The sequence below is a fragment of the Sorex araneus genome, chromosome 5, assembly GCF_027595985.1.
Source record: "Sorex araneus isolate mSorAra2 chromosome 5, mSorAra2.pri, whole genome shotgun sequence".
Taxonomy (NCBI): domain Eukaryota; kingdom Metazoa; phylum Chordata; class Mammalia; order Eulipotyphla; family Soricidae; genus Sorex; species Sorex araneus.
The window spans coordinates 77,834,240-77,906,328 of record NC_073306.1 but is presented as its reverse complement, the minus strand read 5'-3'; the positions used below and the strand labels follow the sequence as shown (position 1 = coordinate 77,906,328).

At 37.7% G+C, this 72,089-nt stretch overlaps 3 protein-coding genes across 3 annotated transcripts in view; all 3 read left to right on the top strand.

The window, feature by feature from the left end:
• Positions 1-144, top strand: part of LOC101546617 (guanylate-binding protein 5) — a 14,326-nt gene extending 14,182 nt beyond the window's left edge. The window contains exon 10 of the mRNA XM_004603618.2: positions 15-144. Within this exon, the coding sequence (XP_004603675.2) occupies positions 15-131 (117 nt within the window). The 3' untranslated portion in view covers positions 132-144. The remainder of the gene's footprint in view (positions 1-14) is intronic.
• Positions 145-23,246: 23,102 nt separating this feature from the next.
• LOC101555447 (guanylate-binding protein 1) lies at positions 23,247-45,469 on the top strand. Its single transcript, XM_004603299.2, has 11 exons — positions 23,247-23,373; positions 25,987-26,195; positions 31,796-31,923; positions 33,111-33,220; positions 35,815-36,011; positions 38,363-38,605; positions 39,980-40,260; positions 41,035-41,247; positions 41,922-42,024; positions 42,267-42,460; positions 44,099-45,469. Exons 2-11 carry the CDS (start codon positions 26,006-26,008, stop codon positions 44,213-44,215), a joined length of 1,776 nt encoding a protein of 591 aa, XP_004603356.1. The 5' UTR covers positions 23,247-23,373; positions 25,987-26,005; the 3' UTR covers positions 44,216-45,469.
• A 10,356-nt stretch (positions 45,470-55,825) lies between these two features.
• LOC129404961 (guanylate-binding protein 6-like) lies at positions 55,826-70,389 on the top strand. The gene is made up of 6 exons (XM_055139884.1): positions 55,826-56,015; positions 58,180-58,307; positions 60,120-60,229; positions 60,436-60,632; positions 61,742-61,981; positions 70,304-70,389. Exons 1-6 carry the CDS (start codon positions 55,826-55,828, stop codon positions 70,387-70,389), a joined length of 951 nt encoding a protein of 316 aa, XP_054995859.1.
• Positions 70,390-72,089: the final 1,700 nt, after the last annotated feature.

Sequence of the window (72,089 nt, the reverse complement as noted above, 5' to 3'; positions counted from 1 at the left end):
TTCTCACTCTTTAGGAAGCAGCTGAACAAGAAAAGAGGAGAATTGAAGAGGAAAGAATAAGACTGCTAAATCAGATCCATCAGCTCCAGAGTAATGTTTCCTCCTCCAGGAATCATTGCATCTTACAATAAAGAGCTACACATCTTTTGGTTCTTGTTCACTAAGTACACAAGTGTCTGGGAGAATCATCAAGAAAAAATATGACTTACTACTTTAGGTAGTAAATGATGATAGTCTACTTGAGGAGATTAAGAATTGTACAATCACTCTATCACTGTCATCCCATTGCTCATCGATTTGCTTGAGCGGGCACCAGTAATGCCTCCATTTTTGAGATTTGTTGTTACTGTTTTTGGCATTTTGAATACGCCACGGGTAGCTAGCACAGCGGTAGGGTGTTTGCCTTGCACGCGACCGACTCGGGGTTCATTTCCTCCGCCCCTCTTGGATAGCCCAGCAAGCTACTGGGAGCATCTCGCCCACATGGCAGAGCCTGGCAAGAATTATATAATAAAGGTCATTTTATTCTTATCTCTATCCAATAGTGCTATCGGACTACATATATGAAGGAAAGGTTTCTCTTACATCCTATTGCTACCCCTGTAATCTTCTATATTTGTACTGGGGGTTGGGTAACAATGGAAGTGAGTGATGTAGAGGGTTTCATCTACAATAGTTTAAGTCAGGCAGAGCTTGAACCAAGTGCTGGCCTCAGGTAGGCATTATTTCTGCCAAGGGAATGTGTGCTGGTTTCCCAACAGAAGAGGGCACCAGGGGTAAAAGCAGCTAAGTAGCTTCAGGGGAGATAATGTGTTTCTTCTCTGGGTGGAGGCTGATCCACCTTTGGGCAGTGAGGTCATGGTCATGGTCAGTAGATAGTGTATGAATAGTCTGACTATAAAACTAAATAATGCTTAGTGAGATAAGGGTGCCCCAGAAGATGACACTTTTCATCTAAAATGAAATTTAAATATTAGACTAAAAAATGAAATCCACTTTCTTTTTTGTTACTTTGCTAACATGATAAATATCTGAAGCAATTTACATTGTATTTAATAATTGTGCCCTGTCTTTAAATTCTTTAAGAAATGGTAGGTAATGTGCCAAAATAACTGATGGGATTCACTTAATTTTTACACTTACATATTTTACAAAGTTAAATGACATTTATTCTTTGCAATCATATAAGAAAGTCTACTAAAACTTCTTAAAATATATGAATATAAAAATGTATGTTTGAATATAGTTCAGCCATAAATATTTTTTGATTTTTGTGTGACTACTACTACTAGTTTTATTTTCCCCAACAGTTAAAATTTTTTTTAATTAATTTATTTTTTAATTAGTGAGTCACAGTGAGGGTACAGTTACAGAATCACATATTTTCGTGCTTGTTTTTCCCTCATGCAATGTTTAAGAGCCCATCCCTCCACCAGTGTCCATTCTCCACTACCAATGAACCCAGTATCCCTCCCACCCACCCCAGTCCCATGTCCTCCACGTCACCCCGCCTCTGTAGCGGGGCATTCCAATTTGATATCACTCTTTCCTTTTGGGTGTTGTGGTTCCAAATAGGGGTATTGAATGATCATTCTGTTCAGTCTCTAGTCTACTTTCAACACGCATCTCCTTTCCTGCACAGGATCTCCAATCACATATTACTTGGTGTTACCCTCTCTATCTGGGATGACTTTCCCCCAGCATGTGAGGCCAGCTTCCAAGCTATGGAGCCAACCTCCTGGTATTATATACTACTATTCTTGGGTATTAGTCCCCTATTCTCCAACAGTTAAAATTTTATAGGAAGTGCTTTATACATTTGAGATATTAACGTTTAATCAGCAGTATTGTGTGAAAATATTCTCCCACTCACTGGGGTGTCTTTTTTTTTTATACTGAGTTTCTTTTACTATCCAAAACCTTTTTTAACTTGATGTAATCCCATTTGCTTATTTTTGTTCTCATTGTCTTTGCCTCTGAAATAAAGTGATTGAAAATACTTCCGAGGTCCACATTTACCTTTATTTTCCTCATTGTATTTTATGAATTCTAGACTAATCCCGAGGTCTTTAATCCATTTTATGAATGGATGAAATAAGATTTCAATTTAATATTTTTGTACGTGGATATCTAGTATTCCAAAACATAATTGTAATGGATTTCTGTGCTGTATTACCTGTAATCAGATCCTTTGTCATAGATTATCTGTCCATAATTCTGAGCTTTTACCTTTGTGTCTCAGTTCTGTTCTCTAGGTTTTTAATATAGCTATATAGTACATGGACTGGAGCGATAGCACAGCAGGTAGGTCATTTGCCTTGCATGCGGCTGACCTGGGTTCGATTCCTCCATCCCTCTCGGAGAGCCAGGCAAGCTACTAAGAGTATCTCGCCCGCATGGCAGAGACAGGCAAGCTACCTGTGGTGTGTTCGATATGCCAAAAACAGTAGTAACAAGTCTCAAATGGAAATGTTACAGGTGCCTGCTCAAGCAATTTGATGAACAACGGGATAACAGTGCTACAGTGCTATATAGTACAATTCAAAGATAGGAGATGCAACACATCCCATCTTCTTATTTCTCATAATTCCATTTCATAAAATGGAGAAAGGACAGACTGGGCAGACACTTCACCAAGGAAGAAAGTGAATGGCTGATAGGTTTATGAAAAAGTGTTTTTCATATGGAAATGCATATCAAAACAATAGTGAGATATCTCATACTAAAGAGAATGGAATGTATCAAAAAGACTGAAAATGCCTGATATTGTCAGCAATGTGGTGAAAAGGGACACAAAGCATTAATTTGAAAATATGCATGCATGTTTATGTTCATTACAGTTAGAACAAAAGCCAGGATATGGGAACAACCCAAATGTTCAATGATAGGTGAAAGGATATAAAGTGATGGTATATATACACAAAAAAGTAGAATGAAGCTGCAACAAAAGATAAGATCATGAAATTTGCTTGGGTGGAATTAGAGGTATCATATAGAGTAAAATAAGTCAGAGGGATAATGACAAATTCCAGATGATCATACTTGTCTATGGCATACAGAGAAATAGTATAAAACAATGGCAAACACCTCACCTTGGAATATAAAACACAAATTACCAGGTAGTGTGGGGAGTAGTGGAGAAGACTGAAGAGGTGGAATAGAGGTAAAGTTAGCACCTTGGTGTAGTGTCTGGGCATGTTGGTGATAGTAGTGTGCAGTAACTTTGTTTCCCTACCACATGTGTTAGCACTGCTATAATCACATTACCTAAGTATAATAAAATAGTTGTTTAAATTCTATAAAGAAACATTCTGAGTATCCACTGGGAAATTAAAATCACTTTAAACCTAGAAATAAAATATATTTTATTATACCTTTTTCATTTGTGGAGAATTCTTTTTGATTTCTGGCAAAATGACACTTAAAACTATAGAAACATAACATAAGGCTCTATTTTGTTTTCCATAAATTGTTTCCTAAGAGCCAGAAAGAGAATTCAAGTGGTGGAGCCCATGTCTATCATGTTCAAGATCCTGCACTTGTGCACTCTATGGCCCATCATCAGTGCTGGGTGCAGCCCTAATGGCACCCAAGGAGCAACGGATGTGGTCCTGTTGGATTCAAAGCACCATAGGACCCAAGCAAAACCACATCAGAGTGTCTTAGCACTAAATAGGTTGCCAGCATTGCAGGGAAGGGACCCAGGGTGGGGTTCCTATAAAGATAATTAAATAGGGTTGGAGAAATTAGATGTGTTCAAGACAATCAGATGTGGCCCTCCCAAAAACAAAGCAGAATTCAAGTGGTGGAGTACGTCTAGCATGTTGAAGGTCCTGCACAAATAATGATTTATATAAATTTGCCAATTGAACATTAAAACTTGAGTCTCTTTAGTTGCTCAAAATATAATTTACTGTTTATTAAACAAAATGCAAATTTGTAAGTTGTCTTCTTCTATTTGGGGCTCTTATTATGCTAAACTTCTTTATTATTATTTTCTTTTTGGAGTTTCAGTTCAAACCCTTGGTGCTCAGGATCATCTGCTGGTTCTGAACTCAGGGATAATGTTTGTTCAGGGGACAATATGTGGTGCCAGATATCAAACTCAGAGTTGACTGTGACAAGGACGTTAAACCCCTGTAAAAAGGCATGCACATTAATTAATCCCTGTACAATCTCTCTGGCTCTGGTGCTGAACTGTTTGTACCAGATAAAGTGGGGTACTGCTAAGCTATATGTCTATATTTAAACTAAACTTCAGGATGTACAAAAGATGACCATATAGTTTGCTAAGAATTTGTCTAGAATCACTGTACAATTTTCTTTGTAAACTGTACAATTTTAAAAGTACATTGTTGGGGAAGAGGGGGTGTGAGCTCACAAGGCAATGTGTGGGTACTGTGTGATACATGGCATTCGGTGACAAGAGGTGCTTCCCATCCTCCCCAGGCCTTCCCAGCAGAGAGACAGATGGGGGACCACAGCCTGATGGTCAAAATGGCCCGTTTAGTGCAGAGCTGCTGGCATACTTATGGAACATTTGAAGGGTCAGAGGTCTAGGACTGCATATTCGTGTGATTTACAGAGGGAAAATATTCCAGCAGAGGCAGTTCTCTGGAGAAGGTAAACTCAAGGAAACACTCTGTCTCCCAGGAATATCTATATTGCTTCTCTCTCTCCCTCTGTTCATATATATAAAATCAAGCAATTAAGGCAAACAATCAATCCAATTGCCACATCCCGCGCGGCCAACTTGAACCTTGGCTGGAGAGAGAGATTGAGAGTTGAGTGGACTAGGGAGGACTGCATGCAATATATGGCATACAGCATGTTTATTATAACCCAAGCTGGTTTATATAGTCCAATTTTAGCAATGATCAGCAGGTTACATAAGCCGCATAAACAATATTAATCAAGCTTGTGCAAGCAACTTTGTTTTTGCCAGCATTACTTGTTTTTCAGTTCCTTATCTCAGCCCTGACAAACAAGGAATGGAGACGTGGCCGTGGGCATGGCCAAGGCGGATATGAGCCAATCCTCCCTTCCTTCTCCTTTCAAGTTCAGCTACCAGAGCATGGTGGTCCTTCAGCTTTACTCTTGAAGCAGGTCACCAGAGCATGATGGCCTCTTGACCCCCTTTCCAGGCTGGCTGCCAAAGCATGGTTACCCTTCAGCAGCCTGTCAAGGTCTGCTGTCAGGAGATGGCTCGCTCTGATGCCAAATTTCTCCATACCCATCCCTATTTAGAGGAACAGAGGCAGGGAGTGCCTAGACCCCCTCCTCATCCAGTCCCTGTTTACAGGGAGAGAGGCAGGGAGTGCCTAGGCCCGTCCCCAACATCTCCCCCTTTCTTTTCTCAAAGCTGGACAGGGTGTCCAGTTCTAATTTACAACATATGTACGTGGAACCATAATCTTTGAATATTTAAAACAATGCCTTTAAGCAAGCAATGTACAATGGTAAAAGTTATATATAAGCCTGCAACACCAAGACCTAAGCCCACTAACGAGTGGATCATCCATGTTGGATCCAAAACCTTATGAAGAGCCTGTAAGAAATCAGTTGTTGAGTCTCCTTCAGCTAGAGGAGGGGAATTCTGGAGATCCAATATCTCCTGATGTAACCGTATGAAGTCCAGACTAGCATTGGCATGATGCCAAATTCCCAATACATGATTTTTAATTTTCTCCCAAGGGTACGGGTATCATTATATTTCTTATGGGTCACACATATCCACTGATATTGCTTGTGACAGCAGAGGCTAGTCTTTACCTTCAATGCAAGTACCTCATCCCCAATAACATGCACAGTGTCCAATAATGCATTCAATTGTTCTTCCATCTTTCTGTCCATGTCTTCTTGAATATTAAGATCCTTGCTAACATTCTCCACCGTCATGCTTACTGTATGAGTGGTCTGGACTTCTCTGGCTAAAGCAACTCCAGCAGTGGTTGCCGAAGCAATCATAGCTATGAGAGCAAGAATCCCAGCAATCATCATTCCGACAAATCGTTTTTTCCTGGCCAATGCATTAGTGATTTTTCTCCAGATATCTATCCCACTCTCATCTACCCATTCCCCTGAAATATTGGTGGGAATAAGTAAAAATGCAGGTTGGTGTATAATCAAGAGCTGCTTTTCATCCTCTATTCCCATCACACAGTTAGACAATGTACAATTCTTACATGTAATATTCCAACCAGATTTTGTCTTAGTCACGGTCACATTTCCTATCATGAGACCCCTTGGGAATGGTACACATGCCTTTAGCGATACTTCATAACGCTGATCTATCCCACTAATAGACACTTGTACATTTACATCTCTCTCCTCCTCTAATTCAAAGTTCTCTTATCAGGCCAAGAATTGACCTTAGTCATGCCCAATGCCAACTTCCAAATACTTTGTTGTAGTCCTTCACCAAGGACCCCTCAAGGGGAGTCAGTCATACAAAAGTAGCCACTGCCAAACCATCTATCTCCCCGGAGATGCCAAGAGATCCCTGTGATGTCTTTGTTCTTGTAGAAGGTTGCATTCTGGGCTCAGCAACAAGGCAAGGTAGGCATCCTATGGCAGCGCTCTGTGTCCTTGTTTCTTGGTCAACTTCCTCAAAGGTCTTCTCCTTTTTCTTTTCCACTGACCTGACAAGTCTTTCTGGAATCCATCTTGCTTCATGTGGAGACCTAGAAAATATAAACTTGCCCTCTGCCCCAAGTTAGTAGTGGGTCAGGGCTAATCCATTGATAGTTATAGGGTCCTTCCAGAGGACCTCAGGCATTTGACATTGACCCAGAAAGTTTTTCCAAAAGTTATCTAATGGTTATAGGCCATTTTGATCCAAATTAAAAATATTCAGGGTTTAATATTTAATTTAGCATTAAATTCATTTTTGCTAAATTTGCTAAATTTTGCTAAATCTGCAAAAATTAATTTAGCATTAGGGTTAAAAAAGGCATAATTTAGCATTAAAAATAAAAAGGGGTAATTTAGCAGGTTTTATGGTGTAGGTCTATAATTCACCACCATTTCCCCCTTTTTTCCTTTTAATTTTTGTAACATAATCTTGAGAGAGCAATTGGCATGCTCGACAATTGCATGTCCTTGATGATTCTAAGGAATACCAGTAACATGTTTTATACCAAAGGTTTCACAAAATTTTGAAAATGCTTTATTAAAATAACCAGGACCATTATCTGTCTTGAATTGGTGCAGTATTCCATAAAAGGCAAACTAAGATAAGCAATGCAGGCAATGTCTTTAAACACTTCTCCCATTTGTAAGGTAGCAAAAATAAGTCCTGAATAGATTATCAACAGACACATGAATATATTTAAGATTGCCAAAAGAGCTCTCATGTGTAACGTCCATTTGCTATAATTCATTTGGCAAAAGTCCCCTAGGATTTATTCCAACATCAGGAACAGGAAGGTGAGGTGCACAAGCTGGGCATGTTTTAACAATTTGTCTGGCAGCTTCATGGGTGATATCAAACTGTTGTTGAAGAGCTCTGGAATTCTGATGATGAATAGCATGAGAGGAAGCAGGAGTTAGGATTGGGTGAAGCTGGATAACTTGATCTGTTTGTTCATTTCCCAATGTTAAAGGGCCAGGTAATTTGGAATGTGACCACAAGTGGCCAATAAAAATAGAGTGTTGTCTAGCTTAAATGTACAATGGTACCTTTAAAACTAATCTCCCCCAGAAACTCCAAACAATAATAGTGAGTTTTTTGTTGAAACATTGAATGTAATCAAAGTAAAGTGAAAGTAAAGTGAAATTTATCACTTTATCTAATGATAAATTAGGTGGGGTGGGGGGTTGGGAAGGTGGGGGGTGAGGGGGAGGTATACTGTGATTCTTAGTGGTGGAATATGTGCACTGGTGAAGGGATGGGTGTTCAAGCATTGTATAACTGAGACTTAAACCTGAAACCTTTGTAACTTTCCACATGGTGATTCAATAAAAAAAAGAAAAAAATTAAATTAAATAGAAAAATAATAATAATAATCTCCCTATAGGAGGAGAATCATTATTTAGAATGGCAGTCTCCAAAGGACTTTGGCTTTGGCTACGTACTATCAGTATATATGTTAAGTTTTTGATTATATTTCTTAATAACTGCTAAAACAGCATGCAGTTCAGCAACTTGTGCAGCCCCTTCTTTTGTTGGGAAGACATGAGTGTCACCATCAATGGCATATGCAGCATAACCATTAGGGGAGCCACCAGTAAAAACAGTTAAAGCCTGAGGCAAAGGATCATTAACAAATATTTTTGGAAAAATATAGGTTTGTAATGAAAATTGAAGCAATTTTCATTATCAGCAGGATAGTGATTATCAATAGCTCCAGCAAAAGACAAAAATGCTAGCACCCATCTCTCTGATATTTAAAATAGCCAATCAACTCCCTGTTTTGTATAAAGAATAATTGTATCAGGATCTTTACCAAAAAGTAATTGACTTCTACTCTTGCCCTTTCGAATTAAGAGTACACAAGCCTTGAAGTATGAGAGAAGAGACTTACTTGGAGTGGCAGGTAGATGGAGCCATTCAAGAGGTCCGTCTTGCCAAAGAACAGCAGTAGGCATATATTGAGTATTAAGTGTGCACAACAAAAATGGCCGGGAATAGTCAAGAAATTTTAACTGTGCCATAGAAATAGCAACTTCTACTCTTGGGAGTGCTTGCATGGCAGCAGCAGTCAATTGGCGTGGGGAAGTGCAATCAGCTTCCCCTTTCAAAATGTCAAAGAGAGGTTTAAGATCTCTTGTAGTTCATTTTATAGATGGCATAATCCAATTAATATCTCCAAGGAGCTTCTGAAAATCATTAAGTGTCTCCAAAGAATCTGTTCTAATTTGTAGTTTTTGCGGGATGATAACATCTTGCAATAAACGATACCCTAAATATTCAAAAGGTGCTGCTGCTGAACCTTTTTGGGAGCAATGTATAGTCCATGCTCCAGTTAGCTGTTGCTTTAATAACTGATAAGCCTTAGCAAGCACACATTCTTGAGGAGCAGCTATTAGTATATCATCCATGTAATAGTTATTTCCTGCAAAGCATCCCACATGGGTTTAATAGCAGCAGCAACTTACTTTTGGCACAGAGTAGGACTATTTTTCATGCCTTGAGGCAGGACTACCCACTGATATCCATCATAGGGTTGACTCAAATTAGGACTAAAAACACTAAAAGCAAATCGTTTACTATCAGCTTCAATAAAAAAAATAATAATAATATAAAAACAAGTTTTTAATGGCAGTGAGGATGGGTAAGTCAAATTGCAGAGTAATAATGATCAATTTCTCCAGAAAAGGACAAAAAATACTAGAGCTCATAATTCCAAACTGTAGGAAAATATGAATTAAAGAGGGTTAAAATGCTCACAAAATGCATATATTTCATTTACTTACATATTCCTTCAATCTTTGCCCACTTTATCACTCCCAGTGGACTACATTCTATCTTTTATTTATGAAATGACTTTAAGCTCAATTGCAAGTTTTCTTCAATAGACAACTCAAATAGCTATATATATGCAGGTTAAACCTGTATTGTTAGGCAAACCTTGAAATTAACTTAATGTAAAGAAAGAGAACAAAGTTTTGGATTGTCTATGCTTATCTTAATATAAAGGTCAAATATTCCTTTTAGTTTCTGTTTAACTTCCGATTTTCTTTAATAATTCTTGAAACAAAACTCTCTTGCCAAAATACTTTAAATTTTTTTTCCCACAAATACATATCTGGTTTTTGGAATATATTCATTTAAAAGGCATTCAAAACCTTTTAAATCCTAGATATTAACTTCCTAACTATAAAACTGAAATCATAAGGTTGTGAATTATCACCATTCTCAGCTCTAGTTGGCTTCCAATGACACAAGGCTGGAGGGAGAAGCAGGGAAGGGCAGCTGCCTCTGTTCAGTTGCAAACTAAAGCCAAAAAGGCAGTTTTCATTCCTTTGGATTTAAAGTGATTCACATTTTTCCCTTCAGCAAAAAGACTTGAGGCTGGTCTGAAATGTCAGCAGGGAAACCTGTTGTCTTTAAAACTTTTACAAGGGCACAATGCTGTAGCTTCAGATTTTCAGGCAGACGACTGAGATGAACCCATTATAACTGCTTTCCAAATGCTACCAAAAGTTTCAGAGATCAAATAAAACACTGATAGGATAATTTTTGCAACCAATTTTATAACTTTAGCTGGTTTTAGGTACCATAATTACTTCAATTCACATTTTAACAATCCAATGGAGATGTAAACAAATACACATATATTGGTATATTAGTGTAAGAAAGCACCGGAACTGCCAATGTTTATGGAAACATAAGAAACCTTTACTTTAGTGGCTTCTGTGCCTCTGTTGCTTTATAAAGTGGCCTAATCTTAATCTTTCATTACTGTTGGCTGAGGTTTATAATAAAGCCTTGTATACTTTGAACTCTGATCTTACTTTAGTTTCAGGCTCTAATTCAGCAGCTTTTTCTACATAATACAGGTTCTGAAGCTCAAAGGAATTTTAACTGCTAATATCCATCAGTGAGAAATTTTAGATTGAGCACTTAATTTTTTCTGTAGGCTCAATATCCTGCTGAGAAATCTTTGTTTTAACCTGGTCAACAAGTACCAAAACGCCTAGACTTTTTAAAGTGTGGAGTCACTCTGACCTCTTGTGAAAATGCTGCTTGTCCAGGTTTAAGGATTTCTACTTCAGATTTTAACCTAACTCTAATATTTGAGTATTCAACACAGACAAATAGAGAGAAAGATAAGAAACATCATATATACATGTACACATATATACTTGATCAATCGATCTGACCCTTCAAGAATGGCAGAAAACTGATGGGCTGAGAAAAAAAGGGGCATTCCCCAGGGCAAAAATTAACCCTGTCGGTCATTTGGAATTGCCTCGGTTTCTCAGCTTAACTAGACTGTTTCCTGCTTTTTAATTGGGTCAAGAAAGAGCTCTTAATAATGGAAAGCCGGCAAAATAATCGATGACAAAGTTGTTGTAAACTTAAGGTGGTCAGATGTTACCATTATTAACTTTAACTTTAGTTCTTAATTATCTCAAATGATAAGATTTTCACACCCTACACTCTTAATAATTTTACAGCACTAATATGCCATTGAATGTATCAAACTTTTAAATAGCAGCAAAAGCAAACACACAAACTAATTTTATTCTTGCACTATTTTATAAAGTTCCTAATTTTTAACTAAGCAGGTGCTTTCTCAACCCATTCCTGTCCAGCCAAGTTTTTTAAATTGTTCCTATAACTGGGGACTAATATCCTCATAGTCAGCAGTCAGCGCTGAGAAACCCCCTAGCAGACTCTGTCTTGCTTAACTGCTCTCCTTCCTCCTCCCGCATTTCTATCCCGATTGTCATCACCATTGGTTCAGCTTGGAATGACTTATAATTTACTTATGACGCATCTGTTCTTCCTGGGGACTCTTCGTTGACTCCCTGGTACTCTGGTGCCTGTGTTCGGGCGCCACTTGCCACGTTCTGCGCAGCCAACTTGAACCTTGGTCGGAGAGAGGGAATGAGAGTTGAGTGGGCTAGGGAGGACTGCATGCAATATATGGCATACAGCAAATTTATTATAACCCAAGCTGGTTTATATAGTCCAATTTTAGCAATGATCAGCAGGTACATAAGCCACATAAACGATATTAATCAAGCTGTGCAAGCAACTTTATTTTTGCCAGCATTACTTGTTTTTTGGCTTGTTCTTGTTTTTCAGTTCCTTATCTCAGGGCTGAGAAACAAGGAATGAAGATGTAGCCTTGGGCATGACCAAGGCGGATATTAGCCAATTCTCCCTTCAGCTGCCTCTCAAGTTCAGCTACTAGAGCATGGTGGGCATTCAGCTTTACTCTCGAGGAAGGTCGCCAGAGCATGGTGGCCCTTTAACCCCCTTTCCAGGCTGGCCGCCAGAGCATGGTGGCCCTTCAGCCGCCTATCAAGGTCTGCTGTCAGGGAGATGGTTGCTCTCAGGACAAGTTTCTCCATACCAGTCCCTATTTACAGGAACAGAGGCAGGGGGTGCCTAAACCTGTCTCCAACAATCCTATTAATCCTACTTCTTACCAATACTTACAGTTGTTCGAATAAACACAGTAAGATATAAAGATCCCAAAACTTATTTCTCTGGGCTCTAAGAGCAAGCAAGTCTTTTACCATAAATCCCAGACTAAGTCCTCAGGTTAGTTCAGCTAGTTCTTCCCCATGGGGGTCCTGTCTCTTAAGTTGTAACAGTTTGCATCAAGACCATGCATTTATGCTTTCTAGAATGCCCCATTTTGATGCCAGGGAAGCTTTCCCACTCACCCCAGGTCCATCCCAGTCCCATGGTAGGGCCTCCACTTTGGGGTGTTAGGAACTATAGCAACGGAAGCCTGAGTCAAATAATTATAACAATGCCCAGAAATAGATCTATTTCTGAGTCAATCAACTTCCAAGTATTAGGAGCATAGCATTAGTGGTCTTTCTGTGTTTAACCAAAAAACATTGCTCTATAGTAAAATATAAAAAAGTAATAGGAAATAGAAAAGCAGATACAAAAGCACAGCACTTCAAATATAAATCACTACAAATACAAAGTCCAGAATTACCAGAAATTTTTGGCTTAGAAGTAATCAAGACTGACTTGGGGAACTGAGACAATGAGAGGTAAAATACAAAGGAAAAGTTAAAGATAAACTTTAACTAAATTAAAGCAAGAGCACAATAAGCTTCTCTAGGAGGAGGAAAAGGGGAAATTCACTGATGAAGCCTAAAACACTTAGCATTAATATCCAATAGAGGAGGGGGGCGCTATGAAGTGGCACTCAGCAAGTCTAGAAGCTGATTGTAGTGATCAATAAATCAACTGAGCCAGCAGTTCAGTGGGGAGGCTCCGGCTGTGGTTCTGCTTGGGCTCTCTGTTGCTAGGGACCACCAGGGGGAGCCCTGAAGTGCTCAGGGCCCTCCAGGGACACACCGAGATGTCAGAGTACCAACTGCTACCTGTGTTGTCCCAGGTTGGCACATGCTGGGCATTCATCCTTGGTATAACTTAGTACTATCTTCTTAGATCAAAATTTTATTAGTGAGATTTTAATTACTAATTTTTGAAATCATGAAGAAAATATACACCTTAATATCTAAGGAGCCAGCATATTTTAAAAGCAAAGCTATGCCTTCAAATTAAATATTGATTTCTTTGTCATCTCCCTTATAAAGATTTTAGAAAAAAAGACACAAAGCTACATATTTTAAAAATAAGTTATTTATCTAAGATCCCATAGTTGGTCCTGTTAACTTATTATAAAAATATTCAGTAACATATCTGAGCAAACTGAAAACAGAAAAAGTGAATTTGAAATACTATACTTGAAATTTATTAAATCTAAAAATAAAAAATAATACAGAAAAGTGAACAGAGTCTTTTAATTGCTGTTTTCAGGGTTTTCTCTCTCTCTTTTATTTAAACACTGTGGTTTACATTATGAAGTTGTTCATAATACAGTTATTTCAATATTCAATGTTCCAACTCAATCCCACCATCACTGTGTCCTTCCCTTCACCATTGTCCCCAGCTTCCCACCCACACTCCAAGCCTTAGCAAGCACAAATAATGTATTTGATTATTGCTTGTTACAACAAAATGGCAAACGGAATGATCAAAAAATAGTTCATAAAATAAAACTTGTGAAATTGCTATATCTCACAATGGTGTTATTAAAGTCATTGTCTGAAGACTTACTGAGTGTTCGTTGCTAGTTGAGCCTGCTGAGTTATTGCTTTCACTTACTGCTTTTAGTAGGCTTCTATGCTACTTTCCCATTTTACTTGCTATGCTCTTGCTGAGCAGTAAGTAGTATAGAGTTTGGAGGTGTACAACTGGGACAGGTCTTTGGTTTGGAGTCTCTTGAGATTAGTTGTGAAGCTGTGCAGTTGGCCTATTTGTATGTGATGACTGGCAGGGGAGGGAAGGTGTATGTGGCTACTGAGCATTCTAGCAAAAGGTAGGGGAGGCTGCCTGCCACTCCCAGATGGCTCCAGAGTTTTCAGCCCAAAGATCAGTGTACCTGGGAGTTTCATCAGCTTGGCATCTCTTCCAAGATGAGGCCTGGCTCTTCAAATCCTGTCTGAGGGTGTGACATGGCATATGAGAAATTTATTGCCCTGGGTGTGATCTCCAGTTCTTGTACATGGCAGACCTAGGTTTGATCCGAACATCACATATGGTCCCCCGAGTACCACAAGAAGTTATAATGAAAGTTAGTGAACATCTATTTGTTATTGTACAGTGTTTGTGTACATCTCTGAACCTCTAGGGTTTGAATGTAGGTTTACTTACCTAATTCTCTATTATTATTTCTTTAAATATGATCTTTATCTCTTTCTCTTTTTCCCTTTTGGAAATCATGAATATTGTTCCTCTTATTGCAGTCTCATGATCCCTATGTTACTTCCTTTTAAAAAATTCATTTTAATTTTTGTTGGTCTTTTTGGACCTTACTACCACTCTATCTTATTGTTCATTTACCTATCCAGTTTTCAAAATAAATAACATACTAAAAATTGAATCACTTAAACTCTTCCTTTCTTGTAAGCAGTTTCTAAGATATCTTTAACAATAACAAGTTGAAGATTTAAGTTGAAAATCATCTTAAACTCCTTCACTAGCATAACTTTTGGTGATTCCTCTATTAAATTGTTTTTCTGACTCAATCTTACCAGCTTTGTTTGGGTCTAATTTTTCAGACGTTGCCTCGTAAATTTTATTTCAATATTGGTTTTCTAAATAGTATCTAGAATATTGAACATAATTGGAGGGGCAAAGTTAAAGTTGAAATTTTCAGTGAGAGAAAAAAAAGTAATAATATTCAGGACAGCTTCACTCCAGATAAAAAGAAACACAAATTTCTTGTTGAAGTTGTTCATTTCCTGTTCTATAGGATCCAAGCTCAGGGTACGTTTGGGCCAGAATAGAGAGATTTCTAAGCATCCATTAATAATATTCAAAATGACCATCCCAAAATAGACTTGCTGAGTATAACTGGGATAAGAATCCAATTAAAATTCTGATATCATCAGATGAAGATAGAACATAGAAAATCTCAAGTGGAATCAATTCTGTCAAGGCTCCAAAACTGAGTCAGGAAACCATGAAGAAGTGAAACTTGCACATTCATGTATAAACAAAGTATGAATGTTTCATCCACAAAACCACAGCCATCTTAGAACATCTCTGGTTTTTCAGCAATGTTTGAAGGAAGTTCCTACCAACTAGTAACTCCATAAACAAACATTTAGGTAAGTATTGCTCTGTTTTCTGCCACTAATCATAATTCTTCCACAACTCATGTAATAATTCTCTTTGTTCCTTTTTAAAATCCTGTGCTTGATGAAGGTCTGTAGTTTAGAAATATGACCAAATGCTCCTTTGGAGAAAACATCTTGCTCTAATTGAACTCAATTAAAGTTACAATTTATCATCTCCGTTCTTATTACACATACGCAAAAATAAAAACAAACAAAAAAAAGCACCCAAAACTGTCATGGTTACTAAAAGCAAACTTAATCTTGTTGTTATTTTTTGGGGGGGAGAGGGACTTTGTTTTTTGGGGCCACAACCAGCACTACTCTGGGCTTACTCCTAGTTCTGTTCTCAGGGATCTCTCCTGGCAGGAATGTGGGACGATCTGGGGTGCTGGGATTGAGCACAGATCAGCCACATGCAACGCAAATGCCTTGTCAAGTGGCCTATCTCTCCAGCCCCATAAAAGCAAACTTAATCAGGAAACATAATTGTATTGGTAAAGAGAAAAACTACACTTCATTTCTGGGATATGCCTCTTCATACAGAAATAAAATTCTAGTCCCATAAAAAAAATAAAACTTCTTTTTAAGTTAAAAAAAAAAGCATCACAGGCTGTAACTGCATCTCACGGTGAGTCAATAAAAATATTTTAATAAAATTAGTGTGGAGAAAAACCAATATTTCTTACAGAATATGAATGAAAGCTGGTGTCTGTACTTGGTATACAGAAATCTGGCAAGTGTTATGTCTTTACCACTTCAAGTTACAGGGATTCAGACAATGATGTTAAAAGCATAAAGTTAAAACATGGCTCCTCACTCTTTCAAACTTTACAAAATTATAAGTATTACTATTCATCAAGCCCTGTTAAAGAGGTCATGCCTAAATTTGTGTAAATAAATACATTATATGCAGTAGAGTTTAGTGAAAAGCAATACATTCATCAGATATTTTATAATTGTAGCTGCATTACCTAAAATAATCAAAAACAAAATCAAATTATTATGATGACATAATAAATCTTAAAACACAAGAAGGTCAAAGACTGGTGGGATAATTAAGCCAATAATAATCAGAGGAAGAGTTAGAGTTCAGATATCTGACTTGGTGAGATGATGTAGAGAGGAAAGGTTAAGAACTATTAGTGTGCAGACTAAGGGACTACAGTTGGAGAAGGAAGCTCTAGAAACTAAATCTGTTCTTCTGACACAGACCTGACCAGGAAAAGACAAAGGGGAAGAAAACAGCATGATGCTGTGTTAGGATGGTGTCTGTATTTCAAGGTATACCTAATAAATTTAATACAGTTTTCTTCAGTTTAAGGCCAGTTATAGTTATACACTCAGAGATTTATTCAGTACAAAATCTAAGAGTGAAGGTAAAATGTTTCCAATGGAGAGTGTGTAATGAAGTCAGATATATCACACACAAAAGAAAAATACTCATTTGCTGGAAAATGATGCATAAGATAAACAAATGGAACTGCAAGTAGTACACTCCTATAGAAAGAAATTTAGCAAAAATATACAAAAGTGTATGAGTTAAAATTTGGTCCAGTAACTTCACTTGTAAAAAATCTCTTTTTAAGAACCAATTACAACAATATGAAAATAAATATGCAGAAAGTTAGCAGGGATACTCACTACAGCAGTGTTGACATTTTTTTTTAAATTAGAAACATTGGGGTCTGAGCTATAGAATAGTGGGTAGGACTCTGACCTTACGTGTTGCATGAACGTTCCTGCAGTTGGAGGCGCTGAGATAGGAACGCGGAAGAAATGCATTGATTGGAGGACTAAGGCTTGCTCTGGCTCTTAGCAAAGACAGAGGGCCTCAGGGATCTCCTTTTATTGATCATGGCACTTCCAAAGGGCGCAATACATTGACGTCACCAAATGGCACCAAAAGATGTTACAGGGAGAACATTAAGGCAACATTATTCTCTTGGCCTCCGGAAAGAAGATACAAAACCAAAACCGAAACCTTCCTTGGGCTAAAAGCACTTGGATTTACATCCCAAAGACCAGGCTGGGCTGCCACAGGAAATCTACATGTCAATTACAAACTAGGTGGCACCTGAAATCTACATCCCAAAGACTAGGCTAGGCCAGAGACTGGAATCTACAATGTCAAGTCAGGCCTGGCTAGCACCTAAGGTCTGCATGTCAAAGACCAGCCAGGCTTGTGTTAGAAGAGGAAAACTGCCTCTGAAATTATTTCCAGAAGGCAGCCGAAAAGGGGAAAATATTCCTGTCTGCTGTACAGTGTCCCCAACACTTACATGTATCATCATTAACTACAGTAGAGGTTAAAAATTAACATAGAGTCTGATCAAGAGAAGAATGTATAAATAAAATGTCTCTACATGCAGTGATGTTACTCAGCTTTAGACAAGGAAAGCTTGTCACATGTTTTGTAGTGACCTTTAATATATTATTTGGTACATCTACACAATGGAATACTATGTAGCCACCAGGAAAAACAAAGTCATGAAATGTGCTTATAAATGAATGACATGGAGAGTATCATGATGGGTTACTTCTCTCGGAAGGGAGCATAACATGAGACCCCCATAGACATGCCACCAGACTCCGGACCAGGCCGTTTCACTCAGGGCGCCCCAGAGGGAGGGCGGGTGAGAGCACTCCCCCCACCAAGGGACCCAGCTCCAGCAGCCCCAAAACTCTGCCATGCTGCCATGCTCAAGGTCATTCCCCACATGCTCAGGCTGAACCTCACATATGAATGAACATACTTCTGGTCTGTGCCGTCGTGAAAGGCACATCACAAGACACTCCCTACACATTCTCCATAATTACCACACCATATCTGATGGGGTTCAGATAGTAGACAACAAAACATAGAGGAAAAAGAGAGAGGAGAGGAGAGGAGAGGAGAGGAGAGGAGAGGAGAGGAGAGGAGAGGAGAGGAGAGGAGAGGAGAGGAGAGGAGAGGAGAGGAGAGGAGAGGAGAGGAGAGGAGAGGAGAGGAGAGGAGAGGAGAGGAGAGGAGAGGAGAGGAGAGGAGAGGAGAGGAGAGGAGAGGAGAGGAGAGGAGAGGAGAGGAGAGGAGAGGAGAGGAGAGGAGAGGAGAGGAGAGGAGAGGAGAGGAGAGGAGAGGAGAGGAGAGGAGAGGAGAGGAGAGGAGAGGAGAGGAGAGGAGAGGAGAGGAGAGGAGAGGAGAGGAGAGGAGAGGAGAGGAGAGGAGAGGAGAGGAGAGGAGAGGAGTACGTGTTGAGGGGAGCCGAGAGGGTAAGTAGGAAAGGTGGAGGGAGGGAAACTGGGGACACTGATGATGGAAAATGTACACAAGTGAAGGGATGGGTATTGGAACATTGTATGACTGAAACCCAACCATGAACAACCTTGTAACTGTGTATGTCACACTGATTCAATTAAAAATAAATATTTTAAAACAATCTCACTGATTCAATTAAAAAAAAATTTTTTAAATAGCAATAACACCCAAGTCGTAGGTTGCTATTGGGAGGGAATGAGATAATCTACACAGGGTGCCAACACAAAAATGTAAAAAATTAAGCAAAATAAATCATTCTAAAAAGCAAAACTACTTTATACTTCCTCTTATGTGAAAAAGTAAAAATACAGAAAGAGATTGTAGAACGGTAGATGCCAAGAACTGGAGTGGCAGGGTAATAGAATGTTACTGTTGATACAGAGTTTCAGTTTTGCAAAAGGAAGATCAGTAAATACTCACTGTACAACAAATGGACATAATTAATGTTTAACGTATGTGGTCTACATGTTTCAAATTAATTACCATAATAATTTCTACATTCTTTATTATAATTTTTAAAAAGGAAAAAAGAGAGGCCAGAGAGGTAGTACAGGGGTTAAGGTACTTGCCTTGCTTATGACTAACCTGAGTTTGATCCCTGGCACCTTTTACATCCTAACTAAGCAGTCAGGGAGGATCTCTGAGCACAGAACCAGGAGTAAGCTCTGAGTACTGCTTACTGAGCACTGAGCACTCAGTAAGCTCTGAACACCCAGAAGAAAAAATAGAATAAAATATCCTTAACAAAATTTCCAGTTGAAATGGGAAAATAGTAAACTGACAAATAGACTGAAACTAAAGAGAATTTTTATATATATAAATAAAATATACTCCAAAATGAAAACAATTAACTAAAAATGGTATGTATTACTTAATCTGTATATTTAATATATAGCCAATATAATCTAGATTCTGAAGGAATTTCATAATTACTCCTAATTTTCATTAATAAGAATTTGTTGATAAGAGAAATCAAAACAATGCATGGAGAAAGAATTCACTAAATTGTTAAATAAAAATGTAAAAATTAAAATATATTTGCTATTACCAAATATGGTATTGAGTTTAATAGTATCACTGTCATCCCATTGTTCATCGATTTATTTGAGCAGGCACCAGTAACGTCTCTATTCCTCCCAGCCTTAGATTTTAGCAGTCTCTCCTTACTCGTCTTTCCCAATGATTGGAGGCTCTTTCAGGGTGAGAGGAATGAGACCTACCGTTACTGTTTTTGGCATATCAAATATGCCCCGGGTAGCTTGCCAGGCTCTTCCTGTGCTGGCAGGATACTCTAGGTAGCTTGCCAGGTTCTCCGAGAGGCATGTGTGTGTGTGTGTGTGTGTGTGTGTATATATATATATATATACATATATATATGTATATATATGTATATATGTGTGTATTACTCTATGATTTGTTGCTTACTTCTGAAATCCATCAACTATGGTGTAGTAATTATGGAAAATGGGTAGGAAGTGTCATAATGTGTCACGCCTCAAGGTCCGAAAAGCAGCTTGGAGCATGGCGGCGGTTGGTTAGTGGAGGTCAGCTACTGGGGTTGAGTCCCTTGGGGCAGGGATGGTTCTCACCCACCCTACTCCGGGGCACCCTGAGTGGAAACAGCCTGGTGCAGAGTCTGGTTTAATAGTATACATAGAAAAACTGGATAAATGGTTAAAATAATTTAAATAAGAATAAAACTTTAAGTCCATTTTTAAACCAAAATTTGCTACATTTTATATCTGTCACTGTCACTGTCATCCATGTGTAAAAGTTTTATATGTTCTCTGAGATGGAGAGACTGTTTTTATAGTCATCACTGATCTTCTAGCCCTTTCCACCCACTCCATTACTTTTTTGTTTGAGTACAATCCCATCTTATCAGATCATTCATAAATGAAAATACACTTATAGTAATTTCTGGCTCTGACCAAGCTCACACCCTTCAGCAGTTAGACACAGTAGAATGCATGCACACACTGTGATTCTACACACACACACATACATACACACACACACACACACACAACCAAAAAACCTGCAAGTTATTTTTCTGATCCACTGGTTTTGTCTCTATAGTATCTCAGACTTGGTGGCACCAGTTAGGTAAACAAATCCCTATTTCTGAGTACTCTAAAACAGAGTTCTTCACGTGAGAAACGCCATACCTGAAATCCATAGTCTCTTATGGAACTGCTATATTTGGAAACATACAAAAGATAAAATACAGAGACATATTCTAAAGTAATACTAGCATGAAATTAATTTCACCTGTTACTATATTAGAATATATAAGCAATTTAGTGGGAGCATCTTAGAGAGGGCAACTCTAAGCACACTAGAAAGTAAAGAAATATAACACCTTCATACAAAGCACTTGTCTTTCCTTGTCCAGCACTTAAAACAAGTTCCTAAAAGTATTTTTCATGCACTGGTCTGAAAACAAAGTGCACCCAGCTGACAGTACTAAATGAGCTGTTTCTTAACATCAACTTGTTTATGGGAAATGAAGAGCTGGTTCTTACTTTCAGTTTCGGTTGGCACATTCCAGACAAGTAGGGTTGGGTTGTTGAACTGACACCACAAAGCCGAGTCATGAGGAAAAGCAGAAGAGAGCCAGACACTTTTAATTTATGAGAGAGTTAATCAGACCATCATGTTTAATGAGGATAAAGGAAGAAGCATAAAATACTAGAGGGTTTAAGTTTGTTTTCATAAATACAGAGCATTGATAAACCTAATTTAGCATTTTCCTTTTGTGGAGGGAAGGAGGAAGTAAACTGGTGTTGCTCAGGGTTTGTTCCTAGATCTGCACTCAAGGATCACTCCTGGTGGTGCTCTGGGTACCATATGTGATGCGAGGGATCAATCGTACAAGGCAATCATATTACCACTGACTGTACTCTCGCTTGCCTGGCTTAATCTTTCCATTCCAGCACACTGAGACATCATATAAAGAAATCACAAATTATCTACCTGTCTGATATTTTTTGTCCAGTGTCTTGTTATTCAAATATAACTAACCTCCATTACGTTATATCTTAACCTGCACTTACTATTTTAAGAGTATGAAAATAATAATATCTGTATCACAAACTAAAGAATACATAGAATACATTTAGTTTTATTAAAAAGTCTATCTTCTCCGATCACCAACTACATTGTAGTCGAAGGCCATGTGGGGGAAGGGAGTTGCGGGCTGAATGAGGGCTAGAGACTGAGCACAGCGGCCACTCAACACCTTTATTGCAAACCACAACAGCTAATTAGAGAGAGAAAACAGAAGGGAATGCCTTGCCACAGTGGCAGGGTGGGGTGGGGGGGAGATGGGATTGGGGAGGGTGGGAGGGACACTGGGTTTACGGGTGGTGGAGAATGGGCACTGGTGAAGGGATGGGTTCCCAAACTTTGTATGAGGGAAGTATAAGCACAAAAGTGTATAAATCTGTAACTGTACCCTCACGGTGATTCTCTAATTAAAAATAAATAAATTTTAAAAAAATAAATTAATTAAAAAAAAAAAAGTCTATCTTCTCTTCTCCCTTTTATTCATTCTCCCTATTCACATACTTGTACATGCATGTGTTTTGTTATAAATATGTAGATTTTTTACTTTTTTGACTGAGTCATGTGGTGTTTTATTTCAGGTTTTTTTCTTACCCATGCAACCCATCATCTTTTTTTTTTTAAGTCCCCCAGCTTATCTCTCACCATCCTCTCTAACTCTCTTTGCCATTGGTAACCCTCATTCTATTAGCAGTTTTCACTGGATTTTTTGTTTGCTTGTTTTTGGTCTATTCCCCAATTTTTTAAAGTTGGACAGGAATATTATTTATTCTCCCTCAGCCTCTTTAACTGTAAAACACTGACAACATCACTCATTTTGTTTGAGTGTAGCCAGAACTCAGGAAGAAAACTACCAGTGTAGCCAGAACTCAGGAAGAAAACTACAAATCAAGAAATAAAACTGGGTCCAGAGCAATAGGGCATTTGCCTTGCATGAGGCCGATCCGGGTTCGACCTCATGGCATCCCACATGGTCCCCGGAACACTGCCAGGAACAACCCCCGAGCATTGCTGGGTGTGACCTAAAAAGGAAAAAAAAAGAAAGAAAACTGCTACTTCTATTATTGTCTGAAGCAACTTAGAAAAACAACACAGGAAAGCAACTTTACAAGAACAATTCAAACAAGTACTGAACTGGTGTCTGATGCTGGTTAGACTTTGGGTATTTCTGAGTATGTCAGATTCACCTTTTCCCCAGTTACTGCACTTAATGATAAGAAGTCAGGTCCACTGAGAAAGTGTCCACTCTTAAAGAAATTTATACCTAAAAGAATCATATGGTACTTTTTCATTTCATGTCTCTCAAAGTAAGTACCCACACTGAAACACACCCAGTTATATTAAAACACTGAGTAAACATTTTTTTAAAAAACAGCAAATGGTCTCTAAGATATCTTTTTTTCTTCCCTCTTTAAGATTTGAATTAAGAAATCATGGCAAACCCATGCAATCTTGTCCTAGCAGAGCTTCCAGAAATTTTTTGAGGTTTTGAGTCATTTCTTTGTACCCTGCTACTTTCACTTTCATATTACTCAAACTCACATTGCCAAATACTGTTTTGCTTTTGATCCATTGTTTAAAGAAGGAAACCTGTAAAGCCCCAGATGCTTGAGAGCTGAAGTAAAAGTCCAGTAAGACAGAGAAATAACAGAATCACCTACACTCAGGAGAGAAGACAGCAACAGGTAAGAACTCTGACTACTTTCTCAACAAAGTAACTTGCTCTCAAGAACTAACGGTATTCTAGTGAAAATATCACATCAGAGCTCCAGGATCCGGTTCAGGAAGGGGTGTTACAGGTTGCATAAACTTTTGTTCATGTTTTAAAAACATGAGCTTCACCAAGAGAGATTCCAGATGAGGTTGGTGAGCAGGTGTGGGTCGGGATGAGAGTGAATTTCTGGTGTTCTCCTAGTGGCACTGTGGTGTGTATGTAATTAGTCTTTCCAAGTGTGGGTTAAACAGCATTATAAGAAGATTGCCTTTCTCTTTACTGACTCCTCTGTATTGACTGGGAATATTATTAAATTATCATTGTCTTTGTTGGAGAACTTTTCTAAATGGAAAGCAAAGCAGCCTATGCAGCAACTTGGCATTGTTAGAAATCAAAAAAGAAAGAAAACCCTTAAAACCAGGCTGAAAAATGGAGATTCATGAAAAGACTGTTACGTTTAAATCATGCATCTCGACTTTGTTTACAGTGGGCTTGCTTTAGAAATATTCATCTCGTGTCTTAGTGCTAGTTCATTCCTTACTACTGTGAGGTTTGCTCAAGACTGAATGGCCATTTGATGAAATAGCCACACATTCATCTCCATTCATTCCTCTGCACACTGTGAGTTCTGCGACCTTTCAGCTACTTACAGGCAAATTTTAGTCCCACTCTTTTTTAACTAAAAAACTTACTCTTTTAAAAAAATCTACTCTGGGGAGTCACTAAAACACCGTGTCTCTGTGCCTTGACTTCTGTGCTGCTCTGAAACAGTTTTGAATGCGTTTTGAAACTCTCCCCTGAATTCCTTGGCTTGACAAACTAGCCCCATTCACTTCTTTGGCTTGGCTGCTCTGGTTTTCAGTTCTGCTTCCTTTTTCCCTTCCCATTCTCTCACCAAAGCCCATCCCCCTCTCCTTCCGACTTCTCCTTCTCTAATTAAACAAAAAAAAGAACAAAATAAGAAAGCCTTGAAGTCTTTAACTGTAAATACACTTATTCTTTGAATAACTCTTCTATCCCTCCAGATATTTTCATTCTTCTATTTTCCATATTCTCATCCAGATTACACACACATATATATACACATATATATACATATACCCCACATTTACTTGGAATTTATTACAAAGCCAATGAGGTTTAAATTTCATTGTCCTTGGCTAACACAAGCCCATCCAAGGCTTTAGAAAGGCCCTTAGTCCAAATGAAACCTAAAGAAAAGTATGAAAGTATGATGCTTTCGTCATTTTTTTTTCAAAATTTTATTATATAAAAGAACCATGAATTACAAAGTTATACATAGTTGGGTTTTTGACATAAAGTATTCCATCACGAATCCCACACCCACTGTTAACTTCCCTCCACCAGTGTTCCCAGATTCCCTCTTCCACCCCAACACCCCGCCCCAGACTGCCATCTTGACAGGCACCATATTTACTTTGGTTATTAAAGTTTGGGTCTCATGTTTTCTGTTCTGTTGACGCTGTGGTTTAGACATTTAGCTCTATAATTCTTCAACATCACAAATATACCTATGTCCCCTTGAGCCAGCGTCCTACTGCATATCATTTATGTCTTCTAACTTTCCCTTCCATGCTATTTCTTTCCTTCTTTTCCCAACACTTTATGCTTCTATGTCTGCATGTGATTAATGGTAATATATGTTTAAGCAAATTGCAAAAGATATATCAATTCTACTTTTGGAATGGTGGTATGAGTTTGGTGGACCTCTATTCTAGGATCAGAGAAAAAAAATAAGCATGAGAGAAAATAAAATGTATAGATAGTGCAAGAAAGTAAATTTTAACTCTTTGACTTACTCATGAAAGTATTTATATGTAGTAAAAATAAATACAGATTTATTATATGTAATCAAGTTTTCAAATAAATCTAGATCTTGTTTGTGTGAGTGTTTGAATATATGAAAAGTCACTGGCATGCAACATCTTTTTAATATTCTATTATAATAATTTAGCAACTTTCAAAAAACTACATCAATTTCATTTAAATCCTAGCATGTATTATCACATAGTCATAATATTTTTTAATTATATACTGAAAAAATATGACTTTCTGGAAAAATATTTTTACTTAATCAATTTATCATTGATTTACTATTTTGTGGAATTTCAGGAAATTTGTTTTTACCTATATGTGTAGTTGTCACTACTCCACAATTTAAATTATGAGTCAGATCTCTCCAATATGTAGGATAAAAAAAAAAAGCAGAAAAGCAACAACAAATGCTCAATGTCATCAGAAGTGAAAATTTTGTCATAGAGCTGCGGTTACAAGGCAGGGGCTGGTGGGAGGTAGGCAGGGACACTGGTTGCAGGAAGGGGGCTCTTTGGTGGTGGGTGTGTTGTTGAGATGATGTATCCATGAAAAGTATGTGTAATAATATTGTACATTCCAATCCCTAAATAAAAACAGTTTAAATAAACAGGTAAAAATAAATGATACATATCTTTCTTTTATCTATTCACCACGGACATAATTTTTGGCCATGTTGGGATATTTTGTCTCCATTTTCTGTATGCAAAATAACCTGGGAAAGAACTCCATCTAATCTCTGCTTTTTCAGATAAGAAAACATTCTGAATATGGCCTCGGAGATCAAAATGCCAGGCCCTGTGTGCCTCATTGAGAACGCTAATGAGCAACTCGTGGTTAATCCAGAAGCTTTGAAGATACTGGCAGCCATTTCACAGCCTGTGGTGGTGGTGGCAATTGTGGGTCTCTACCGCACAGGCAAATCCTACCTGATGAACAGGCTGGCTGGGAAGAAAACAGGTAAGTGATATTGTCACTGAAAAAGGTACTTGAGGGCTAATCAAAGAGACACACAGTGAGGGGCTGGAGAGATAGCACAGCGGGTAGGGCGTTTGCCTTGCACGCGGCCAACCCGGGTTCAAATCCCAGCATCCCATATGGTCCCCTGAGCATGGCCAGGGGTAATTCCTGAGTGCAGAGCCAGGAGTAACCCCTGTGCATCGCCAGGTGTGACCCAAAAAAGCAAAAAAAAAAAAAAGAGACACACAGTGAGAGTACAGAAAAAGCTTTATTGACAACAAGCCAGTTGGATGAAGGTTAACTCATGTCCTCAAAGTAGTCAGCTTAATCTAGATGTGCACAAGAAAGGTTTTTAAAAGAAAAGAATTGGGAAGAATGCGTGGGCTATATATTAGTATACCTCAGAAAGAATAATAAAATCCCATTGCGGGCTGGTTCCCAGAGACACACGCCACTTTATCCATAAACCTAAACAAAGTAAGGATTAAGTTTGGGGGGCAAAGTGGACTGAGCATGAACTGTCCTTATGTTGAGAAAGGACAGTTATCCTGGCCTAATATTAATATTTGGCTTGTTTTCAATACCAGGAAAGGTCTGCTGAGTGTCTTCTGACAACCTGCGTAACTAGCATTGAGTATGGTGATTCAAAGAGAAAAATAGAAATGGGGATAAATACTGGAAACTAGCTTTCAGTCCACAGCTCTGCCCTTATGTTTCTCTTCAGTATGATATAAAGGAGTCAGCTTAACTTTCTTTCCATTTGCCTTAGCTTCTTCTCTTATGTCTAAGTAAAACTGTACGGTCATGTTATCATTTTGCAATACTGTAGAAAAAAGTATGAGAATATAGTTTCACATCTTATATCTGTATAAGCCTTATTGAATTTTACAAAAATTCAAATATAGTTTATTATCAGATTGATAACCAATTATCCTTCCAATTCGCCCCCCTTCTTTTTGATAACCATCATATTTTTCAGATTCTAAAGCTATTTTTTTGGGATTTGCTAATTCATTTCCTTTGGTTGTTGATGTTCTACATTTGAGAGAAATTACCCAGTATTTATTTGTCTTTAATTTTTGGTTACTTCTGTTAACATTAATTACCTCTAGTACCATTCATACTGTCACAAAAGATAATCTTCCATGTCTTTTAATGCCTGAGTAGTACTTCATTGATTATATGTACAACTTCTTTATTTTTTTAAAAACCGTTTTTTAAAAAATTTTGTCACTGTGAAATTACAAAGTTGTTTAATGTTGGGTTTCAGGTATACAATGTTTCTATATCAATCCTTTCACCAGTCTCCATTCCCTCCACCAATGACTCCCCAACTCCATTTGCCTCCCACCTGTCTGTTCTACAAAATATTTTATAATGTAATATAATATAAATATTATATATGTATGACATGCTTCCTTCAGAATACCGGTGTTCTGTTATTTTTTGTTTCCATTATCTTTGAACATTTGTTATTCCTCCTTTATGTTTCTTTATATCCAGCAAATGAAAGGGATCATTTGGTGTCAGTCTCTCTTCCGTTGTCTAACCTTACTCAGCATGATATTCTCTAGGTCCTTCATGTAGCAGCAAATTTCATGACTTCATCCTTTTGTATGGCCAACTAATATTCAGTTACATATATGTACCAATAGTTTCTTTATCTAGTCATCAATTCTTAGACACTTGGGTTATTTCCATACTTGTATGCAAGAAGCATATGAGTACAAATGCCTTTCTATTTTTAATTTTTTAAATTTTATTCTTTTATTGAATCACCATGTGGAAAGTTACAAAGCTTTCAGGTTTAAGTCTAGTTATACAATGCTCAAACACCCATCCCTTCACCAGTGCACATATTCCACCACCAAGAATCATGGTATACCTCCCCCCTTCCCCCCACCTCCCCAGCCCCCTATCCCGCATGTATAACTGGTAAATTTCACTTTACTTTCACTTTACTTTGATTACATTCAATATTTCAACAAAAATTCACTATTATTGATTTGGAGTTTCTCCCCCCTAAAGTCGACCTGCTGAAAAGAAAGCATTTGGTAATTTGTTTTCCACTGCTGAGAATGAAGAGATATGAGGTCAGGAGGCCGCACTAGCTGCCTTTCTTTTTAATGTAGACAAATGCCACAACTGTTGATACAATTCTAGAGTTTAAATTAATTAGATGATAAATGTCTGGTATTAAAATCAATAAGTATTAAAGATCAATTTTTAATGTGAACATTGCTATACCTAATCACAGAGTTAAGTCCTTGTCTAGGAATTTATTAAGCAGTTTATTTTTAGATGAGCCTTCTGTATTAATGTGTTTGTGGGGTTTAGTTTAGTGTTTGTGGCTTCTATATTAATTTCCCATCTAATTTGGTGTGCTAGAATTTCAATACTGAGGAATTAGGACATGTCATATAGTCTAGAGACATCAGGATCTACGGTCTGGGCCAATAAGTTGACGCAGAATGTCCATATTGTTTCCAGAAAGGCTGGACCCATTGACATTCCCACCAGCAGTAAATGAGAGTCCCTTTTTCCCCTGTATCCATACTAGCACTGGTTCTTCTTGTTCTTTTTGATGTGTGCCAGTCTCTCTGTATCACAGCTTCTTATACAGTCATCCAGTGAGAGACATTTCTTCTGTTTCCATGTCATGGCTACTTAAAATAATGCTGCTACAAACACAGCGGGTATATATCATTGTGAATTAGTGTTTTGGTAGCCTTTAAATAAATACCTAAAAGTTTAAATGCTGGATCATATGGAATTTCTGCTTTATTTTTGTTAAGTGTTAAGTAGTCTCTTTACTATTTTCACGTATGAAGTAGTGCTACACCAATTTACATTCGCACCAAATAAAGCCTGTACCAATGGAGACGTTACAAGTCTCCATTTTGAGACTTGTTGTTACTGTTTCTGGCATATTGAATACACCATGGGTAGCTTGCCAGGCTCTGCTGTGCGGGTGAGATATTCTCAGTAGCTTGCCAGGCTTGAACCCGGCTCAGCCGTGTGCAAGAAAAATACCCTACTGCTATGTTATAGCTCCAGCCCTTGATTTTTATAAGGTTTATGAATTGTTTTAAATGTGTAAATTTTTTTAGAAATAAATTTTAATTAGGGAGATAGATTTAGGCCAGATCTGGTAATAGTCAGGGGCTACTGCTAGCTCTGTACTCAGGTCATACCTAGCTATGCTCAGGGGACCATGCAGTGCCAGACATCAAACTCAAGAGACATACATTTTATGTAAACCATTGATTTTATTCATAATATTTTACATTATTTTGTAATCTGTACATTACATCTATTTTTACATCAACTTCCCATTAGAATCCTCTGTGTTAGTAAGACTTATTGCTGAAGATCTTTCATAGGATTTTATCTTTTATTCTAACTTTTCTATTCTATCTTGAACATTTTATTTAAGTATCTCGTAGAATGTACTGTTCACTCTGTTGAAGTTATTTTGTGTTTCAGGACCTTGTATGTGCACATAGAAAAGGGCCAATCTATCAGTGGGTAACTGATGGTCTAAATATACACTCAGTCACACAGTGCTCTTAGAATAGATGTCAAAGAATAATATTACTGGGTCATATGGACTTTGTCATATGACAAAAAAAATTTATGAGTTCTATGCTATTTTCTATGACAGTCCTAGAACTAGATAATAATTCTGATGAAAATCTCACCATTATAACCAATTTCAAGAGTACAGTTATGTGACACATTTTTCTAACATTATCATTATCATCTTCACTAGTTTCTCATCTCTAACAGATACTTTGTTCCCAATGAAGAATAACTTTTCAAACGTTGGCAAGTGCCATTCTACATTATGTCTCTATAAATCTTCCTGCTCTGCAATCTCTTATAGGATAAATCATACATTATTTGTCCCTGTCACTTAGTTTAATTTCTTCAAGGTATATCAGTGATGCATTTTATGTCATAACTCTGTCTTTTTAAGGCTGAATGCATACTAATTTTGATCCATTATCTATTTATAAATACTTAAGTTGTTTCCACCTTTTGGCTATTAGGAATAATGTTAGTATGAACATGGTTGTAGAAATACCTGTTCAAATTTTGGTTTTCATGTATTTTGAGGTACAAACTTAGAAATGGAATTGCTGGTAATACTATATTCATTTTTTTAAATTAACCATATAACTTTCCATTGCAATTCTATTTTAACCTTATACCAGAAATGCACATTTTTTTCCTTTTTTCCTTTTGTCACTGTCACTGTCATCACGTTGCTTATCAATTTACTTGAGTGGGCACCAGTAACATCTCCATTGTGAGACTTGTTACTGTTTGTGGAATATCAAATACACTACGGGTAGCTTGCCATGCTCTGCCAGGTGGGTGGGATTCTCTCAATAACTTGCCAGGCTCTCAGAGAGGGGCAGAAGAATCTAACCCAGGTTGGCTGCATGAAGGGCGAATGCCCTACCCCCTGCTCCAGCCTCTTTTCCCCTTAATCAGAAATATTTGGTTTTTTCTCCTTTTTTTTAAAAAAAAATGTGGTCATCCTAATAGGTATGAAGTGGTCTTTGTTTGCATTTTCCTAATGACTAGTTATGTTGCAATTTTTTCAAAATTACTCATTACTGATCCTTTTGTATTTTTCTAAATTGTCTACTCAAATTATCTGTTCATTTTTTACTAGGATTTATTTATATACTGCGGATCTCAAACCTGCATCAGATCCAAAACTACCAAATAAATCCACCTTCTTTCATGCTACTTTTTTCACTCTTTCGATACTATGTTTTGAACCACAGAAGTTTTCAATGTAGTGAAGTCCAATTTAGCTGTTTTATTCTTTCACTTGTACTTTTTGTGCCGTATACAAGAAATTAGTGCTAAGTTCAATATTATGTAGCTTTCTCCTAATATTTTCTTCTAGATCTTTTATGCTTTCTTATATATTTTGGTAAATTTTTGTAGCAGGATAGCTTTCTGTTTTATTCCATTGAGTGTGAAGTTGACTATGGGTTTATATTCAATGGACCACATTATGTTAAACTAATTTCTTTCTATTTATAGTTTGCTAACTTTTATTACTATGAAAATGTCTGTATGAATATGTTTATTTGTTTGGTTTGTTTTGGCTTGTGTGTGTAGTGGGGGCACGAAAAATTGTTGTTCAGGGACTACTTCCTACTTATTGCTCAGGGCTCACTCCATGCATTTGGAGTATCATGTGATGCCAGGTATCAACCTGGGCTTCCCATATGCAAAGGATGTATTTTGAGAAGAATAAATATTTTATAGTATTGAAAATTATCCCCCTTTTAAAACTAAAACTGGGTATAAAATTTGTTCTCTAATATACATTTGATTAAGTTAACTTTTATCCCAATCTTAATACCTGTTTGCATTAAAATTCTCCTCCTGTTGCACGCGGCCGACCCAGGTTTGATCCCCGGCATCCCATATGGTCCCCCAAGCACTGCCAGGAGCAATTCCTGAGTGCAAAGCCAGGAGTGACCCCTGAGCATCGCTGGGTGTGACCCAAAAAGCAAAAAAAAAAAAAAAAAAAAATTCTCCTCCTGCTAATCCCACTAACCCCTGCTCTGCAGGCTTCTCTCTAGGATCCACAGTGCAATCTCACACCAAAGGAATCTGGATGTGGTGTGTGCCTCACCCCAAGAAGTCTGATCATACTTTAGTTCTTCTTGACACTGAAGGCCTGGGAGACGTAGAGAAGGTAAGGATTGAGGATTCCATTGTGGAATATGTCTGAATATTTTTATGTCTGAATTTATGTCTGAATTTATGAATCTATGTCTGAATTTATGTCTGAATATTTTTGAAGTATTAACTTGTCTTTAAATAAGACAATTTTAATTGTCTTATTTAATTTTAATTAACCTATATGTGTATTTATCTATATCTATCTATATGTACATATATAGATAGATAGATAGATAGATATCTGTTGTTATTTGTTTCCATTACACACCATAAGATCAAGTGTAGTAAATGGATCAGAAAGTATATTCAAAATACAGAATTATAAAAGAATAGCATAGTAGTAAGTGGATGATACTCTAACTACTAACAATGTGCTATAGCTGAGTAACAATATAGGTGCATAAAGTTAATGGAATAGATCAATGCTTCAACTCTTCTCTACAGAAAAATTAATTTGAGAATTTGAACTCTGATGCCCCATACACTTGTGTTTAAATTTAAACTCTGCTAAAAGTTCAACTCTCTTAGAAAATTATTTGAAAACTTTTAATCTTAGCTTTCTGACTTGTAGAATAGATATACTAGATCTATATTTATCTTATAGAATTTTTCTGCATATTTAAAAAATTCAAAACATAAGGAATATATAATCACCTAATAAAATAGAAATAAACATTTTTATTTCATATAATGCAATTTTTCTATAAGAGTGGAAAATTATTTTAAATTATATAAAATATCCTAAAATTTCTAATAACCTTAAATTCTTGCTTCACATTTACCTGCCATTAATTATATTTGGATCTGTTGAAATCAAAATGAACTAAATATGAATCAAAAAGCCATTCAAAGTCCAAGTTCTCTTAGTAATCATTTTTGTATGAATTTTTGCAGTTAACAGTCATTAGTCAAAAAATAGCACTGCACCATAGCACTGTCATCTCATTGTTCATTGATTTGCTCAAGTGGGCACCAGTAACATCTCCATTGTGAGGCTTGTTGTTACTGTTTTTGGCATATGGAATACGCCATGGGTAGCTTGCCAGGCTCTGCTGTGCGGGTGGAATACTATCAGTAGCTTGCCAGGCTTTTCGAGAGGGACGGAGGAAGTCAAGAAATATTTAGTGAAATTCACTGACTTTTTCTACTGTTGATCTGGAATAGTACATTATCCTTGTCCAAATGTTTTCTGATTTCCAGGGTAGCAACGAGAATGACTCCTGGATTTTTGCCTTAGCAATCCTCCTGAGCAGCACCTTTGTGTACAACAGCATGGGTACCATCACCCAGCAGGCCATGGACCAACTGCAGTATCCTTTCGTAGTGCAGGACAGCTGCACAGCCAGAGACCTGTATTTAAACATCAGATGCGGGGCCTTGGTAGATAGGACAGAGATATGAGCACATGAATCAATTCCATCCTGACGTCTCCAGACACCAAAAGGTTCCCAAGCAGAGTTGGGACTAAGAGGGGGTTGGTATTCCTGGGCCCTCCGCTTCTGAGCAGTACCATGTCCTTTTAGAGCAGGAGCGACCCCACCCATCCACACAGCATCCTGAGCACCACTGGGGAAGGCCAGAAATCAAATAATAATAAAACAACGGCCTAAGTGTAAATCCTGCTGAATCAAGCACAAAAAGAGAAAACTCAAATATAATTCAAGACACACAATATCCTCTGTACCTACTAAGGAACTGACAATTCAGCAGACATAAAGGCAAAGGTAAAAGGCAAAATGACAAGTGAAGGTAGAGCCAAGATGGCAGAAAAGGGGGCAAAACTAAAAAGCTACAAACAATAAAACATTCTTAGAGACAAAGTTTTTGGAGGATCTCGTCCAGAAAACTAACCAGAGAGGCCAGTTATGAGCTTCAGAGGAAGTAGTTGGAACAGAAACTGCAGGCACAGATGGATGATAAAGGGCTGTGGGGATAAAGGGTGAGAACAATAATGCCTACAGCCATTTAGAGAAAAGAGAACATCTTGGCAGTATACGGGATGAAGGAGAAGGCAAAGTCCCCATGCAGACAGACTACCTGAAGCGGGGATGGAAAGGTGGGAGAAGAAAGAAGCAAAGTGCAAAGGAATTTGGTGCTTAGAACTCAGCTGGAATAAAATATGACCCAAGGAGCAGAAACAACCCTCCCCCTGACAGAATAGCTTCTAATTATTAAAAACCAAAAATGTTCTATAAAATTTTGATTTCAAAAGATAAAAGAAAGTGCCACGGCCAAGGAAACACTCTGATAAAGGATATATAACCACCGAAGATCTAATAGATGAATTAGAAACAGAAAAAGTCAATATTTAAAAATAAGTTGATAGGATACTGTAGAATGTGAAAATAATTACACAGCGGTAGGGTGTCTGCCTTTCACGTGGCCGGCCCATGTTCAATTCCTCCACCCCTCTCGGAGAGCCTGGCAAGCTACCTGTGGCATATTGGATATGCCAAAAACAGTAACAATAATTCTCACAATGGTGCCCACTCAAACAAATTGATGAGCAACGGGATGACAGTGACAGTGAACTATGAAAGAAAAAGACAGAGCTCTTGCTAAAGGAAACAGAAAGTAAAGAATTAATTTGAAAAAAACAGTTAAAATAAGTCAACAAGGGCTGGAACAATAGCACAGTGGGTAGGGCATTTGCCTTGCACGCAGTCGACCCAGGTTCCATTCCCAGCATCCTATATGGTCCCCTGAGCACCACCAGGGGTAATTCCTGAGTGCAGAGCCAGGAATAACCCCTGAGCATCGCCGGGTGTGACCCAAGAATTAATTAATTAATTAATTAACAAGTCAACAAAATAGGAATTCTCTGAAACAGTGAACCACAAGAATTAAAAGGTGTTAGGACACTGATATGTTTCAACTGGTCCCCGCTAGCTGGAGGAGAACACGGAGCTCACAGGAAACTGGGGGTTTCCTGTACAGCCCGCAGTGCAGGTCCGAGTCCTCTGTGGCAGCCTCAGGACAGACCAGCTAAGGAGTATGAGGCTCACCTGCCCTTTGAGCAAGGATCTACAGAATTCAACTGAAACTTTGCAAAGACACAAAGCAGTAAACAAATCACTGGATACTCTCATTTATTTGTTGTATATAGAGAAACTAGTTAAGGGGATGGCCAATATCAAGTAAGAACAAACCCTCGACCTTTCAATGCAAAACTGAGCTTGTCAAACAATTTGGCAGAGGAGAGGGAAGAAGTGCACTAGACGTGACATATAACACTTTGTTATGTCTTAGGCACTTTGCTAGTACTAGGGTCCAGTATCTGAAAGACCACACGAAGCAATGAGTTTTGTAGTATAAAGTTTTATTGGGCACAAGTCAAGCAAGTAAAAAGTTGCTTGTTCAACTTGTTCAACAAGTTCAGAAAGCTAAGAAAGTGGAGAAAGCTGACCCAGTCAGTGCCGTTCCCTCTAATAGAAGAGTGACCCGCACTTTTGTTCTCACACCATTTATATCCCTGATTCCTGCAAGTTGCACATGTCTTGGTGGTCTAGCTAACTTCTTGGATGTTCATGTCTCATCTTTGCAGATATGCCTCAAGGCCATGGTCATGGATGTACAAATTTTTCTACTAAGCAAGCTTTGGTGCAGAATGACTGCCTCTTAAAAATGGTGGTGGTTATGCTAGGCTCAATAATACCTATTTCTCTGGTGGTAGTGGGGAGGGTCCCAAAAGTAGTAGTTAATGTGTGGTTCCTACATAAAAACCTCAAAAGTTAACAATATTAAGGTAACCATGCTACCAAAACTAGTTTTTTAAATAATTGATTAAAACTGAAAAAATAAAAATGATGGTAGTGGAATATCTGCAGCAAATGTGAATGGGATGGGGGCGGGGGGTGGGGTGTACCTGATCCGGTGTGCTTGTTTTCCTGAGCTCGAAATTCAGCTATGTCACAGAGCTAACAGATCGAATCAGGGCAAAATCCTCACCCTCTGACAATGAGATCGATGATTCAGCTGACTTTGTGAGCTTCTTTCCAGACTTTGTGTGGACCCTACGAGATTTCTCCCTAGATTTGGAAGCAGATGGACAGAACATCACACCTGATGAGTACCTGGAGCTCTCACTAAAGCTTAGGAAAGGTAACAAGGACTTATCATTGGTAAATGGGCAGGACATATGTCAGAAATTGTCATTTTCATACTTAACATTTTTACACTTACATCCTAATCTCAACTATTACTAAGAAGTAGCATTGATTTATTATCTAAACAATAAATTTAATTTTAATTATACTCTCCCCAAATTTTAAGAATATTTTTTTCCTCTCACCTTTGGCTATGCTACAATTAATTGTATATGCCTGCTTAGGAGCATGTGATGCAGCAATTGGTCAAAGAATGTGTTAATTAGCTATTTGTGAAGAAATCAAGAAGCCAAAGTGATGTCAGTGGGCCCCGCAGGTGACTTATATGAGGCAGGGAGAAGAGAGATAATCACTTTTTCCTGATACACCTTTGTCACACCGAGACCCATCTTTTGATGAGAACTGGTAAAGTCTGCGATGAGCCCTTGCTTGGCATGGGCCAAAGTCCCACCAGCCCCACTAGGTGGCCGTCAAGTCACACCTGATGACTGCTTGGTTTTCTCAGCTTGGAAGTTGATCATCCGATTTCTCAGGGAGCCACAAACTTAGGTTGGGACAAGGAGTCGCTCTGTGCAAGAAAGGAAAGTCAGTCTTAGATTTTTACCCAGGGTTTACAGGGCTCTTGTCTCGCCTCACAGAAAAGAATTTCAGGAGTAGAAGAGTAGTGAAATAGAACAGATTTTATTTGGAAGGTTTTGAAGGTGAAGAGAGAGGGAAAGTGAGAGAGTAATGCTCTCAAGGGACAACGCATTCTTCTCCAAGGGCAGAGAGAGGCCCTACACACATTTCAGCACTAGATATAAAAGCATGGAAGTACAAACCTCAAGAAGGGAGATGTGGGTGACACATGTGCTCGGCCACATGGGTAGAAGCAGCACATGGGCTCGGGCAACATATGTATCCCGTCCATTTGTTCAAAGTGGCTTTTATAGGGTCTTAACAAGCCACCCCCATATGGGGCTTTCTAGCTTGATAAGAGCCCATTGCTAGGGTTGTTGCTAAGTGGGTAGAGTTGGGAGTGGTCTTTGAAACTCATTTTTTAAAACTTTTTTCCTGCTAGATCTTCTCTGGGAGGATAGGTCTAGTCTTCTCTGGTCTGGACTAGCTGAAGGTTAATCAAATTAAAGCAAGGAATTGAAGGGTCTCAGTAATTTCCTTCAAGCCCTTTCTGTAGGGACGTGTCCAGACTACTCAAGGTCTGCTGCTGGAGAAGTTCTTATCAGGTCTTGCTTTCTATATCCAGAAGGTGGGTCAGGCATAGGATTGGTGACTTTATTACTTCCCAGAAATTTCATTGCCATGATGTGAGAGGGCCCTTCACTAATCTACCTGCTTATATCAAAAGAATAAATAGTAGACTGTTTCTGTGGTTGGCAGTTTGTGACTCACAGTCAAATGATAGCAGTTCATTCCATCAGCTATTTTTGCAAATAAATTTTTATTGGAATAATATTTTGCCCAGGCTGAAGCAATAGCACAGCAGGTTGGCCTTGCACATGGCCAACCCGGGTTTGATTCCTCTGTCCCTCTCAGAGAGCCCAACAAGCTACCGAGAGTATCCCACCTGCACGGTAGACCCTGGCCAGCTCCCCATGGTGTATTCAATATGCCCAAACCAGTAACAACAAGTCTCACGATGGAGACGTTACTGGTATCCGCTTGAGCAAATCAATCAACAATGGGACGATAGTGCTACAGTGCTAATGTTTTGCCCACTTATACATACATATTTCCCCTTTATTCAGAAGATAGAATGTTCCTATAAAAGTGGCCTTATTTCATAGGGAAAAGGCAACTACCATTAGTTTATATGGAAATTTTTTTTAATATCAAAAAATTTTGGTATTTCAGACCCCAAAGTAAACTCAAATCAAACTAATTAACACATACAAAGTTCCTCTGTAAATAAATAGTAAATATTTCTTTACTGCTCCAAAAGAATATTAAATATAACTTGATTTTTTTTACCTTTTATAATAAAAGCAAAACTCCTCTTTAAATATAAATTGGTTCGTGATGACAGGTACTTGCATAGGTCTTCCATATAGTCAAAGTGACTTCAGAATTTTTGAGAAGTGAGTATACCTATATGCTATGGTTATTTTCTTGCTACAATAGTAAAACTGAATACCTGGAAAGAAGATCCCCTGATATGCAAGGCCTAAAATATTTAACATTTGGCCCTTTGCCCAAAAAAGTGTTAACCCATTTTTCTTTCTTTCTTTCTTTCTTTCTTTCTTTCTTTCTTTCTTTCTTTCTTTCTTTCTTTCTTTCTTTCTTTCTTTCTTTCTTTCTTTCTTTCTTTCTTTCTTTCTCTCTCTCTCTGTCTCCTTTTATTTCACCTAGGTACCAGTCAAAAAGATAAAAATTTTAATCTGCCTCGACTCTGTATCCGGAAGTTCTTCCCAAAGAAGAAATGCTTCATCTTTGATCAACCCACCAACCGAAAGAAACTAAAAATGCTTGAGACATTGCATGATGATGAGCTGGATCCTGAATTTGTAACACAAGCTGCAGACTTCTGTTCCTACATCTTTAGCAGTTCCAAAACAAAAACCCTTTCAGGAGGCATCAAGGTCACTGGACTTCGTAAGTCCCTTTTCCAATCTTTATTGTCATTGTTAATCCTAAAGGACAAAGATTTAATATCTTCCTATTTTCACTTTTGAGAAATGTAAATCTACTTCTAATGTGTTAACTTCAATACAATATCAACAATTTCAAAGAATTACGTCTAATTTATTGGACAAATAGAAATAAGAAAGCGAATGAAGAAAAGCAAAATCTCTATTTATTAAAATTAAGCTGCTGTGGGACTGGAGAGATAGTATAGCAGGTACTTTGCTTTGCATGCAACCTAGCCTGATTCAATCCCTGGCACCCCATATAGTTCCTTAAACACTGCCAGTAATGATCCCTGAGCACAGACTGATGAGTAAGCTCTGAACACAGCTGGATGTGGCCTTAATTCATCCCCTGACAAAAAAGAAAAAAATTGGTGTTGACCAGGGCCTGAAGTATTTAAGAGGATAGCTAACAATGATTATGGTTCAAAAATTTAACTATCAAACAAAGAAAAATTCCCAATCACAAGTCATATGTAAAATATTCACATTCTTGGTTAGGTGATTCTGTCATACTTGACAGCACACACAAGACATTTCTATCATCACAGAAAGTGACCTTTAGTACAACTACACTAAGAAAAATAGATGAAGTCTTTTGGTTTATTGCACAAGTTTTGATCAAATGCTTACCATAGGCAGATCTAATGATAAATGAGATAGATACTGTCTCTGTCTTACTGCTGCTCAGGTATAAAGCAGCTGTTCACACATAATAAATACAGATCTATGGATCTATGATATGTACCATGAAGTTCTCAAATTTTAATATTTTAATGTGCCTATATATCATCCAGTGATCCTGACCAAAAGAATTTTTGTCCAGGGATGTAGCTTAGTAGTAGAATATTCACCTTGACCTTGGGTCTGATCCCCAGCACTGTCAAAATAAATAAACACATAAAGTTCTCATCCAGCTGATCTGAACAGAATCAAAGAGTTTGCATTTTGTAGCAAGCTACCAATTGATGTTGGAGACACTAATGCTGAGAGAGAAATGGGTATGAATAGATGTAATTAATAATACACAGAAAAGAACTATTTCTCACTATGGCAAATTACCAAATGAAATATTATGCAGCTGTTATTGAAAATGAAAACGTTTTAGGAAAATAAAATTTTCTTATGAATGGGTGGACATGGAGTGTATCTTGCTGAATAAAATGAGTCAGCAGGAGAAGGACATGTTTAGAATTATTGCACTCATTTGTGAGGTATAAAACCCCACTATGAGGTTATTATCAATAGACAATAGAAACAAGACCCAAGAAGACTGGCCCATGCTTGGAAGCTTGTACCCCACCTGAATCTAGCATTATCATTTGCTTTCTGATTGTAGGTCTAGAGAACCTGGTGCAGACCTATGTCAATGCTATCAATAGTGGAGAAATGCCCTGCATGGAGGATGCAGTCTTAGCCTTGGCCCAGATAGAGAATTCAGCTGCAGTGCAAAAAGCCATTGATTACTATAGCCAACAGATGGGCCAGAAGTTGCAGCTGCCCACAGAAACCCTCAAGGAGCTGCTGGATCTTCACAGGGCCATTGAGAAAGAGGCCATTGAAATCTTCATCAAGCGTTCCTTCAAAGACACAGACCACACATTTCAAAAGGAATTAGGGGTATTGTTCTTCTCAAGTTTAAATGAATCTAGGTACCAGAAAGCAAATAAAAAAAGAAAATGGATGTTTATTTTGAAAGGATTAATTCATAGTAAATGTCAAAGTGGTGACAGCTACCATTCATTATTGCCATAAATCTAAGAAACAATTTTGTTTCATGAATAGTCTTTCCCACAATTTAATGGAATGTATTCTATATTTTGTTTCCTTTTCTAGTATAGAATAGAACTCTTAATAAAATTATGGACTCACTTACAGACTAATTTGATATTTCAGCAAAATGAAAAAAAAAATAGTCTCGGTTCTTTTCAGGAGCTTTATGTTGGACCACAGTTACTCCAAAAACAGTCACTAGCATGATCTGAAAATAATAAGGCATAGCATAAAGCTTTTGTATTATCAGTTTTGAATTTCATCTCCAAGGATAAATGAACTTCTTTTAAAAGTCAGAATCTGGGCCAGAGCTATAGAACAGTGGGTAGGGCATTTGTCTTGCATGTAGCTGGCCAAACTCAATCCTTGGCACTTCATGTGGTCCCCTGAGATTGCCAAGAATGGTCCTTAAGCTTAGGGCCAGGACTATGCCCTGAGCACCGCTGGGTATGGCCTCCAAACAATTTTTTTACATCAAGAGAAAGGATTATAAGCTTGATAAGGTGACTGAATATATTTTTTAGGAAACGTAGACTTGTTTTTAAGAAGCCTTTCCAGAAATTCTAAGGTCAAGGTAACCTTTATCTCCTATTCTCTTCACTTATGATTGTCACATTACAGGTCCGGCTAGAAGAAAAACGGGATGACTTTTGTAGACAGAATCGGAAAGTATCATCAGATCGTTGCTCAGCTTTGCTTCAGGATATTTTCAGTCCTTTAGAAGAAGAAGTGAAACAAGGCGTTTATTCTAAACCAGGAGGCTACCGTCTGTTTTTAGAGAAGACAAAAGAGTTGAAAAAAAGATACTATGAGGAACCAGGGAAGGGACTGCAGGTAACTAAGATTGATTTGTTCATCAGGAAAGCTGCTCACTTGTCTCTCTGAAACATCTGTGTCATTAGGGTCACTTCACAAGGGTGTGCAGTGATAGCAGTGACAACATTTATGCTCTTATTCCTTAAACATGTACAGGGAGACAAATATGACCCATGTACTCATCCAAGCATGTGTGCTCAATTAACAATTGAGATTAAACTGGTTTATCAGATTAACCATCAGGGTACTGCTGCAATCCACTATTAGAACCGAATAATTATGCTGTAAGAGACAGAAATTCATGAATAGTATCTTAAACAGAATTGGTAATTTATCAGTTTAGGTTTCATGGCTTTAAGACTAGCTAGATCCTGATATTCAAAGAATATCATCTGTCTATCTTGGTTTTCCAACCGCACCCTCCCTCCTCTCTTTACCTCCTTCTGCTTTCTCTGAGACAGCTTCATTCTCTAGCAAGTTTACTTCATAGGAGACCACAACACTAACCATCACAAAATTAGAGTCCTCGGGCTACTAAAAAGGTAATTTTGTTTTCCCATTATCTAAACAGTTTCTTATAAATAATTCTGTTTGGTATAACAGCATAATTGGCACTGGAGACTGATGAACGGACACGATCTAATGCTTACAACCATTGCCCATCACTAACTTTGTGTTCTCTGGGTCCTAAGGCTGAAGAAGTTCTTCAGGCTTACTTGAGTTCCAAGGAATCTGTGACTGATACAATTCTCCAAACAGACCAGACACTCACAGAAAAGGAAAAGGTCATTGAAGGTAGGAATCCTTTCAAAAACTCTTTAAGCTTAAATAATTTGGTTCGGTGTACCTAGAATCCCTTTACTAGAGCAAGAACAATAAAGATAGCTTTAAATTGTTAAGGTCATGTAAGTATTAAATGAGTAAAGCACATTTAATCTGCAGGAACAATTACAGGTGCAGGAATTATAGGTTCAAGTAAAGGGAAGAAAGATGTAATGTTTTAATCCATACAAAAATTTTTCTTTTTTCTTTGATAGTGGAACGTGTGAAAGCCGAATCTGCAGAAGCTGCAGCAAAAACACTGGAAGAGATACAAAAAAAGACCCAGCAAATGATGGAAGATAAAGAAAGGAGTTATCAGGAACATGTGAGACAGTTAACCGAGAAGTTGGAAAAGGACAGGGCTCAGATGTTAGAAGAACAAAAGAGAGCAATGGCACTTAAACTTCAGGTATGTACATGAATAACCATAATGTTTCTGTTTGATTTTTCTCCATTTCTTCATTAAACACAGACATACTTGTGGCTTTTCTTTCTCATTGCTAAACCTATAACAAAGCAAATATTACCCTGAAATCATTCACATCAAGTCTTTGGTTGTTTTGTTTTGTTTTGTTTTGCTTTGTGGGTCACACCTGGTGATGCACAGGGGTTACTCCTGGCTTTGCACTCAAGAATTACTCCTGGTGGTGCTCAGGGGGCCATATGGAATGCTGGTAATTGAACCGGGCTGGCCGCATGCAAGGTAAACACCCTACCCGCGGTGCTATCACTCCAGTCCCATGTTTTCTCATCACATTATGTACACTCTACAGCAGTCTTTAAATTATGTGTCAATAGTGTATATTAAAAAAGACTACATGGAGATCTTAATTTAAAATACTTTATTGCTGGGGCTGGTGTAATAGTACAGGGGGTAGGGTTTTTGCCTCACATGCAACCAACCTAGGTTCAATCCTCGTAGCACCATATGGTCCCCTGAGCCCACCAGGAGTGATCCTTGAGCTCAGAGCCAGTAATCAAACATTATCTAGACCTTTAGAAAATTGTAACCTTTTAGTGGTTACACCTTTTTTACCAAGAATATACTTCATCTTAAGAAAACTGTTCATTCAACCAGCCTCACCTGCTGGAGGAAAAGGCAGCTCAGATAGAGAAGGGAACACCAAGTAAAGGATGTTAAGAGAATCCATTCGGATTGAAAGATGCATGCCAAAAGTAGACTATAGACAAACCTGATAGTCTCTCAATGCTAGTCTCTCAATGCCTCTATTGCAAACCACAACACCCAAAAAGAGAGAGGGAGCAAAGGGAATGCCCTGCCACAGAAGTGGGGTGGGGTGAAGGGGCGAGGTGAGGATAGTGTTAGGGGTGTTGGGATCATTGGTGGTGGAAAATGGGCACTGGTGGAAGGATGGGTACTCGACATTGTATGACTAAAACACTGGCACGAAAGTTTGTAAGTCTGTAACTGTACTCACGGTGATTCACTAATAAAATTTATATATATATATATATAAAGAAAAAGAAAACTGTTCATTCAACAGAACAATTCCTCATCCATTAAAGCTTTGTTAGTATGCAAAAAATTAGCTGTGTTTTCTGGAAGTAAACTCATTCTAGACCTCCTGCTATTTCTACCACAATTGCAGTTACTTTCTTCTCTGAAGTCTTGAGTACCTCAGTCATCCTAGAGAGTTGAGATCAGTTTCTTCCAAATGCCTTATAAAATTGGTATTTTAATCTCTCTTGTGCATTACAAAGTTCCTATTGTTATCCAGGATGCTGAGATCTTCCCAGAACTTTAAATTTACTTTCCCCAAATCTATCAGAGAAACTACTATGCATTTAAGCAACATTATTCTATATATATGTTTCTTAAATAATAAAACTTATTGTTGAAATGACACCTTAATCCAACATATATAACAAATAAGTTTGCTAGCAAGTATGGAAGTAACATTAATATCCCTGTATGTCTTCATCAAGAGGTAAGTTAAATCATTAATGATAATAATATTTTTCAAGTAACCTTCTCTTAGTATGGTTCAATAGCATGCTTAAAACAAGTCTCCACTTGTCATTTCAGGAACAGGAGAAACTGCTAAAAGAAGGATTCAAAGCTGAGAGTGAACGACTCGCTAATGAGATAAGGAATTTGCAAAGAGAAGTGTCAAAACCAAAAAGAATATGTGTGATAAGCTAAAGACCTGAAGATTACAGATTTTGTCATCACTCTTATTCAAGGCACAACTCAAGCAGTTTTAAAATTTGGAGAAATTTCTCTATATTTGATAATAATTAGGTTTTGTGTTTTCATAAACCAATACTTTGCAATATTACTTTAATTGAAATCATGACTATTTTCATAGCAATATTGTTCACTGTTGTGACAAAGATACATTAGACCTTTGTACTAATATAAGACATATCCACGTACTGGTGCTATACAGAAAAATTGCTTATTCATCTATATAACCACCTGTAGACTAATAAATACTGAGTAAAGACTTGAAACATAGTTAAGCAATAGTTTGATCAACAATATGATGGGCTTCAATATTAAAAACAATCAATCTAGCGTCTTGGTGAAAATAACGCAGATTTCCTTCATATTATGATTGCATACTATAAGCAATGGTGTGATTGCTGGGTTCTGTGAATAAACAGCCCTCACTGATAGAATCCAAATTCATCATAGAATCTCTACAGAATTTCCCTAGGAAGATAAAGAAACAATTACCAAAATTTTGTCTACATCAAATATGCTAAAGAAAGAAATTTTTCCTTCTTGCTAATTCACACATAATATTAACAGAAATTTTTTGACTAGACCAACATGATGACAATTGTGTATTTGTAGTAACATATAATGCACAGAAATAGACCTCAAATGATAAATAATATGGAAATTTGGTTAATTTAATATTTTGTTTATAATCCTTAAGTTAGGTTATCTTTTCCTAATTGTTAATGGTCATCTTGAAAACCAGTTCATATTTCCCATAAAAGTATGAATTATATTTGGCAATTTTTAGCAATTAGATAATTCTCTTAGTATTACATAGGACATATTGACATCATTCCAGTTATCTTAAAACCCCATATAAGTGCTCAATGCTTATTAACATTATTAAGAATTGTTTAAAGCTGGCAGGGAAGTAAGCTTCACCAGGATTTCTAATTTACTCTTTTTTAAAGTTTTTAACCAAATGTGAGTCTTCATAGAATGTTAAGTAAGTTTTCCACAGATAATAAATAACAACATTTTATTGACCTGTGGACTATGCAATCTATCCCAAATGTTCACCTGTTCCTTGTATGCAAGCAATCATAAACAATACATCAGTGAATGGGTAGTTATTCCAATAAATTTTATTTTCAAAAGTAGTTGAATCTACACGTTATAGTTTTTAGACTCATATTTTATGTAACACCAATAAATGTTTTACACAACTGCCTTGGTTTATATTTTTGAGAAACTTACCAAGTCATTGCATATGTTAGAATCTTTAAGACAATATGCAGTGTTTTGAAGTGTTACATGATAATAGAAAAGCAGACAAGAAACTAGTGACACTAGTTTCATTAGCACGACTGATTTTTCTGATTGCATTTGGAAACTTTTCTTTTAGGAACCACCTCCTCTCCCATTGGGTGGAGACTGAGTTTTTCACAGTCAAGCATCTCCTATAAAGTAATATTTCTCCACTTGAACATCATAGGATAAGAGGCAAGCACCAAATTAGACAGAATGTTTGTGTAGAGACACTTTGTATTTTATTTTTTAAATATTACAACAATGGAATAAATAAAATTCAATTACATTGTTGAAGAAAAGGCAGGGTTATAAAAACAACTTTGGGACTAGAGAGATAGTTCAACAAGTTGTGTGCAGTTGTGCATGCAGGAGTCCTGAGTTCCAGCCTCAATACTGAGCAGTGCTGGAAGCAATCCCAAAGCACCACTAGATGTGGCTCCTCCCTCAAAAGCACAAATTAAAAAAGAAATCTGTCTTTAAAACTAAATAGTGATTTCCAGTCTCACATTTTCCACACCTTACCACTACTGTCTCTATGAGCGCATAGGGAGCTTGCTTCTTCCTTTTTGAGATGAAGTCAACCTTTTTTGTTCTTTTTTTAATATATAATATATTTATTTTTAATTGGTGAGTCACAGTGAGGGTACAGTTACAAATTCACACATTTTCGTGCTTGTTTTTCCCTCATGCAATGTTCGAGAACCCATCCCTCCACCAATATCCATTCTCCACCACTTATGAACCCAGTATCCCTCCCACCCCCTATCCTATCCCCCTCACCCCACTCTGCTTCTGTGGCAGAGCATTCGAATTTGTTCTCTCTCTTTCCTTTTGGGCGTTGTGGTTTGCAATAGGTGTATTGAGTGGCCATTATGTTCAGTTTCTAGTCTACTTTCAGCATGCATCTCCCTCCCCGCTCGATCACATTTTACTTGGTGCTCCCTTCTCTATCTGGGATGACTTTCCCCCAGCGTGTGAGGCTAGCTTCCAAGCCATGGTGCCAACCTCCTGGTATTATATACTACTATTCTTGAGTATTAGTCTCCTACTCTGCCATTTTATATTCCACAGATGAGTGCAATATTTCTATGTCTGTTCTCCCTTTCTGGCTCATTTCACTTAGCATTATACTTTCCATGTTGATCCACTTATATGCAAAGTTCATGACTTCAGCAGATGAAGTCAACCTTGTAGCACAAATTCCTGAGGCCTTTTCAGACCAGGAAGTAATTTGCTTCCTTTCCACATGAGTCCCAGGAGTCTCCACTACCAGCCCTTACAGTATCTGCAGGTCCACATCCACACCCCTGAATGCATACCCATTCTTCTCCACATACTCCATACAGTTCCTAATGTACATGATACAACCTCCTGCTGGAAACCAATGCAGTAGAATCTCCCCAACTTCCTTTGCCAAGAAAACCCCATGAGGAGATTGTGCAACCTATCTCCACCCTTGCCTCCTCTGCCAGAAATTCCTCACGAGGCAGAGGTAGTGGCAAGGAATCAATAGAGGAGTAAATAGTAGCACAGTTTTGTGAGTGACAGCACACCTGATCACTGCTCAAGTAATCTGGGATTTGAACTACCACTCCTAAAATCCATGAAGATTTAGGAAGAATAAGAAAACAGAGGAATTCAATAACTTTAGCAGATGAGGACAGGAACTAAGTTCTCAAGTTTATTTAAAAAGCCCGGGTGCGACCCCGGTTCCCATGCGGCCGCCGGGACATGGGACCCTTGCCGCCGCCACTTCCCGCGTCCCACCGCCCCAGCTTTCCCGTCCGGCTGGCTCCCTCCAACCCGGGTGACCCACGTCCCAGGAGCCCCTGCAAGGAAGAAACGGGGGCGTGGCCTGTATCTTAGGGGTGTGGTCTAAAGGGGGCGTGGTCTAAAGGGGCGTGGCCTCCTGCCAGAGCAGCGGCCACTAAGGCGGCCGCAGTTATTATTTCCTACCTTAGCACATTAGGTATAGTCTTCTTGCTTTGAAAATTGCTTTAACACATCTCAATCACTTATGCGAACTAGCCTATTAGCTCTAAGTTTAGAAAAATTATCAGTGAATAAGAGAAGCTTAGCAAAGCCTTTGTAAAGAGAACTTAGCCTTAAGTCTTCATTAAAGCCCCCACATCAATCAGGAAGAAAAAGCTGAGTGTAAGGAAGAACTCTAGAATAGGAATAAAGCTGCCATCAGCAAGAGCACAAACAGAGCCCCTCCTTCTCTCAGCAAGAGGTAGTAGGAATAAACACCTACAAAGTTCCAATCCTATACTTCCATAACAATATGAAGAAGCAGCGAAAATCCCCTCCAGGAAGAGAGGGAGAAGAAAAGATACTAGAAACCTCAAAAGAGGCTCCCAACATCTACGACCTCTCAGATAAACAATTCAGAGAGGTAATCTGGAGGAGAGTCGACCTACTCCAAGCAACCATGGAACAGACGTCCAATAAATTAAGGGAGGAGATGAATGAATCACTGGAACGATCTATCAAGCTTATTTTAAAAAATTTTTATAGAGATCAGCCTGATCTCTTCAAAAAATTATGTGAAACATTAAATATTTCATTCAATTAGAATTGAAAGAGTTAAAAAATACAGTACTGAGTCACAGTAGGAGAACAGAAGAAGCTGAAAACTGAACAAGTGTGTTTGGAAGCAATATAGAGCTTATCAACAACAGCACAAAGACAATAGAAAGAAGAATGTTAAAAGTGGATGAAAATAGTAGACAATAGCAAGAGAAATAATTTCATAACTCCTGAGATACCTAGAGAAGAGGGGAAAAAGATAAGGAAAGAACTGCCAGTAGGAAAATAATTGCTATGAACTTTCCCAGTCAGTGGAGGGAGGCACATGCACAGATCCAGGATGTCCAAGTGAAGAAAATACAGTCAGACAGAACAACACCAAGATATAAAGTAGCCAAAATGGCAAGAACCAGAGAGACTACTTAAAGTTGCCAAAGAGCTGCAAAATCTCAAATACAAGGAATACAACTTAAAACTCACAAAAATCATATCAAACCCTACAGGCAAGAAGAGAATGGAATAAAAAAGAAAGGAATGAAGAAAATCTTAAACCCAGAATCCTTACCCCACTAAGACTGTTATTCAAATTTAAGGGAGAGATTATAAACAAAAAACAAAAAAAATTCATGTATATATACATATATATATATGTAAGGAAGCTAAGTACATATAAGGTGGATATGTATAAGGAGGATAAATAAGGAGATAGATAAGAAATATCTATAATATTTTAATAATATATAAGAAATATCTATAATTTATTTCTATAATATATAAGGAGGATAGGTAATAAATACAGTTACAAAGTTCACAAAAGCTTAGTTGTTCTGGAATGCACTGGTACCCTGGCATAGACAAATTTCTTAATATATATGCTGGCAGAAAAGGTAATAAAAATAGATAATAGAGAGATAATAACAATAAATAGTTTATTATGTGAGGGAATTAGAAGATAGATAAAAATTACTTGCAAATTTCACAAACATACCAGTTGTTCTTGAATATGCTGGAGTTCTGACATAAATAAATTCTTTTTTCTATTGACTATCTGTGAGATAGACCATTATAAAGTTGTTCATAGTTGGATATCAGTCATACAATGATCCAACACTCATTCTTCCAATCATCCTTCCAACCTTCCACCACCAATATCCACTGTCTCCCTCCCACGAGCCTTCAATACCCTTCCCTCCAACCTGCCTCAATGGCAGGCTGCCCACAACACCTCGTCTGTCTCTTTTCTGCATTATGGTTTGCAATACAGGTGCTAAGAGGTCTGACGTTTGTTCAGGGCATTCAGTATTTTTATCTGGAAGGTAAGAGTCAGGTAGCTTTTTTAACTGGGTGGCAGCTTTGGGGTGTGGACATGACTTGCCAAGGCTTCTGGAAGTACAGGGAGGTGTGTTGAGGGGTGGGGTGGGGAAGGTAGTCCATCCTAACCCTGAAAATGCCTGAAGATTTTAGTCAGATAACTCACATACCTAAATTTTCAGCAGATTATATCTTGGTTAGGTCCATCCCGGGATGCTAGAGTCTGCCAGGGGCATGGTGGTAATTTTTTTTTTAATTTATTTATTTTTAATTAGAGAATCACCGTGAGGGTACAGTTACAGATTTATACACTTTTGTGCTTATACTTCCCTCATACAAAGTTTGGGAACCCATCCCTTCACCAGTGCCCATTCTCCACCACCCGTAAACCCAGTGGTAATTTTTGATTGTAGAAGAAAATAGCTGCTAGTGGATCTGCTTGGGGGGCGGGGGGCACACCAGCCTGACCTGCTCCCTCCAATTTGTCCTGGTCTGTTCAGCTTTACACTGGTCTGAGATTAACTGTGTTTTTTTTTTTATCTCTTTCTAGATTTAATTATGGGTGTCTGAAGCAAAGCCATTAAATGAGCTTGTATAACTGAGCTAAAGCTGATTTGTGGGCGTGGCTCCCACATACATAACTTTTGGCCCTTTAATTTCTTGAGAAAGTTGGTTCTGAGTTTTGGGATTCAGTCAGAGGCACAGCAGCAATTTTGGGGTATCTGGAATCCTGAACGCACCATCAGGCTGATGCACTCGCCCTGTGGGCACAGGTTGACCTGCTGGCAGCACCACATCCCTTGACATACACAAATTCTTACCAGTCACAATGAGCTAATGATTAACCTGTGTTCTTCCCATTTCTAAGTTGTCAATGCTTGCTTTAACTTTCAACCTCACATATTGGAAAAGCAGAAAATAAAGCATCAAGTTAATTGACAACAGGATTTCATGTTCATAAATAGTGAGAATAAACTGTTTTTTTATTCATGGATAGTGAGAATAAATATCAGACCTTATCATTTGCAAGATGTAATCACACAGAAGAAGTTAAGGTGGGCCAGAGGAGAGACAGGTATTTCCCAGACTATAGTGAAAAATAAGCATCTTTGAATCTGAACTTATGTGTATGGTAATGTGGGTAAGAATATGAAGTTGAAAATAACCTTTAAATTGTGCAGATTTCCTATATACTAAAATTCTATCTGTTAACTGTGCTTTGACAAGGGAAACACTATTCCCCTTCGATTTTGAGGTGAAGATTTATCATTAAGTGTCCTATTTAGTATCAGTTATCATTAAGTGTCCTGTTTGTATCGGAAGTTTGTTAATGGTTTTTCAAATTCTAATGAAATAATAATACAGAAACAGCAGTGTACAACTCAAAAGTTTACACTAGTATATATGAGCAATCCCTATTTAAAACATCATGCATCTACATTGAAGAAAGAGAATCCCATTATCCAAGAAACAGTATTGTGCCCCTTTGACTCATAGCAACTTCACTTGACTCAGATAGTCCATTTTTTCTCATTGTTGAATTTATTTCAGTGAAATCAGTCAATAGTTCACTGTGCTCCACTTATTTTATTCAAGTTATGACTGAAATCCATTGTTGGGTTTAACTATAGTTGATCGACCATTTCTTTACCAGAAGAATTCTACAATACACTTATACTACAATTTACCTAGCTTTTTGACATTGGTGTTCTGTTAAGCAGAGAGCTATTATGAATACTCCATTACAATCATTCCTCTGTATGATTTTTATGGCATGTATTTACTTCCCTGTTGGATGCATACCTCATTAAAATGACAAGATCATAGGTATCTGACTTACACAGAAGTAGATAGTTCCAAAGAGTTCTTATGAATATCCTGTATCAGGAGTGGGGAACGTTTTCTCTACCAAGAGCCATTGGATATCTACAATAGTACATACCACACGGGCTGATGGGCCACTGGCAGCTGAGCAAAAGCATGTGTGCCTGCCCCATTATACACCTCAGCCAGACCATAGGAATTACCAGGCTCATACAGTTCACTGGCTGAATATTTCTATACCCCTGCATCAACTACAAGATCATAATTTCTAACAGAAAATAGCTTATGAAGATTATTCCCATTGCTCATCGATTTGTTCGAGTGGGCACCAGTAACATCTCTCATTGAGAGACTTAGTGTTATTGTTTTTGGCATATCCAATATGCACGGGTAGCATAAAGATTACTACCACTGTAAATTCTGTGTGCATGTGTAATAAATGATTCTATGCCTTCACAAATAACTGTTATGATTCTTAAGATACATAGACTGAGGTATTTAGTTGAGAAGTGTCAGGTTTTTTGCAACATATCAATGAAGCAAATAAAAGTACAAATACCAATTCTGTATCACATAAGTTGATATATGTGGTGGGATAAGGTAAAAAAATAGCTAAACGTTGCCAGAGGGTGGATCTAGTAAAAGATAATAACAAAATAATAGGAAATGGGACTGAACTCTAAAATCATGGGTTTTATATGCTCACTGGTGCTTTTATAGCTAATAAAATATCACTGGTGAAAGAAAATATTATTTCCTAAGAAGAAGAAATTATAAAATTTTTACTGTTTTCAATAATAAACAAATGATTTTTCTTAAAAAAGTACTTTGGCTGGTGAACTCCCTCATTCTACCATGACTTGTCAACATTCAGGCTGGGGCCTCTGTACTTACTGTTGAGTCAAAGAGGAAGGGCTGGAATTTCCAATCAAGGTGTGCTGGGTCCTTGCAAACATGAACTTCTCCTCCCACATTATCAGGCTTCAAGGTAGGTTTAAACAAGGTGAAAATCCTGAGGTGAATTTGTCTAAAAGGGAATATCCTTTACTCTGTACCCACAGTATGACTCATTGATAATGGGTGTTAAAAATTGCTCAAGTTTCACCTTCCGAGCAATTGGAGCCAGACACAAACACAGACGCAGCAGCAGAGACAGCAGCTGAGGATTCACCTTCCCCATCCCACCGGGAGTGGTGTCTGCTGCATGTAAGTTTCCTTCTGATGCTGGTTGGGTCACTGAGGGATTTATGTGAAGTGGGGAGGAGAGACGGGGGAACTTGAGAAGGGAATCTGCCAACTTTTCCTCAATCCACCTTTGCTACCCAGGGAACAGCTGGGAAATCTAGCTAGGACTCAGCCTGCTGTGAGTTTAGCTCCTTGCAGGAAAGGAAAGTCAGTCCTAGATGTTGCCCACACCTTTTGGTTCCCTGCCTTTCCCTTGCAGAAAAAAATTTTGGGAGGAGACAAGCAGTGAAGCATGGCAGATCTTATTTGGAAGTTTTGAGAAAGGGGATAAAGAGACAGAGAGAAAATGTGCTCCTGAGAGGAATGTGGGATTCTGCAGATTGAAGAGTGAGCTCCAGAACACATCCAGCACTAGATATGAAAGTATGAAGGATACATCTCAAGGGGGGAGATGAGGGACACACATGAGCCAGAGTAGCACATTCTTGCACTTCCTTTGTTCAAGATGAATTTTTATAGGGTTCTCCCAAGTTGCCAACTTGGGGCTTTCTTTTTATTTTATTTTATTTATTTATTATTGTTATTATTTGGCATTTAGAGTCATATTCCACCATGCACAGGAGTTACTTATGGCTCTGCATTCAGGAGTTACTCCTGACGGTGCTTGGGGGACCATATGAGATGCTGGGGATCAAATCCAGATTGGCCACGTGTAAATGCCCTACCGTTGTACTATTGCTCCAGCCCTGGGGGCTTTCTCTCTAGATAAGAGAACCTTACTATGGAGATGCCAAAGGGGTACAGTTCAAAGTAGTTTGTGGTGCTCTTTGATATTCCTTTCCTGTCCTTTACTCCTGCTTGATCTTCTCTAGTAGGGGAGTCCAGCCTTCTCTGAGTCTGTCCTGGCACCTAATAAAGGTCTTATTAGGCTTTAGTTCCTGTGTCCATGAAGTGGGTGCTAACAGCCTCAGCATTAGTCAGATTTATTACCTCCCCAGAATTTATTTCCATAGAGGACCCTTCCCTATCTACTAGCCTACCTGCTTCACTTCTTTGTATTGAAGGTGAGGTGCATGTGCCTGAAGATGAGGACTGTAAAAAAGTAGGTGAGGTGGAATGATAGTACAGCAGGTAGGTCATTTGCCTCAATCCCCAGCATCCTATAGGGTCCCCTGCATCTGTCAGAAGTGATCCCTGAACACAGAGTCAGGAGTAAGCCTCGAGTACCCCACTCCCTCCCCCAGCCCCCCAAGTAAAGCTTTTTTTATATTTTTTTTAAAAAAGCAATCCTATTATCTACCCAGGTTCAGGCTACTGTCTTTAGTCCTCAAGAAAGAATTTCTGGAGAAGTGTGAAAAACCTTTTGAAAGGAATTAGACATCCCAAAACTGAATGAAGGCAACCCAGTATAAAAAGATCATAAAGAAAGGGGAAAAGTTGCACACCCAAAGTGAATGGGTGAGGGCCACTCCAGATGGAGTACACAGGGCTTGTTTTGCTAAGCTGGTTTTCTAGCCCTTTTTCAAGCTATTCTGCTTGGTGTTTTCTGTGCAGATCAGTAAGTTGCCAAGGTATAGACTAGAAGAAAAGAGATTTGTTCAGGTGATTTCTATTCAGTTATATCAAGTCCTTTGGTTCCAGCTGAGGTGTCTCCTGGTGAGTCAGCTCTGGGGCTTGGGTTGGTATCAGTCTGGAGCTGGGAGTTGACAGGAGGAATTCTTTTTCAGATCATACTTTAATGACTTCTTAAAATTGATTGTCAGCTCCGCCACCCATATTTGTGTACCAGCCCACCCCAACCTGCCCTAACTACCAGCTTATTTACACATTTCAGTTGACTTAGATAAAAATTGGGTCAGAGTAAGAAGCAAACTCTGGTGATGGGTGTTGGATAGGAGCACTGTATGCATAAAATAGCAGTATTTTAAATCCTGGCAACTCAGGAAAAAATGGTTTAAGAAATGATCATTATCATATAAGTTTTACTATATTTATATAAATTTGCTAAATTTATATTGTATGAATGACAAAATTATAAATCATCATCATCATATCATCATCATCATCATCCCGTTGATCATCGAATTTCTCGAGTGGTCTCAGTAATGTCTCCATTCGTCCTAGCCTTGATTTTAGAAGCCTCTCTCTACTCGTCCTTCCCAAAATGTCGCATTGGAGGCTCTTTCAGGGTCAGAAGAATGAGGCCCAGTTTGTTAATGATTTTGGCATATTAATACACCATGGGGAACTTGCAAGGCTCTCCCATGTGGGCTTGCTTTTAAGTCTCTGGATGCTGGCCATGGATGGGATTACACGGCACAGGGGGCAGTCCCTGGGTGTGACCACCTAGCTACTGGGAAATGGGAAATCTGGGCAGAGGAGACCCAGTCCTGATCCGAGCAGGCATGGAGGTCTCAGTCCCGCTTCCACACACCTGGGTTCCTCTGCCGGTACCTTCATGCGTGAGGCTATCCAAATGTGTGAAGAGGGGTCTTGAGCATGGCTGTGGCTAGGTTCTGGAGGTCTTCAGCCATGGGAGCTCTGCTCAGGGCAGGGAGGGAAGCTGGAGCCCATCCCCTCCAAGGGGCCCTGGGGAAAACAGCCAGGTACACAGGCAAGAGACAAAATTATATATAAAAAAAATAGGAATAATTGTGGTCTGTGATGAAGTGGGGGGAAGGCCAAAATTTACTCTAATTACTGCTCCAGAACACCTCTGAAAGTATTATAAAATTACAGTTCCAATTTAAACAAATGTAGAAATGAGTTATTTCAGTTGGCACAAGTGCAAACGCTCCTCTAGAAAATTGGAAGACAGCTCTGGCAACACCAATCCCATTAACATGGGGCCTATAGGACAATTTGCTTTACTCAGCACACTCCTCTGGCCCAGAGACCACTGCCTCGAGACAGCTCGTGCCTGGGACACTCTGCTTCTCCAATATGTACCTAGACCTTCAGGCAAGTGCCCTGCTTTGGATATAGAGGGGTACATCCTACTCTCATCATTATTGCTTGGTTTATATTTTTGTTTTTTCTCTATCACAAGAGCAAATTTGGTTTAAGGACTATTTAAGGTAAAAAAGAAAAATGTGCATTAGTCCTGAAACATTAGATTAAATAACCTTTAGAAACATATAAATCTAGAAAATTACAGAACAGAAAAGAGAAACATGATTTGTGTGTCCCTGAAGACATGGCTGAGGTGCTGGAGCGATAGCACAGCGGGTAGGGCGTTTGCCTTGCACACAGCCGACCCGGGTTTGATTCCCAGCATCCCATATGGTCCCCTGAGCACCGCCAGGAGTAATTCCTGAGTGCAGAGCCAGGAGTAACCCCTGTGCATTGCCGGGTGTGACCCAAAAAAAGAAAAAAAAAGACATGGCTGAGATCTTGTTAAATTCTCCCTCTGTTTCACAGCTTACCATGGCAACTGGACCTATCATGACGGACCCCATCTGTCTGGTGGAAAACTACAGAAATGATCTGAGAGTAAATCCCAAAGCACTGAATATTCTTGAGACTATATCTCAGCCAGTGGTGGTGGTGGCCATGACAGGGCTGTGTAGGACAGGTAAATCCTACCTAATGAACCGCCTGGCTGGACATAACCGTGGTGAGTTTTGTTCTGGGGTGGGAGCCATTATCATGGAAACATTAATAACAAAGGTTGAGCACACCTCTTCCTTTCTCATCATGTTGAGAAAGAACTTAAGCACTCTGATTAAAACTTTAATTCTCAATGCAAAATTTGTAACTTCAGCCTCATTTGCCCACAAATTCCTACTCATTTGTCTGAACAATAAAGATTTCCAGACCCAATTAAAACTTCCATTTTTAAACGTGATCCCATGCACTCAACTTCCAGGAGCTCAGTTACAGCAAATAATCCCTTCCTTTTTTTAACATCACTTTTTTGTTGGTTTTGGGGTTTTTTTTGTTTTGTTTTGGGGCCACATCCAACTGTGCTCAAGGTTTATTCCTGGCTCTGTGCTCAGAAACCATTCCTAGTATACTTGGAAGACTGTATGGGATACAAGGGATCAGACCTGAGTCAGCGGCACCCAACGCAAGCACTCTACCCACTCTACTATCTCTCCAACTCCTCTTCTAGATCACTTTTCTCTAAAATCAATAGGCTGTTTTCAAATAATATGAAACTAGTTTTCAATATATTTTGCATTAAAAGGGACAGAGCAGAATGTTTTGTATCTCTATGAGATAACCATGTAGGGGCTGGAGTGATAGCACAGCGGGTGGGGCGTTTGCCTTGCACGCGGCCGACCCGGGTTCCATTCCCAGCATCCCATATGGTCCCCTGAGCAGCGCCAGGGGTGATTCCTGAGTGTAGAGCCAGGAGTGACCCCTATGCATCGCCAGGTGTGGCCCCCCAAAAAAAGAGATAACCATGTAACTGTTTTTGCTTTAGTTCTTAGAAACATTTTGTTAAACTATATACCCTTACCAATTTATCATAAATGGTAAGTCCAATAAATAAAGATAAACACAAAAATCCAAATCACACCATCACAGAGTGTCCCTGAGCTTACCAAGATTTGCGCCATACTTTCTCTCTAGGAAGAAATTTTATCATATGTACATGTTTCTTAAAAAATTACTCAAATTTCATAAGAAGGGACTTAGACCCTGATATTCTTTTACAATAGCAACCCTCGTTATCAGAAAGCATTTTATAAAATCCATCGAGTTTTTCATATGTACCTGTAATTTATTTTCACTGTTTCTAAGTGTGAAATTGTCAGAAGATAACACTATTTACCCATTTGACATTGATTAACATTGGTAGTATTTCTATTTTTCATATTGTATAAATTACTTTGTCATGAACATCCTTCTTACATCCTGGTACACATGTACAGTTTATAGCTGTTCTTCAGGAGTGCTGAGTAGAATTAATATCACAAATGACAGGTCCATTAAAATAAAAATCCTTTTAATACTGTATGAGGATGATCAGAATTTGATTCCTTTTAAGCACCCATATCGCATTTTGATTATCCCAATTGCTCTAAATTACAATCCCAGTGACTTTTTGTGAAAATTACAAAATAGTTATTCTTTTCTCTCTTTGCATTTTTTTTCTCTGACTGATATATCTGATGCTAAATCTTAATTTACAAGGCCCTTTATTTCAATTAAATTATCATTTTAGGCCAAAATTTAAAATATTTCTACATAAAATAAAGAAAATTAAAATATTTTCTTGGATAAGTGCTAATTCTGTGTAAATATGTACAAAAGTTTTTATATATGTATTTTTTGATTTGGGGGCCATACGTGGCTGTACAGGGTTTATTCAGGGAATCATATAGGGCTCCAGGGTTCAAACCCAGGTTTACCAGTACAAAGCGTAGTCTAGAAATTGTTCTGGGACAATTTGGTGACCTCGAAGTTTGATGAGGTTGAGTGGTGGATCTGGGTCATTTCTGTGTTGGAGGGTGTCAGATACGGCTGTAGCCTGCTGTGCCTTCAGGCAGAAAGGGGAATCTGCCCTCCCCAATCTCAAGAAGACCAGAGATATCTCAGCCCAGACCAGTCTACCTGGGAAGATTTAGCAGTATCACATTCTTTGGGAAATGTGATCTAGGGCTGTTTTTCACCCAGTAAAATGGCAGATTCATACCTGGTATATTATCTCTTCAGCCTTGTACCACAGTCTTTGCTGAAAAGGAAGCAAATAAGCAGATAAGCACTCAGATTACTATAAATTCAATGAAGGATGGCAGTCTGGAATATCTGCTTCCTCTTCTTTTTCCTAGGTTTCCAGCTGGGTTACACAGTGAAGGCTGAAACAAAGGGCATCTGGATATGGTGTGTACCTCATCCCTCCAAGATAAATCACACCCTGATACTTCTGGACACTGAGGGCCTAAGTAATGTAGAAAAGGCAAGGCAAAGGATGATCTTTGCTCTTGATATTCTACTTATATCATAACTGGCCCCTCAATAAAACTTTTATGACTTATTCCCATAAATTGCAAAAACAGTTATGGAAATAAGGCAAATTTTTTTCGTGAAATTTTACTGGATCTTACAATAAGTATTTTGGCTATTAGGGATAGATCATACTTTTAACACTGTGTTGGATGATTCAAGATAACAAATTAATAATGAGTATCTAAGTTCTTGGTTTTCTATTAGTTATTTTAGGTATAAAATGATGAGATGAAGACTTACAAACAAACTGGAGAAATAACAAATATGCAATGTAATGGTACACAATGTCAAGAATATAAAACTGGGGGCCTTACCCTGTCATTCAAATTAGAAAGTAAAATAATAGGAACTTGTAATATATGGAACATATGAGCCATAGGAGTTTAAAGTAAATGAATTATAAGAGACTGGAGATGAGAAAAATGAAAAATGACTTCAGTGAAGTAATTTATTTAAAGAGTCTTAAGATATTATTCACTTGCACCAGGAACATTCGCTGAGATTTGAAATCTATGTCTCTAGGTTTTTTATTTTTACTGACTTTTATAAAAGCAAGAGTTAGACTGACCAAAGCACTATAAATAGTATCATTTTAGTATTTTATTTTAGTATTAGTTCCAAACAATATTCTCCCTTATCTGTGTTAATGAGTAAATAAAAAATAACAGAGTAGGCCTCTGGTTTTAGTTTCAGTAAAAAAGTTTACAAATTCAGAAATTCTCAGTTCAGAAATTCTGAAATTTTAACTTCAGTTTTATAATATGCAATGTTCTATCTGAATACAAAGAAAACACTGCTGATTCTTAATAGTAGTTTATATCAACCTCTTCTTTTTTAAATCTAATTGCATCTGTCAAGGAACCAAAAACTGCCAAGTTGAAAACTTTAATAGCAACAAAATGACTTGCTGCCCTTACAACTTGTAGAGTGTTGAGTAAGTAACAATATCATGACAGAATCACCCAGAACTTGCCCCTGGTATTGTTCTCATCCTTGTCACCTATTGTCACAAATGTAGACACAATTATCTATTGTCACAAAGAAAATTGTCTCTATTGTCTTCATGTGACTACATTTTCTGACAATTCTTACTGATGTATTGGATTTTTCACATGCATAGAACTCTCGATCACTACAATTCCACTTTCTATCAGATCTTCGGCTTACACAACTATTTTCCGTATAATCCACTCATATTCTATAAAGAGATGGTTGAGTTTTGGTCAAATTTACCCAATTCATTATTGGGATTTTGCCATTCTTTCTTTGTATTTCACAATAAATACATGCTTCCACTCCTAGCAGAGTTTATCATTTTGGAATTATTGCTGATATTTATAACTGCCTATGTCAAAAATTTTCTTCCAAAAGGCTTGAACTTAAAACTGTAGCATCTGGTATTTTATAAATGCAAAATGAATTTAATTGAATGACATTTGTAATCCCCACATAGCCCAGAATTCAGAAAAATTTAAGAGGACTTTTATCTCAACTGTTACTTTATGCTTCTACATTTACTCATGCATTGAACAAAAATTGACATATATTTGCACTTCCCTACAATTTGGTTAATAGCTTAAGGAATTGAAGTCCGGAGAGAATCAATGCAAACACCAAAATTTAAGTTTGAGTTTGGATTAATTTTCAAATTTCATGTTGCTTTTCAAGTGCTCAACTGTAAAATGAATAATACAGTAAATGAACAACTGCTAATTCAACAAAGAATAGCTTCCAAAGTCCTTTTCTTCAATGTAAATTCTAGGGTGATTCCAGGAATGACTCTTGGATCTTGGCACTGGCCGTGCTTCTGAGCAGTGCATTTGTCTACAACAGCATTGGCACCATCAACTACCAAGTCATGGAACAGCTACAGTATCCTTTCAAAAATTAAACCACCATGATTAACTGATTAACTGAATCAGTGGGAAGGGCAACTTACCCCATTTCTTCTTTTCCATAACCCGCCATTATTAAGGGAGAAGGAAAAGCAGAGCAATGAAGTATTTTTTAAGCCTGGTTTTGGGGTGAGATCTGGAAACTGTTGTAGGGCATTTCTCATTCCTTAACTAACATTCCAGCTATGTAGTTGAATTAGGAAACCTAATCAGAACAAACTCTTGTCCGAGTACTAAAGAATTAAATGATTCAGCAGAGTTTGTGACTTTCTTTCCAGACTATATTTGGACTTTATGGCATTTCGTGTTGAAGTTGGAGTTAAATGGATGGAGTATCACTGAAGATGAGTACCTGGAGAATGCTTTGAAATTGGTTCAAGGTATTAGAGCATGTTCTGGGTGATATAAATTTCAGTAGAAGGTGGTATCAACTGAGCCTACCATTCAGCAATTGATACACACTATTTGGGGTTGGAGTGAGGCTGATGTAATGGTGATTGATGCATGACAAGTGGGTGTTCGCTCAGGTATTATTATTAACCCAGAGTTTAAGTTCACAGAAGAAATTTAGAATCTAATACTAGACTAAATGTTAATGACAAAATCATGGCACTAAAAAGTAGAAATAAAACCAAGCTAAAATTTCCTAATACATTTGTGTTACTTATTAAATGTAAATGTTTTTCCACTTGAGAGAAAAATGTTCATCAACTTGGATAAATTAAATACAGAACCACAATGTTTCCAAATCACCTACATTTTGAAATTATTGTATGTAATTCACTGGCTTGATTAATTATATCCTTCATATAAAGATACATACATATATCAGTAGATGGTTAAGGGTTTTTTGTGTTTTGAGGGTTTGGGGTGGGGGCCCCACTGGAAATGCTCAGGGCAGACTCCTGACTCTGCTAAGGGATCACTCCTGCCAGGACTCTGAGGGACATACGTGGTACTGGGGATCAAACCTAGGTCAGCGGCATGCAATGTACACTCTGTACTACTGGTCCTGATCCAAGGAGGATAATGATTCAAAGAATGTGATTCTTCATGGAGAAATAGAAGAAAGATCTAAAGTAAAGAAAATATAAGGCAAGCACTCTGCTCACTATACTATCACTCCAGTCTCCAGAGAAGAATATTTTTAAAATTTTTGAACCAATGTAATTTTGAACCAATCATTCAACAAGCACATAATAAAGTAAACATCATACAAGGGCTAACAAAATAATCTTAAGTATGTATAATTTTGATAAATTGTTCTGCTTCATACCCCAAATAGTAATTCATTCGCTGCTAGTTCTGTGCAAAAGGTTGATGAAGTTCCAATATCTTGAGTAGGTTGAATTACATGATTAAATAATGGTATATTTACAAGCTGCAGATCCACAGGAATGTAAAGGTCCCTTATAAGTGAAATCTTTAGTCCCTTAATTGAAGGGTTTTTTTTTCTATGATTACATTTTTTACCATTTCTACAGGTGAGGATTCAAAACTCAAAACTTGAATGATTCTAAAGATTGTATCAGGAAGTTCTTTCCCAAACGAAAATGCTTTGTTTTTAAACAACCCACAAAAGATGATGATCTATTGCTCAACCTTGAGGAAGCAACAGAAAACCAACTGGAATTGATTTTCCGGGAGCAATCCCAAAATTTCTGTTCTTATATCTTCACAAATACAAAACCCAAGGCCCTAAGAGGTGGAATCATTATCAAAGGGAATGGTAAGTTTCTTTTATTATAGGATATCTCTCAGAAGTTTACTGTGTATGATAAAGCTATTACTGCTCTCTGAATTTTGTTTCCTTCCCTTTCTCCTACACAAAGATAGATATTAATACCATATACAGAAACATGTGCTTCTTTTTTATTAAAATGTTTGAAACTTTACTTACACACTGTTATTTACAAAGTTGTTCATAATACAGTTGTTTCAGGAATTCAATGTTCCAACACCAATCCCTCCACCAATGTTCTCAGTTACCCACCCGCCACCCAATCATGGCCCCTTAGCAGGCACAAGATAATTTATTTTATATTGTTTATTACAACAAAATGGCAAATGGAATTTAAAAAATCAATAAAAGAAAATTTGTGAAAATTGTTATATCTCACAAGAGGTGTTATTAAAATTATTGTCTAAGGATTTACTAAACAAGTTGAGCCTTTTCTGTTATTCTTTTGCTTATTGAAATTAATGGGCTTCTATGGAACTTTCCCATCAAGTTTGCTGTGATTCTACTAGCTGTCCCAATTGTGTAATTTGAGTCGTCACACAGCCACACATATTGTCATGTGGGTATGTGCTGCTGGGACTTTTGGGAGAGTGAGCAATCAGACTGCCCCCATTCCAAGAAGGCCCAAGAGTTCTCAATTCAGAGATCAGTCTACCTGGAAAAATTCACTACCTTGAAGTCTCTTTAAGAATGATATATACTTCTTCATTAAAGTTTTTCTACTGGAGGCTGGAGCAATAGCACAGTGGGTAGGGCATTTGCCTTGAACGCGGCCGACCCGGGTTCGATTCCCAGCATCCCATATTGTTTCTGAGCACTGCCAGGAGTAATTCCTGAGTGCATGAGCCAGGAGTAACTCCTGTGCATCGCCGGGTGTGATGCAAAAGCAAGAAAAAAATAAAAATAAAAATAAACAAATAAATAAAGTTTCTCTACTGGCTGGTTTATACCTCCTAAACTAACAAGTAATGACCTAAGCACAAACTGCAGTGAAGCATTGAAATCTTTGTGGTGAAGTATCAAATAAGAAAAGTTTTTTTAGTGAGAATGCATATGATACTTTAAGAATTTATACAGTAAGAAAATAATCATAGTGATATTTAATATCTTAAACCATAAAATTTGAGAAAAAATTCTGGCATAATCATATACAGAGGTTGGTTACATGGTTAGACAACCTGAGCAGACATAGTATCCCAAGTTGAGATGGGTTCATCTTTGACTTCATATGTTTATATCACTGTCATGTAATTTGCGTGATTTTGCTATAATAGACTTGGTCTTTTCTATTGAGTGAGTAGCAACTAATGTTGTAATTTGCTTAAATATAGAACAAGATTCAATTAATTCACTTCAATAGTAAAAGTGTTGCAGTAAATCTTTAAACATTTTGGTGGACAACAATATTTTAATGTGATAAATTTGAGAACCAGTAAAGAGAGAGTAAGTGGACCATATAGTGTTATTATAAGAAAACTGTTTTACAGAAGACTAAGGAGGAGTAGAAAGAATGAAAACAAGGATGTAAGTAGTTGATGAGAAGAAAGAGGAGATAATTAAGTTCTTTTCAATAAATATTTTTTGTTTTTTAAAAAAGCTGATATATAATGATTTCAAACCAATAACAGAGCTCTCATGTCATTCAGGACTGGCTGTTCTGGTTTTAAGTTACTGTCTTTCCAATTGTAGAAAGAGTTTTATTGCTTTTGATAGGACCCCATAAGCAACAATCATTTCTTATTTTGAAGACTGGGGTCACGGAATTCTATTATATCAAAAGAAATTATCATATGTGTGGCAACTTAAAACAACACACATTTATTACATTACACTTCTTCTGGTCAGATAAGATACCATATGTATTAGTACAGTGTTACATGAGCTGTAAACAACGAATCTATTATTCAGGTGCAGGTTTTATCTTCATGCCAAGAATAGTGCTCTAAATTCTATTTTTTTGTAATATTTTTTACACATTTGCTATAACCAACTTGAGAAAATTGCATTTATTTAAAAGGCTAATATTATTAAGTAGTGTCTACCTTTATAAAGATTTCTCATTTTCTAAAATCCATATCTTCCTTATAATATACCTAAACACAAAATTAATATTCACAGCATCTGGAAACCAGTGACTATACAGATTGTGTATACCTGGGAAAGAACTTTTAAAGCATAATATAATTCTGCATATCATAACCACATTCACTGAATATTTAACTTTAAGTCTCCCTCTGAACATTCATCAAGTTGCATAGACCTACTAGTTCATATGGAAGAAAGCCCCAAAACAGCTCTATTATAAAATCACAATATATATAAACTTATAAAAGTATTCCATTGTGTAAATATACCAGAGTTTCTTTAGCCAATCATCTGTTTTCGGGCACTCTGGTTTTTTCCATATTGTGGCTATTGTGAACAGAGCGGCAATGAACATGGAAATGCAGATGTCATCTCTACTATACCTTTTTGCCTCTCCGGGATATATTCCCAGGAGTGGTATTGCTGGGTCAAGTGGGAGCTCAATTTCTAACTTTTTGAGAATCGTCCATATTGTTTTCCAAAAGGGCTGAACCAGTCGGCATTCCCACCAGCAGTGAAGGAGAGTCCCTTTCTCCCCACATCCACGCCAACACCGGTTGCTTTTGTTTTTGGGGATGTGGGCCAGTCTCTGTGGTGTGAGATGATATTGTTGTTTTGATCTGCATCTCCCTGATGATTAGTGATATTGAACATTTTCTCATGTGCCTCTTAGCCATTCGGATTTCTTCTTTGGAAAAGTTTCTGTTCATTTCATCAGCCCATTTTTTGATCGGGTTGGCAGTTTTCTTCTTGTGGAGTTCAACCAGTGCATTGTATATCCTTGTTATCAACCCTTTATCGGATGGGTACTGCATAAATATCCTTTCCCATTCTGTAGACTGTCTTTGTATTTTGGTCACTGTTTCTTTTGAGTTGCAGAAGCTTCTTAGTTTGAGATAGGTATATTTACACAATGGAATACTATGTAGCTGTCAGGAAACATGAAGTCATGAAATTTGCATACAAGTGGATCAACATGGAAAGTATCATGTTGAGTGAAATGAGTCAGAAAGAAAGAGACAGACATAGAAAGATTGCACTCATATGTGGAATATAATGTAACTGAGAAGTACAAGTTGGCAACGATGCAACTTCTGGCAGATATCTCTCTGGACTTAGTTACTAAAATACTAAATTACAGAAACCCAAAACTGAGAGGCCGCTAAGTGTGGTCACTCGACCTCATAATTCTTCATCCTCAGCAATGGAAAACAAATTATCTAATGCTTCCTTTTCAGCAGGTCTGACTTTAGGGGAGAGACTCTCCAAACAATAATAGTGAGTTTTGTTGAAATATTGTATGCAATCAAAGTGAAAGTAAAGTGAAATTTATTAGTTACACAGGTGGGGGGGGGCTTAGGGTGGGGGGTCTAGGAGCGTGGGGGGGTTTGGGGTGTGAGGGGGCGGGATGGAGCTATACTGGGATTCTTGGTGGTGGAATATGAGCACTGGTGAAGGGATGGGTATTCGAGCATTGTATAACTGAGATTTAAACCTGAAAACTTTGTAACTTTGTAACTTTCCACAATAAAAAATTAAAAATAAATAAATAAATAAATAAAAATAAATAAACTTATAAAAGTATTCATTCCTAATTATTTTCACAATCAAACTTTCAAGAAAGAATTCATGAATGGTGGAGTTTATTCCCAATTCAATCAGCTTATCAATGGCTGAACAAAAAACAGTATTCCTACATTATTTTTGAAAAAAAAGGATTAATGAAGGGTGGAGTTCTTTTCAGAGACCACTGAACATTGAGCAATTGGTTTGCTACATATGTATTTTTATTAATAGAAACCCAAATTTGCAAAGAAAAGTCTTATAACAGCTATATTTAACTTTTCATTTATAATTGTTCATGGATTAATTACTACTAATATTAATCCTAAAGTAGCTGTACTATTATGTACAAATATATTATTTGTATATAATATATGCATATATATTATTAAGAATATTTCAAATTGAACATTTCTAAGAGAGTAGATTTTAAAGGTTTCTATCAAAATGACAGAACTTCTTTTATCACATAAAAACTTCTAAATTTGATGTGGTTCCTTTGTTATTGTTGTTATTTGCTATCTTTGCCAATGGAATCAAATTATTAGGAGGAAGAAAAATACCTGAGAGTTCTGTCTGTTTTCCTTAATGAAGTTTATGAATTCTGATATAATCTTGAGATATTCTATGCACTTTGAATTAACTTTGTGTATGCTGTGACATATGGATATAGCTTTATTATTTTGCATGTGACTTTACTTTTCCTATTGCATTTTTTGAAGATGCTTTTCTTGTTCCACTTTATGCCAGTTTCTTCATTGTCACTGATTAGCTGCCCTGAGGCCTTAGTCTGGGCTTTTAATTCAAATCCATTAGCTCTTCATTTTATCATAATTACAGTGCCATGCTGTTTTGATTTCTCTCAATAGCAACTTAGAATTTTAAATGTAAAAGTCTTTCATATTCTTTATTAAGTTGATTCCTAGGTCTTTGCTGTTTTAGGACACTAAATGATATTATTTAAATTTATTATATAAAATTGCATTTTTAAACTTTACTTCTCGTCTGGTTCATTATTAGCATATCAAAATGCAACCCATTTTTTGTAGCTTGATTTTTAAAACTACTAACTTGTGGCACTTACATATTGTTTCTAAGAATTTTTTAATAGTGGCTATAGGGTCTCATGTGTATATTTTCATGGCATCTGCACATAGCCACAGTTTAACTTCTTTTTCAGCTTAGATACCTTTAATTTATTCTTCTTACCTAATTTCTTATGGCAAAGACTTCCAAAACCATAAAAAGCAATAGATAAAATAAACATTCTTGCCATGTGCCTGATCTCAGATGAAACACCTTCAGTTTTTGGGCCTTGAGTATGACGTTGGCCATGGTTTATGGTAAATAACTCTTACCATTTTTACAAGATCAGGCGCATTCAGAGTGGTATAACCATAGTTTATCATCTTGAGATATGTTTCTTCTTTCCCTATTTTGTTGAGGGTTTTGATCATGAATGGATGTTGAACCATGTCAAGGTTTTCTCTGTGTCGTATGAGTTTTATCTTTACTTTTATCAATATGGTATATAATGTTAATTACATGCATATAGAGAACCATCATTTCATCTGGAGCAAATCCCACTACATTTAGCATTATTATATGATCATTTACTAATTTGTTGTAACTAGTTCACTAATATTATGTTGGATGACCTTTGAATTAATGTTCACCTGAAAAATTGATCGATACGTGAGACCCCAATGACCATGCCAACGGACTCTGATCCAGGCTGTCTTCACTAGGGGCACCCCAAAGGGGGGGCGGGTGAGGGCCCTCCCCACCCCAAGGGACTCAGCCCCAGTGCCGACCTCCACTACCCAACTGCAGCCATGCTCCAGGCGCTTTCCACATGCTTGAGCCAAGCCTCACGCATGAGTGAACATATTCCTGGGCACATCCTCTTAAAGGGAAATATATATGTATAAAGCCTCTTGGAAAGACCAGCAAGATACCGAGAGTATCCCACACAGAAGAGCCTGGCAAGCTCCCCGTGGAGTATTCGATATGCCAAATACAGTAACAATAACAGGTCGCATTCCCCTGATCTTGAAAGAGCCTCCAATCGTTGGGAAATATAAGTAAGGAGAGGCTGCTAAAAATCTCAGGGCTGGGACGAATGGAGACATTACTGGTGACCGCTCGAGTAAATCGATTAACTATAGGATGACAGTCATACAGTAATACAGTGATAATTTTCTTTGTTTGTAATACCTCTCTCTACTAACAGTACTAAAATAATTGTATCTTCATAAAAGCTATTAGGAAGAATTTGTTTTTTAATATTTTAGAATAATTTGAGGATGGTTATTAAGTCTTCTTAGAAAGTTTGGTAGGAGAACATTAGAGTGAACCATGTGGGCTTGGACCATTGCTCCTGGGAAGAGTTTTTGTTCGTTGGTTCATTGTTTGATTGGTTGGTTTTAGGGCCACCCCAGGCATTGCTCAAGGTGAACTTCTGGCTGTACACTCAGGGATCACCTGTAACAATCATGTTAATGGGATCGTATGGGGAGCTGGGAAAAGAACCTAGATCAATTGTGCCCAAGGCAAATGCTCTAAACTCTGTACCCCATCATTTGTAGGATATATAAAAAATAGGTAGGCAAATAGAAAATGGTTATTCATAGATAACAGAGCTTTAGAACTGATCTACAAATGTGGACTTACCATGATAGAGGATAAAGGGGCATTTGGTTGACAGAGGAACATTCTGGTGAAGAGTGGGATGTTAGAACATTCTATTATTTTATTATTTTATTTATTTCAAGCATTTTTAAATGGTTTAAAGGTTATTTGAACAGTTATAAAATGTTTTTTATTAAAGAGTTATTTAAACATTATTTAAACACTGTGGTTTGCAAATTTTTATGATACAGTTGCTTTGGGCATTTAGTGTTCCAACACCAATCCCACCACTAGTGTGACCTTCCCTCAAACCATTGTCCCCAGTTTCCCACTCACCCCCAAAGCTTGCCTCTTTAACAGGCACAAAGCAAATTATTTTATATTGCTTGCTACAACAAAATGGCATACAGAATTTTTTAAATGCTTCAGTAAAAGAAAATTAGTGAAAATTGTTATGAGTATGGTTATTAAACTCATTGTCTGAGGGTTTACTAAGCTTTTTGTTGCTAGTTGAGCTTTCTGTTACTGTTTTTGTTTACTTCATTTAGCTGACTTCTATGCTACTTTCAATTCTAATTTGCTGTGTTCCTTCTAGGCTGTCTGTATTATGGAATTTGGAGATGTTGCATGGCTGCATATAAAGCCATGCACTCCATGAATTCCAAAATCTATAGGACTGGGGTTATTCTCAGTATCTCCCCCCCAGGGTGGATGTGGGGGAATAGTTTTAAATCCAAAGACCAGGGTACCTGTGAGTTACATTGGCTTAGCATCTCTTCCAAGATTAGTAATGAAGCTGTGAAGCTGGGCATTGTTTATGTGGTAGAGACTGTGTGATGAAGAGGTCCCACTAGGGCTTCTAGCAGGAAAAGCTGTCCACCCCCATTCCAAGGAGATCCCAGAGATTTCAGCCCCCAGACTGGTGTACCTGGGAGTTTCATTGAATGGCATCTCTTTAGAGATTAGTTGTGAAGCACTGAGGTTGGGCCGTTTACATGGCATTAGTTGTGGATTCTGGATTCAACTAAGGGGCTCATGCAGGACAGGGAGTCACCCCAGGCCCCTCCTGAGGGAACCCGAGTTTTCTGTCCAAAGATCAATGAACCCATGAGTTTCAGTGGCTTGACTTTCATCTCTTCCAAGATTAATCATGAAGCAATAAAGCTGGATTGTTATTTATTTAGTATATAGGAAATACTATCACATATACATTAACTTTTTTTTGTAATCCCCATCCTTAGAAATGTTAAAAAGTTTAATACTTTTATGTGATGAGACCAATACTATTCAATTAGGTACAATAGGATAATGTTTATTATTAAAGCAAACTTTATCATGGTAATCATGATTATTATGGTGGTGCCAGTAACAATGTTGATGATGATACCTGACATTTATTAACTAGTCTTTTCCTAACTAAAAAGTATTACGTGTTGTGTACTGGCAACCATTTATTTTTCAAAATAATATTTCTTTTTTATTTCTTTTATTCCTTTACAACTAAGAAGTGTAATGTACAAAATAATTAATGTTTCCAAGATAACAGAGCCATCAAGTAGTAGAAATGATAAGGATATACTTAATATCTGAAAGTCATTTAAAACTCAGCTTTCTGCTGAGTTTAAGAAATCTTTCTAAAAATACTACAAGTTGAAGTATCAATTAAGAAAGGTTTGATAATGAAAAAAAATGCAAAAATAGGGCAAATAACGATGGAAGTATGTTTATAAGAGGGAAGATTTCTATAAACAAATAAATAGGATGTCTGTAAACAAAGTAGATAGTTGGCAACAATCGTAGGAGAAGAAGCTGGTATACCAATAAGGATAATGCTTTAGAAAATTTTGTGAGTCCTAAGAGAGGTTTTTATATTGTGACAACTGAAAAAAAGGAACCACTGTGGAACCTCATAAGAATGAAGAGTTTTCTGGTTTAACTGAACAGTAATGTCACCCATCAAGAGATTTGCTCTTAGCTAATGACTAGTCTTTGCTTCTTGTTTTTTTTTTTTTTTGCTTGTTTGTTTTTCAGTCAATGTAGGTCCTCCAGAGCTTCTTGAAATCTCAAGGATCAACAGAGCAAGCCATTCTTCAAGCAGACAAATCCCTCACCAATGAAGAGAAACGCATAGCAGGTACAAGAAATAACTGAACTCATAAATGGGAGGGTGAGTCACTGAAGAGCTCTTTGACAAGTGTGAGAGTAAAACCATCCTTAAGCAAGAAGTTTCCTCTTTCTGTACAACACTCTGCTATATCTAAAAAGTTATGGAAGATTTATCTATTAATCACTGTCACTGGCATCCCATTGCTCATCAATTTGTTCAGGCGGGCACCTGTAATGTCTCTCATTCTGAGACTTATTGTTACTGTTTTTGGCATATCTAATACGCCACGGGTAGCTTGCCAGGCTGTACCCTGCGAGCGCGGTACTCTCAGTAGCTTGCTGGGCTCTCCGAGAGGGGCAGAGGAATCAAACATGGGTTGGCCCCGTGAAAGGCAAACACCCTACCACTGTGCTATCGCTCCAGCCCTTAGATATTAATATAGCAAAAAAGTGCATTTAGTTCATATTCTAATGCACATTTTGCTGATCTGGGTAAATTAAGGAATCAGAAGTGCATTTTTGCCATTTTTAAATGATCTGTAAAGTCTTTTTAATGATGTTAAAATCTTTGAGCTCAGAAGAGTTCAACTTACATAATTGATTTTTTTCCCTCTGTAAAATGATTGGTAAACAGTTGAACATGCCCAAAATCAAACATCTGAGAGGGAAATGGAGCTGGTGAGAAATAGAAATAAAATGGAGGAGCAAAAAACAGAGGCTCAAATAAAAACTCTGGAGGAAAACCTAATCCAATTGAAGAAGAAATTGGAGGGAGAAATGGAAATCAAAGTGAAAGAGATGAAAACAATTCTGGAACACTTGCTGAAGATAACCTTTGATTGGCCCTAGGTAATAACTGATGGATATACCCTAATTCCTCAAAAAGAAAGAACAGGGGCTGGAGCAATAGTAAGGAATGTAGGATGCATGACTTGTATGCAACCAACCTGCATTTGATACTGGGCATTCCATACGGTCCCCCAGGAATAGCCAAGAGTGACTCCTGAGTTCATAGACAGCAGTGGCAACTGAGTATTTCAGGGTGTGGGAAAGAAAGGAAGAAAGAAGGAAAAATGAAAGAGAAGGAAGGAAGGAAGGAAGGAAGGAAGGAAGGAAGGAAGGAAGGAAGGAAGGAAGGAAGGAAGGAAGGAAGGAAGGAAGGAAGGAAGGAAGGAAGGGAGGGAGGGAGGGAGGGAGGGAGGGAGGGAGGGAGGGAGGGAAGGACAGGTAGAAAGAAGGAAGTTATAAAACAGTATCACATTGGGACTTCCAAGGGCACATGATTAGAATAAATCCAAATTGTACTAAAATACTAAATCATAATGAACCACTTTGTCTCAAATATTTTATTATAGTCATTATAACCATCACCCAAGCTCCTAGATGACTGTGCTTATTACAAGGGTTCCATTGTTTCCCCAAGTGAACAGGGCCTGGGTCCTTGAATCTTTAGGATACATGGTATAAACATTTTTTAAATGATATTACTCGTCACTATCTCATAGTGCTGGGTACATTTGAGCTACAGGCTGATTCAAACCCAGTCTAAGATTGATTGTTCATAGACACAAATGCAAGCTACTGACTGGGAGCCAAAAGAGCATGTTATTGATAGATGACCAACTGGCAAGTTTATTCAAGCCAAGCAATGATTATATAGAGGCAAAAGGTAAGAGGAGACAAAGGAAAGATCAATGGTTGCATGGCAACA

Bases quoted from the DNA above. Each gene is read 5' to 3' on its own strand.
- LOC101555447 (XM_004603299.2), top strand. From the start codon at position 26,006: ATGGCCTCGGAGATCAAAATGCCAGGCCCTGTGTGCCTCATTGAGAAC. The intron at 38,606-39,979 runs GTAAGTCCCTTT...TTCTGATTGTAG, and splicing joins CATCAAGGTCACTGGACTTC to GTCTAGAGAACCTGGTGCAG. The intron at 41,248-41,921 runs GTAACTAAGATT...CTGGGTCCTAAG, and splicing joins AACCAGGGAAGGGACTGCAG to GCTGAAGAAGTTCTTCAGGC.
- LOC129404961 (XM_055139884.1), top strand. From the start codon at position 55,826: ATGGCAACTGGACCTATCATGACGGACCCCATCTGTCTGGTGGAAAAC. The intron at 58,308-60,119 runs GCAAGGCAAAGG...TGTAAATTCTAG, and splicing joins GCCTAAGTAATGTAGAAAAG to GGTGATTCCAGGAATGACTC. The intron at 61,982-70,303 runs GTAAGTTTCTTT...TTTGTTTTTCAG, and splicing joins AATCATTATCAAAGGGAATG to TCAATGTAGGTCCTCCAGAG.